General features: G+C 43.0%; 1 protein-coding gene across 1 annotated transcript; it reads right to left on the bottom strand.

Moving 5' to 3' along the window:
- Positions 1-35,374: 35,374 nt before the first annotated feature.
- On the bottom strand, positions 35,375-68,591 carry LOC148524218 (transmembrane 4 L6 family member 4-like). Its single transcript, XM_088472096.1, has 5 exons — positions 68,418-68,591; positions 47,059-47,148; positions 43,732-43,883; positions 41,542-41,752; positions 35,375-35,392 (listed from the first exon to the last, which is right to left on the bottom strand). The coding sequence occupies exons 1-5, from the start codon at positions 68,589-68,591 to the stop codon at positions 35,375-35,377; spliced, it is 645 nt and encodes a 214-aa protein (XP_088328222.1).
- Positions 68,592-72,089: the final 3,498 nt, after the last annotated feature.

The raw sequence follows: 72,089 nt of genomic DNA, 5'->3' as shown, positions 1-72,089 counted from the left end.
ATTGCAAGGATTTTTCAGAAGTACATACACATGCGCACATACAAAACTCCAGACAGAAAATTCTCATATGCAGCTTGTACAAACTTGTACATAGAGAACCTACATATTTGGGTTTGCTGTGATTAATTATGAATGCATAAATTTCACTGTTGATTGCCTAGACTTTCAAGGAGATCAAGGAAAAATTAACACATATAGTAGCTATTCTGGCCTCAGTTCTCAATCTCAATATTTACTGTAAACAAAGACACCTGATTTTTTTCCTAGAGGTGCAATGACTAAGGCTTGTTCACACTTAGAATTCCTAGAGGTGATTTAAAACACATTTTCTTTTTTTTTCAGTTAAATTTTTCTTTATAGCTACTTGTTATGATTTTATAATTTTTCTTACCATTGGCTGTACCATCGTCTGCAGCCGCATAAGGTGGTGGAGGCGATCATGCGCTAATAGCAATAACTTGGGCAATGCTACCTTGTGGTGCGTGCACGTTCCCTGGTTGCGCGCACCCGATGCTAACTGGCGTCGCAGGTGCTCTCCATGGTGGTGCCTGCACATCGTTGTTTTGCATTGCGTGGACACACTTTTGCGTCATGCTCGTGACGCCACTTAGCGGCACGAGCGCGCCACTCACCCACGTGTTCCCTGCATGCTGCCACAATTTTAAACAATCATTATACTTTACTCATTTCTTTAGAGATTTCACCATACAGACACCATCCTTAACATTATTCAATACCTCCACATCAAAACTCCCAATTTTAGGAATAGGTTTCACACATTCCTTGGTCATCTTAACCCATACATTACAGTACACAGTTGCACGCGCACCATTTTTTATATATATTATATGCCTTGCCGAACCTGTCGGCCCTTTTCGCTAGTATGTGGACCAGTGAACAATTCAATAGAGCTACGTTCACGCACTCCGACCCTGTTGTGCACAGCCGGCCCACTAACCGTTATGAACGGCTTTCACAATCAGGGTACAGAATAACATCTTATACAATTAGACTGTCTTTCCAGACACCTTTCAGCCCTTGTCCGGTAGCTTACCCTTTGTGAATACTCTCCCCTGTTAGAATTTAAGTGTTCCAATAACACTTGCCCTTTCCAGTGATTTCCTCCACTATCCCCCAAGCCACAATCATGGTCTGCCCAACCGTGTGGTCCAGTCACAGTGTCCAGAGAACCTAACTGATCAATGGGCTCTGTGACTACAGTTGGGGGCCGATTTTGAAAACCCCCTTGTTTTCTTCAAGGTACAAAGGCCCTCATTCAGAGGCAGTCGGAGGATGCAAGCGGTCGCTCAGAAACTGGGCGGCCGCTTGCATCCTGACCGGCCGCCTCTGTTTCGGTCGTTAGACTGTGGGTTTACACCCACAGCTCTAATGACTGCTAGGGTGATGGTCGCGATGGTCATAGACCATCGCGACCATCTGGGCTTACGACGAGACCCTAGGGTAGGGTCTCACTTGTCGTAAGCCCCGGAGAGCTTCTGGCTCTGTCAGTGGGACTTCCCCCAAACGGCAGGTGTTCCCATGGGAATGCCTCCATTTGGGCTGCCACCCCCCCGGCCCGCCTTCCAAACGGGGCGAGCTGTCAATCAACATCGACAGCTCGCCCTCTTTGGAAAGAGACCCGCTACGACCGGCGCTGTCGGTCGTAGCGGGTCTCATGCATGCGCACGAAGGAGCCGGCTCCCTCGTGCGCATGCACACTGGACAAACATCGAGGCGGCCGTGCGGTCGTAGACCGTACGGCTGCCTCTGAATGTAGCCCAAAATCCCTGTCCTTCCTGCAATACAACTGCTAGCTTTCTGTAGCTTTCAGAAAGCTGTAGCTTTCTGTAGCTTTCTGCCTCGTCAGACACCTACTGAGTCTTTTAGGCCCGACACATGGTATCTCATCTATAGGTTCCGACACACAGTCCCTATCTTTCACTTTACAAGCACACGTTTGCTCACACACACTTTTAGTTTTCTGCGCAGAAAATAAACTTTTCACTAGTATGGCAGTATGATACAGAGGTTTTAAACAATGTAATCACTATCAATATGACAATACTATCAGAATGATTGTTTGAAACTCGTGGAAGCAATACAGGAAACACGTATACGCTATTGTGCGACTCGCACTCTAGTGCCAAGACAGACAATGAAAGAAACAAACTTTTCTCTCCTGCCCCAGGTCCTAGTCAGCGGTCCTTGAAATCACATAACAACGGATATCGGTTTCACAAACCAGATGGTGCATGTTTTGAACACAGTGTGTTCTTTCCTGCATATGGCGCTTTCTTCCACCCTTTGTTGCAAAATCGAGATCCGTACGTTATTGTACAACCTCTTGGTAGCGTGTCCTCCAAAACTATGGGCCCCCATCTATGAATACCCCAATATCACTAAACAGAAATAATTGCTTTCCAGACTTTCATTGTGGTTCCAAAGCACAAAAAGTTCTTATTGCAACAAAATGTAAGTTACACGCTTTGATCTATGATGATTAGCACAAAGACAATTAAATACAAAAGGTACAGCTAATATATACGCAAGCGCTCTGAATCCAGATTCCCGGCATCAAACGTGAAGCCTCCATCATAAGAAAGAAAGAAGATGACTATAGGACTGAGAGCGCTTGAATATATAGTGGACAACACAATAGGAACGAGCTAGCATAATTCCATTGGTTCTTGTTCTTGTCATTCTGGTATGATGCAGGTCATAGGATAGTTCATATGGTGACAACAGGGATATGGTCCATCCCTCCAGTCGAGATAACACTACATACAAAGTACATATTCTAACCAATAATTCCCTATAATCCATAACCACTGAACGCAAGATGCGACTCCTTTGCTGATAGATTCAGATATCTGGAATTAAACAGGGTGTCAGTATGGTACCAAAAATGACATGTCTACTAAGTTCTATACCTTACATTTCATATATTTGTACATTTTACACCATAATGATTAGCTAACAAAATCTCTATTATTACACTCAATGGGCCTGATTCAGAGCCGGACGCAATTAGCGCTCGCTCGTCCTGAAAATAGGGGTGGCTATTCAAATCAAACGTTCACTCTTTGCGGTCTGTTCACGCCTCTAGGTCTGAACGAGCGAACAAAACTTGCGGTCGTTTTTTGGAAAATTACACCCCCTGGCCGCTCGCATCCTACGTCATGTCCGCTATTTATTAGATTAATCGAGTACATCGACCAGGGCATGAACTGCTCGCTATTCTTGTGGTTGGTGTTTGCTACCACAATTTTGCGAGCAGTTCTGGCTATAAAATAACCCAGTGACGTGGTCAATGACGCTGCTGTATTAATTATGCACACCCATAAAACGCCCGTTTTGACCTTTAAGCACGCCTGCGTTCTGATCTCCACTCCCCGTTTTCAAGCACCTTCCCCTGTTACCACCCACATACGCCTCTTTCTGTCACTCAAAATAGCAGGCATTCGCTATTTAGCGAACAAACGATTTTCGGCCGCACTGACTGGTTCGCACATGCGTATTATGATCCGTACGCATGCGCAGTTGGGCAAACATCGCTGGGAACGAACGAGAGGCCACTTACGAGCGGCTCTGAATCAGGCCCAATGCTAGGGAACCTTTTATATGTATGCTTGCATAAGTAATAGTGAGATATTTACATAAATACATAAGTGTGCGTTGTACATCTGAATGCAGTGCAAACGTGTGCTGCGTGTATGTGTCGTGTATCATGCAAATATGTGCCATATGTATTTTATTCGTTAATGTGTGTCTGAGTATGTGTCATGGATTAATATATATCTATATATATATATATATATATATATATGTATATATATTAATATATATTTGTATATATATATATATATATATAGCTTTATCCTGTAACTGGTATTTTTGATATTATATCCGTCTGAAACAAATTTCAAAAGGTCATGTAAAATTAAGTTTGTACTGCTCACAGGTGGGGCAAGCCTTGGCCATAGTCAGAAGTCTGATAACTCAACAAAGGCTTTCCTATGCTTATTTAGAATACAATTGTCAGTACTTCTTAACCACATCAGCATTGGACACAATGCATACAATTGCTAATGATAATCAAACTTCTGACAATTGTTTCTAACTCTACATTCAGAACACTTCGATCAGTGTCTGTGTTACACTTCAATTGCCACAGACATACTGTGTCTGTATGCAGAGCTTCTCAATATATATGCAAACACTCACAGTATCTTTGTGTATTTTTAATTACTTGTCACATACATACTCCTGCTTCTCACACACTTGGCTAAACCTTGAATCACATATATATATACGAATTTGTGCTCATCGGCTTGCTTCCGACGCAGAGTAGCGTCCGATTTACTCTTTATCAGCCCATAAACGACTAGATCGTCAGGTAATAATTATAAACGATTATAACCAATTATTTGACTTCGACAGTATCTTTGCACCACACAGAGTTTGGCAGGAACTGCAGGCAGATATAGACAGGCAAAGGGCTAATTACCTGTCAGCCCATAGTAGCTTCTTAAACAAGAAGTGTTAACAGAGCCTGATATAGCTAATTAACACCTCAGCAACATTTATAGCAGAGGGACAATCTCACCTCCCCCCCCTGCTTACTCAGCATGAATAGCCAGAGCCGTAACTAAATGTTTTGGTGCCCTGTGCCAGAGAAAGCAGTGGCGCCCACCCCCCATTTTTTCAGATAGGAACATAAGATAATGCACCTTAAAAAGGGCCATGGCTTCATGGGGAAGGGCCAGGGAAGAGATAGGGAGAGGCCAGGAGATGCTGGAGATAAAAGAAGAGGAAGCTACAAGTGAGAATGATAATAAACAGGAAAATTGACAGGTCCAAACAGCGCCCCTTGTCCTGCGGTCCCCTGTGCCATGGCACTGGTCACACTACCCTAGTTACGGCCCTGTGAATAGCAGTTACAAAAAACAGGTAAAACATTAAACTGCATTCTGAAGTAAAATTGCTTGCTCCAGGTACTAATGCATATTGGTTCTAAATAACAGCCTATGAGAGGTTGATAAAAACAGAGGCCCTGATTCAGACCCACTCGCGAGCGGCTGTCCGCTCGCAAGTGGGTCAATGTTCTGCACTGAGCATGCGCACGACGGAGGGAGCTCCGTCGTGCACATGCGCCAGACGCGACGAGCGAAGGACTTTCCTTCACTCATTGTGTCTGATCAAAGGGGGCGTGCTGTCGATGTTGATTGACAGCACGCCCCCTTTGGTGGGCGTGCCGGGGGCGTGCCTCCCTGACGGGGGCGCTCCCAGGGGAACGCCTCCCGTCAGAAGCCGGCCCACTGACATCACTAGTGATGTCAGTGGGAGTGATTTTGGCTCTGATAGAGCCAAAATCACTCCGGGCCTTGCGGTTGAAAACCTCAACCGCAGACTCCGGCTTGCAGTCTCGATGGTCGCAATGGTCAAGACCATCGCGGCCATCAAACTGCACGCTCGTATAGGCTGTGGGTGGTGACCCACAGCTATACGAGCGTCCAGGAGGACGCTCCATAGTTATGGAGGCCGGCCCTCATTCAGAGCGTGCGCTCTGCTCAGAGCGTACGGCTCTGAATGAGGGCCAGAATTCCATGTTCTAAATAACTTTTAATAAGGAACTCTATTACCTCAACCATATCAACTATATTTAAGCAATGCCATATGACACGGGGTTAAATTCCCACTACTAAGTCCCTGAATAAAACTACAGGAGTATATCCATTCTAAGAAAAGTCAGTCGTCTTCAGGGACAGCTACAGTCTATATAAAGGAATTCACAGGCCCGGACTTGCACCATCCAAGAGTCAGCATAAGGGACAGCACAAAGTGTCAGTGCAGCACTCACAACTTTCGGCGGGCATCAGGGAGATATAGGCCCGTATTCAATTTGAGGCGAAAAGTCCGGAACCGCAATACTTTTTCGCCGATGATGTAATTTTTGCCTGTTTTGCTTTTACCCCGTATTCAATTTTAAAGACTTTTCGCCTAGGCAGAAAGTCAATGCAATGTACTAGGTGAAAAAGTTTCACCTATGAATAGCAGGCGGAAAAAAGTGCATAATTGGGGCTTTGGGGTGCAACGTTGCGGGGACCCACCTGCAGCCTTCAGACAGTCCCCCAAAGGTAAACTGTGTAAAAAACTTAAAAAACCCCACTTAATTACACCCAAAAAAATGACTTTGAAAAAGGGGGCGAAAAAAAAAAGTTGGGGTACAAAGTTAAAAACTACTGAACCTGACTCTGGGGGGGGGTCCCCAAGTATGCCCCAAGTGTTTTTTGGATTGCAGGTGCTTGCGTAAGGTGTATTTTTCATGATTTTTTCAACTTCACTGTAGCAACTTTCAAATATGCTAACCCCCATTTTCAAGTACCCCAAATTTGATGGGATAATTTATTTTAAGGGAAAAAAATTCCTGAATACTATTCTGCACCACATATAGAAAAACGCTATTTAGCAGCTATTGAGCCCGTTTAAAACACCAAATACCTTCAGCAAGCCAAATTGGGGGGTACCATAGTGAACCCCCATGTCAGAGCATCTTTTGGGGGGTGTCCGGCTGATTTCCCCATTTCTGACAGTACTTTTCGCCTGTTCAAGTTTCGCCGAGACCCGTTTTCGCGTACTTTCAAATTGAATATGGGGTAAAGCGGGCATGCGCACGATACTTTTCCGCCTGCAAAACAGGTAAAGTAGGCGAAAAGTAAGGGCCGCGAAAAAGTATCGCGGGTCAGCTCAAATTGAATAGGGCTCTATGAATAGCAGGCGGAAAAATGTGCAGAATTGGGGTTTTGGGGTGCAACGTTGCGGGAACCCACCTGCAGCCTTCAGACAGTCCAGCAAAGGTAAAGTGTGTCAAATAAAAAAAAAAAACACTTAAGGACACCCCAAAAAATAACTTTGAAAAAGGGGGCGAAAAAAAAAAGTTGGGGTACAAAGTTAAAAACTAGTGAACTGGACTCTGGGGGGGGTCCCCAAGTATGCCCCAAGTGTTTTTTGGATTGCAGGTGCTTGCGGAAGGTGTATCTTTCACAATTTTTTCATCTTCACTGTAGCAATTTTTAAATATGCTGACCCCCATTTTCAAGTACCCCAAATTTGCTGGGATAAGTTATTTTCAGGAAAAAAAACTCTTGAATTCTATTCTGCACCACATATAGAAAAACACTATTTAGCAGCTGTTGAGCCCGTTTAAAAACACCAAATACCTTCAGCAAGCCAAATCGGGTGGTACCATAGTGAACCCCCATGTCAGAGCATCTTTTGGGGGGTGTCAGGCTGATTTTCCCATTTCTGACAGTACTTTTCACCTGTTCAAGTTTCGGCGGGACCCGTTTTCGCGTACTTTCAAATTGAATACGGGGTAAAGCGGGCACGCTTGCAATACTTTTCCGCCTGCAAAACAGGCGAAGTAGGCGAAAAGTCCGGGCCGCGAAAAGGTATCGCGGCTCGGCTCAAATTGAATACGCTCATAGTGTCAAGACAGCCATTCATTCAAACGTGCACCAACGCAAGATTTACTGGCCAGACTTTAAGGGAATTGATAGTTCCTAAGACAAATATTAACATGCAGTAGCCTTAGGTAATTGACTGGGTTCAAAACTAACATTGAGTTAGTGTGTTTCATGGGCAACTGATGCATTGGAAGAATGATTTGACGTGTTGCATATAAAAAAATAAGCGTTCCAGGTTAATAAAACTCCTTCAGGGAGAGAGGGTCTGATTCAGACCCGCTTGCAAGCGCACAGCGCTCGTAAGCAGATCGATGGTCCCCCACTGCACATGCACCGCCTCCAGCGTGCGCATGCCTGAGCCCCAGCAAGTGACTGAAGTTCAGTCGTTCCGGGGCTCGCTACAAGACGGGGCGGCTGTCGATGGTGAGTGACAGCTCGCCCCATTTTGTAGGCAGGGAGGGGGGTGGTTAGGCAAACACAGGTGTTCCCTTAGGAACGCCTGGCATTTGTGAGCGGCCTTACTGACATCACTAGTGATGTCAGCAGTGGACTTCCTGCTCTATTAGAGCAGGAAGTCCACTCGAACTTGCGGGAGCCGAGACTCTACCACAGGGTCTTATCGCAATCCCGATGGTCGCGATAATCGCGACCATCTCCAGGCCGCTCACACAAGCTGTTAGTGGTCACCCACAGCTTTGCGAGCGGGCTGGAGGAAGAAAAAAACAAACAAAAAACACGCCCCTACTCAGAGCGAGCGCTCGCTAGCAGCGAGCGGCTCTGAACCATGCCCAAGGTATTTACTGTAGTCTGATGTATGCCCCTTGCTGTATTTCAAATTGTTGATGTGTTCTCTTATTGTACCAGAGATTGTAAATTGTGAATAAATTCACACTGTTGTTCAACCGTGAGTCAGTAAACCTAAGTGTCCGAATCTTACTGCAATTGAACCGTATTGAAATGATTAGAAAGCAGGTTGACCGGGTAAGAACACATCACATTACATAATACTGGGACTAGAAATGAGTTGTGTATCACAAATACGCATGCGCAGAGAACAACAATTGGCCGATTGCGTGTGTAATCACAGTTGCGATCCGTAATGAATCCGGCCCATAGACCCTAAAGTGTTTTTTTGTATTGAAACCACTGCTATGAGACTTTTGCTGCATGCTTTGTATATTCTCACAAGTTATATGTCTATTGCAGACTAAACTGGGATTTCCAGCAAAATTTATCTATTTCATCCTAGTTTTAATGTATTTTGTCTTCTGTTCTGACAGGTTTTTCATTCACTACAGTAGCATACGCAGGGGGGTTTCTGACTACCCAGAACCCCCGTGAATATGAAAAAGCGGGCACCAAGTTTATTAAACCCCACCCCCTCGTGGCACAATACAGTGATTTACGGGTCAATCAGGAGGAGGCAGAGTCAATATGACACGATTCCATTTGATTTGTTTCATTTTGGCCCTGACCCCTCGCGATTGACCTGCGAGTCATGGCATTTTGCCGCTAGGGGGAGGGGCCCAATTACATGGTGCCTGGCCGACCCCATATGATACCTGCAGCTGCTCCAAGGTGAGAGAAAGGGAATGTACGTGTTTTTGTGTTATACTGTGTCACGTATAAATGTGTGTGTGTGTAATGTATGTGTAACATATATGTGTGTGTGTATATAATATGTATGTGTGTGTGTATATATATATATGTATATATATATATATATATACATATACATGTATATATATATATATATATATATATAACCCCCCATAAAAATGCTGCGTTTGCTCCCGCATTGAAGAATAAAAGCCATTACCAGCCAAATAATTTACACAGTATGGATAGTGTTCTTGGAATAAAGTGCAAAGATTGGCTTTTGCTGGTGCTGAGGTGAAAAAGTTAATTATTGGACTCATCAGACCATAGAATTTTCCTCCATTTTATACAAGGGTGTCCTGCATACTCTAGTCAATGTAATGACAGTTTTTTCCAGCGCTGTTTGGTTCTGGTCGTTACAGTGCTGTAAAGTACTGTTGGGTACTGATAAATAGTGACTGTCTTGTCTTTGGGAGATGGTGACCCCTAACTCTAATATAGAGAGAGACGCCCAATCAGGACAAGTACAAAGAATAATTACCACATTTAAAGGGAAGACTAATAATAGTGAGAATCAGGGGAAGAGTGGGGAAATTAATTAACATGATTTTTTTGTAAATTCAAATTTAATTAAATTTCCCCACTTATTCCCTGATTTTGACTTGATTTAGTTCAGCATATGAGTATACATTACCAATAAATTACCTAATAAATATTCATGAAATTGATCACATAGTCATACCGGTTTGTATGATTTGTCATGAGTCTGCATCCTCTCAACTAACTACATTTGATTTAAGTACTTAAGCCTTGCTCACTTCTACTTGTCCAAGAATCTGCTCTTTCCAATAGAGTCTATCCACTGAAGGAGTATGACAGGCTTTTACTCTTGTGTCAAACAAGCAAGGTGTATCACTTATCTTATTTCAGAAAGTTCATTATTGTTAAAACTCCCTGTAACTGTGGTGTTTGCGGTTGCCAACCCTGTAAGAATAGCCCTATAGTTGTGATCTCTGCAGTTGCCATCACTGTGTTTCCCCTGTAGCTGTAGTCTCTGCAGTTGCCATCTTTGTAAGTGTTGTCCCTGTCGCTGTGGTATTTGCATCTTACAGTTGCTGTCTCTCTAAGTATTGTCCATGTGGCATCTGCAGTTGCTGTGTCTGTAAGTTTTGTACTGTAGGTGTGATCTCAGCATTTATCCTGTAAGTGCTTAGGCATATATTACCTTTACCTGTATATTGCCTTGCTTATACTACTCCAGCTCAACATCCTGCGATTACAAGAGTATTGTATAAATTCCTACTGTCCTGAGTTTTAAGACCTGGCGGCATCCTAAGTACCTATGAGTGTACTCTACTCTATTCTAAGGAAACAATGGGTGCTATTATAGGCAGAATACCTCTTTATCTTGGCTTTAGGGGTTTCATACAAATACTCTGGTGTTTCATAACAACATGTGCAGGAGAAACAAAGCTATTAAATTATTATTATAATAACAGGACATGTTTTGTTGTAGCTTTGTAGGTCCCATATTATCCAACACTACTATGACTCACTTCCATTCTAGGGTCATAGTCTATCAACTCAAAAGAAGATATTGCAATGTTAACAAGTGAACTCACTAACTGTGGGTGCCTGGATGGATTGCAGAGCCAGAGTCCAGGGTCAGCAGTCAATCTCTCTGAGATATGTTGCTGCTCCTCAGCTGCATGACACAGCCTGGCCCTGCCTCCCTGCACAGGCCTGCCACATTTCCCTGCACAGCCCCGTATCTCTGCACAGCCCCATCTCCCCTCCCTGCTCAGCCCCAGCCTACCTCATTCTTGAATACTGTTGTGTGGAACCAGACACAGTCTTCGCTTATCCTAACAGCAGCAGCATTAATGATCTGAAGGGTGATTATTGATCACCACACTTCATTTGATCCCTCTTGTGCTGTCGGATCATGCTGTAGCTGCAACTACCCTGCTTGTGCTCCCCTCCTAGCTGCACCTTTGGTAATCAGACCCAGAGGTGTGTGCCCCCTACATACCATGTATATGCTCCCACACACCATAGCTGCCCTGCTTCAATCACTGTCAGTCTGCTGCCAAACTGCGACAACACAGTACAAGTACGTCGCATGTACATATTCCAGAACATTTGGAATCTGTGTCCAAAAACTAGCTGCGGAGGAGATACAAGGGGATGTGCTACAAATACATGCTGGGAAGGGTCTGAGAGATAATAGGGGATGTACTGTAGAGGCAGAGGGGGATGAGGCTGAGAGACATGGGGGGAGAATATGAGAGACATGGTGGAATGAGGCTTAGAGGCCCAGGGGAGAAGCAGGAAGACACAGGGTAGGGGGGGGGTGAAGGTGAGAACAAGGGGAATGAGGAATGAGACACAGGGTGGGCTTAGTGAAAAAGGTGGTATGGCAATGATGGAAATAACGGAGATGAGGTTGAGAGACACTGGATGAGCTGATGGCTGAAGATGGAGTTTTACAAGGGATGAGGCAGGAAAGACATAGGTTGAATGTTGCTGAAGGCAGAGAGATGGGGCAGGTGAGATACAAAGGGGATGGTGCTGGAGAAACACAGGCATTGATGATGGTGAAGAGACACAGGCCAAGATGAGGCTTGAGAGACAGAGGTGGGATTAAGAATGAGACACAGGCAGGGATGAGTAGGTTGCAGACCAGCCTGTATCTACCCCAAATCATGACTGTTCCGGACCCCAAGATCTCTGTTGCCAGCTGTGTGTCAATAGCACTCGTGGATAATTCAATTAGGCCCAATGGTTTTATTAATGGTTACTTATAAGTAACTCAGTTAGCTCTATAGAGCATGCGTGGAGGCCTGACAGTTGTTTGAAGCTGCAAATGACTTTCCAGTTCCAGACATGAAAGGACATAACATTGAGGACATAGCATATGGGATGTTTTCCCAATAGAGTTGATGATACATAAAAAATATCTGAGACGTGAGTTGTTTGGTTGGAAGGCAATGTATCCTCAATGACGCACAACAACTTCAAGAGGTTTAGCAATCGAATTGTACTTTTCTTGTCTGCCTATATTTTTGTGCAGGAAAAACATATTGTCTGAATTTCCTCCACAAGAACTCTATATACATAGTTATTCACAATGAAAACTGGGGTGTCCAGAAATATGGAATAGACTCAGTCATGACAAGGGGGGATCCTTTCACTAATTAAGGATTAAGGAGTTTATGCAGAATTAGACGCAAATAAAAACATCTGCAAAAAAGGAGCATGTTGCGCTGCTGGTGGGGCAGATTTAAAAGAGATTTACAGTTGGGAGGGGTGTGTCCTAACTTAATTCTTAATTTCAGTTTAAAAACAAAGCTGCCCAGTATTTGTGAGCTACTTGCAAAATAAGCCAGTATTTACCCTGCTTGTAAATTTTAATTTACTCCTAACTATGCATAATACACAAAATGTTTACTAAAGAGATTGAAACTATCCAAATATTTCTGGATAATTAGGTGAATAGTGAGACTTGCAAGCTGCAGAGGCAGAATATTACCAATGTGCACAACTTCATCACGCACACATGCAATATGGCAACAGCCCATTTTACATAAACTGTGCTTGTTCCAGATCAGTGTTTCACAGTGTTTGAGTAAATCACCCTGGACTAATTTCATTACTTTGTGTCTTAAATAAGATAAATAACTGAAAACAATCCTGCAATGAATAAAAGACCTGCGCTTAAGCTGGGTACACACGTCCAATTCTCATCCAATCTAATCTCCGACCTATCAGTTGCTCAAACTTTGGTAGAGTGTTTATCAGGGACGGACTGGGGCTGTAGATCAGCTCTGGCAGTATGCCCTGTGCGCTCGCGAAGGGGGGGTGGTTACATTTCAAGAGGGTGTGCCGTGAGTCACTGGGGCTGGCTCTGCTGCACACCCTGGTCTCTTCCCAGCCATCACTGTCGCCACCCCTTCCCTCCCCTGAGCACATATCATGTATCCGACGGCGTTGGGTGGAGGGCGGGGGCACTTCAGCCCTCCTCGAACTGGCCCTGAGGTCATCGGCCTTTGCCAGAAGAGCCCGATGGCCAGTTCGGCCCTGGTGTTTACGCTGACACAACCTCAGGTTTCATCCAGTCCTGGTCGTCTGGTCTTGTCAAAAGTTTTTTAAAGACCAATATTACAAAAGAAATATCGCTACCCAGAGAAATCTCCATATAGGAATCAAACACTAGTAATAATAATAATAGAGTCATATAGTTTAGTTTATTATCACTCACAAAGATTCTGAAATACACATATAGGAATATCTGCACTTAAAATCATGAGTATAAAATAATATAATAAAACAATATATATATATATATATATATATATATATATATATTAGGGATGTGCAGGCTCGGATAGGTTCGAGTTTGCACGTGGAGTTCGGATTTTTCCCTCCAAAAAAACGGAACTCAGAAAGAGGCAAAACGTCATCTTGCATGGACGAACATCATCATTCCTGGACAAAAGTCCAGGAATGATGATGTTCGTCCATGCAAGATGACGTTTTGCCTCTATCTGAGTTCTGTTTTTTTGGAGGGAAAAATCCGAACTCCACGTGCAAACTCGAACCTATCCGAGCCTGCACATCCCTAATATATATATATATATATATATATATATATATATATATATATATGTATACGTTTATGAAGCCGGCGGATGGAATGCTGCCCGCCGGTTCTAGACTACTTAATCCCGACGAGGGTTAAATGACAGGAGTCTAAATCTAGATGCCTGTCATTTTACTGATGCCAGGAGACCGTCGCCCGGCATCCTGATCGAAGGGATGCCGGGCGCGGACAGCCGCGGGGGGGATGGTTAGGTTTAGGGCTCCTGGGGGGGACTTAGGGTTAGGCCCGCCCCTGGGAGGTTAGGGTTAGGCTAGGGGGAGGGAGGGTTAGGGTTAGGCTAGGGGGAGAGAGGGTTAGGGTTAGGCACCCCCAGGGGGGACTTAGGGTTAGGCACCCCCCCAGGGGACTTAGGTTTAGGCAGCAGGTAAGGGGGGGTTAGGTTTAGGCACTTAGAGGAGGGATTAGGGTTAGGCACAGGGGGGGAGGTTAGGGTTAGGCACCCTAAAGGAGGGTTAGGGGGTAAAATTAGGTTAGTATATACTCACCTGGGGACGATCGGGATTTCCTCCTCTGTCAGGCTGCTGCTGCCGGGATTTGAACCACCGGCCATGCGGCCGGCGGTGAATCATACCAATTCCATATATATATATATATATATATATATATATACTAATAAAAAAAATAAAACATGGGGAGGCTGTTATGTTTCAGCAGATGCAGATTGGAGATCTGCAACAAGATTGGACAGGTGTATCTGCAACCTCGATCTCCAGTAGGATTTTGTCTGGAACAGTCTGGTTGGGAATTGGATCCCTGGAGGATTTGACAAGTGTGTATCCAGCTTAGCCCAAATAATGAATTTGCAAATGTAAATGTTTGTAGACTGAAGAAAAGTCGCTTCTAAACTAACTTTTAATCAGCACAGCTGTCAACATCACATAAGTAAGAATGCTGCAAAGAGTCTCCCAAGGTTAAAAGATAACTTTGGTAATACAGTCATCAGCAATACCATAGGGGCACTGTATGACGGACGGCATTCGGTCAAGCAATTTTTTCAAATTAATACTAGGATCCTTTAAGAATTACAGTTACTGTACATATGGATAGATAATAAGGTGAATTGGAAATGGATGTAGTTATTAGACCAGCGGACGCAATGCCGCCGTTCTAAATACCGACACTTCCTCGCTGACATGGGACTTAACATAGGAGGCAAAATTCCAATGTCTATGTTAATCCCGATACCAGAAGATCGACCCCTGCCATCATGATCGTCGTCTGACGGGTAAGTATAGCACTTAGCCCGGGGATGGGCGGGTTAGGTTTAGGGATCCCCGGGGGGACTTAGGGTTAAGCACCCCCCCCGGGAAAGGTTAGGGTTAGGCTAGTGGAAGGGGGGGTTAGGGTTAGGCGCTACTAGGGTGAGGTCAGGGTTAAGAACCCCCCAGGAGGGTTAGGTTTAGGGTGCAGGGAGGAGAGGTTGGGTTTAGTAACCCCTGTGGGGAGGTTAGGGTTAAGCACTAGTGGGGAGGTTTGGGTTAGGCACCTCTAAAGGAGGGTTAGGGGGGGGAGAGGAGAGAGTTAGGATATTTACCACCGCCCATCAGTATTTCAATCCCGTTCCAATTGGAAATATAAGGTACAGATCCCCACAAGCAATCTTAACTGTTTAATAGTTACTGTGCTCAGATGTGTGTTTGAGTGGGAGTATCTTCTTCATCAAGGTCAGAAGCATAGTTGTGTAAGGTCTGACAAAGCTTGGTATGAATAAAATAAAGTGAAATAGCAGGGATTGAAGGCTTTAATGAAAAGGTGTGCTTTGAGTGCATGTTCGAAGCTGGCGAGAATGGTAGGATGTATGATAGATATGAGATGATATGGTAGAATTTATGGCTTGTCAAGGCTGTACATTCCAGAGCCAGGTGATGGAGATGGAGAAATCTTGAAAGCAGGCATGAGATGAGGTAACCAGAGATGGAGGCAAGCTAGCAATTGGTGGAATATTGGAGGGAGTGGGTGGGAGCATTACCAGAAATGAGTTTGGGGACATAGGATTGTGAATAAAGGAAATATTTAATACCTTCTAAAAAGGGCAAGAGGAGGTGTTGCAACCAATAAGACTGTAGCTATAATTTATCTAGTACATTGTGAACAATGATAGCTAGAATCTGAAGTGATTTATATGTGACAATCAGAAGTTTGGATTCTGAGTGGGATGGGGAGCCAGTGAACAGGTAACAGCGAGGGATTGCCTAATCAATGCTTGGAGTTTGACAGAATTTGTGGGGGGGTTTTTGTCCACCTACCGCTTAAGGATTGAACAAAAGTTCCAAATGGGATCAAGGTCTGGGGAGTTTCCTGGCCACGGACCCAAAATGTAAATGTTTTGTTCCATGAGCCACTTAGTTATCACTTTTGCCTTATGGTGCTCCATCATGCAGGGGAAAGGCATTGTTCATCACCAAACTGTTCTGATGAACTGTTCTGATGTCTGATGGTAGCACTTACATTTCTTTCTCCAGACAAGCATTTTTCCAGATGGGGATTCATCAGAGAAAATAACTTTACCCCAGTCCTCAGCAGTCCAATCCCTGTGCCTTTTGAAGAAAATAAGTCTGTCCCTGATGTTTTTCCTGGAGAGAAGTGGCTTCTTTGTTGCCCTTCATGACACCAGGCCATCCTCCAAAAGTCTTTGTACTGTGTCATGCCAACAGTAAAGCATCCTGAGACCATTCATGTGTGGGGTTGCTTCTCAGCCAAGGGAGTGGGCTCACCCACAATTTTGCCTAAGAACACAGCCATGAATAAAGAATGAACCCCAAGAGCAACCTCTCCCAACCATCCAAGAACAGTTTGGTGATGAACAATGCCTTTTCCAGCATGATGGAGCACCTTTCCATAAGGCAAAAGTGATAACTAAGTGGTTCGGGGAACAAAACATCAAAATTTTGGGTCCATGGCCAGGAAACTCCCCAAACCTTAATCCCATTGAGGACTTGTGGTCAATCCTCAAGTTGCTGCTGGACAAACAAAAACCCACAAATTCTGACAAACTCCAAGCATTGATTAGGCAAGAATGGGCGGCCATCAGTCAGTATGTGGCCCAGAAGTTGATTGACAGCATGCCAGGGCGAATTGTAGAAGTCTTTAAAAAGAAGGGTCAACACTGCAAATATTGACTCTTTGCATAAACTTAATGTAATTGTCAATAAAAGCCTTTGACACTTATGAAATGCTTGAAATTTTACTTCAGTATACCATAGGAACATCTGATAAAAAGGTCTAAAAACACTGAAGCAGCAAACTTTGTGAAAACCAATACTTGTGTCATTCTCAAAACTTTTGGCCATGGCTGTACAGTGTGTTTAACACATTTTGTGGTGCTTGTAGTGTACAGTATACATTTTAATAACATCGCCAGCATATTTTATTGACAATATTACTGGTAGGTGCCCCCACAGTCAGTTAGTTACCCTGGGGACCCCACAAACCTTAATTTGGCGCTGGGAAGGTAGAGGCCAGAGAGGAGTAGGTTACAATAGTCAAGGTACGAGAAGAACTATGTTCAAGCATTTTTGACCATGTTCAAGCATGGGTTTCAACCACTTTGCATGCGATTGAATCAATTCACACGTGTGAACAGACTGGAATACATTCAAGGTTAAATTGATTGGGTTAACAATTTTTAATTGCAAACTGTGAACATTAGTCTTCAAAGTTCAAATTCAATGTTAAAATATTTTTTGTATTTAAATTCTACTTAAATAGTGTTTAAAAAATAATAATGACTAGTGAATCTGGATCAAAAATTCACTTTGCCTTTGATTTTCATATAGCAAATGTGATGCTTAATTTCAAATCACAAATTTAATTTGGAGTCAATAGATGATTATATTACATTTATGGCCATCGATCCTTCAATTTTGAATATATTTCGTACTGGTTCAAAATTTTTGAGCCTCTCACCCCATCTACACTTGGATTCATTTTAATATACGCTTTCCAAAGTCTATTTTAAAATAAAAAAACTGGATTGCTAGTGTGAAAATCAAAAATGTGTCTACAAAATTTGGTAGGTCTTTTTATTTTGGATTCCATTTGCCTTCACATACACATTGTTCAAATGTTCTTATGGTTCTGACTAAATTGTATGCCTCCGAGAGCACTATATAAAATGTAAGCCCTGGGTTGGAAGGTATAGTTAATGTAAACATTTTTGCATGAAATGAATAGTAATGCCACAAGTAGCGCTGAAACAGATAGACAGAAAAAAGTCCACTTAGTAGGTTAACCATACTGTACATATGAATCAGGAACCATAGAGTAAAACGTATACATTTAATAAAAAAACATAAAAACAGTCATATATCATAATATGGCTATAAACTTGAACAATGAGCCAAACAATAGACTGTTTACCAAAGCATCAGTTTCCACCATCAGTGATGCTCCAATTAAGAGGTTTTAGACCCTCCAAGGACCATGAGAATATTGCATGTTTCAGGGAAAGTCTTTTAGGTTGTGAATGTCCAGAGCTGTTGCAAATGCATTTCAAGGGGATGAATATCAGCTCATCTGTGGTGCTTAAATAGCATGTGTGCATGGTACTTATGGCTTTTGTCGACTTCTGGTTTCTGATGTCACTTCCGGTTTCGCTGGGACCTGGAGATAGATGTACTTTAAAATACATTTTGTGCAATATGATGTAATACAGTGATAAAGTAAGTTTTGATGGGATAAGTCAATACAAGTTATTGTAGTCCTACATTTGTGAATCCCCATCTTTACACGTTGGCGGAAGTGATGTCATCCTATAGTTCAAATGAAAGGAGATTAAATATACGTAATAGATTTCCAGATTTTTCCAAAAATTCATAAAAGCATCACAGCCCCACCAGGAAGGCCAATTATATCAGGAGTGGGAAGCATCACCACCAATGTTACCACACCATTCTTTCATTCTTTATTGATTCAAAATTACAACCCTTAGTCATCAATAACCCCTCTTATCTTAAAGACGCGACAAATATTTTACAAAAAATAGAAGAAATCCAGTAGGACAAAGAAATGTTTCTAGTAACGGCTGATGTCATAGCACTATACACAAATATACCTCATGATAAGGGTCTGACTGCTATCAAGTGGTTCCTGGACACAATAGATTACACAGATAATATGAAAATATGATGTTTACAATAACTTCACCTGGAATATTTTTTTATTGTGTGTGCTATATCGGTTCTTATAATTCAGTGCCAGTCGGTAATGTATAATAGAGATGTGCACAGACCCAGTGTTTTGGTTCTAAATAATCAAAATTGACAAAACAGCTATGTTTATGTAACTTGGACCTGTTTTTTCCTATAGTATTATTAACATCAATAACATTTATTTCCAGTTAATTTTGACCACCTTGCAGCACCTGAAATCACATGGGAGGGACTGAAATGCAATCCAAAATATGCAACATCTGTTTTTTTAGATCTGAGTTCTGACCTTGGGGCTTGATTTATTATGGATCGCAACTACGATTGAAATAGCGATTATGCAAGTAGTCTCACTGCGATAGTACGCTAATCCATTGCGATCGCTATGCCATTGCATCACAACATAAGGACGCCCACTTTACCTTACACACATCCGTAATTTTTAGCAAGACTGTGAAACCATTGATACTATTGAGTACCATCGTAGCCTCACAGACATTTGCACAAGCTCTGACCTTACTCAGGAATTGCTAACTTCATCGCACGCTCTGAGTGCTCATGCTGCGTATAGCATTGCAGTGAATAATTTATACATGCCACGGCGTTCAAATGCACTGGCTTGCCTGCGTTTCGCCGACCACCCCCGTCGCCTCCCACAAATGCCACTTCCTGTCAATCACTCTGCGATGGGTCTGCGTGGTCATTGCGATTGCAGTGGCTGGTTCGCGCACTGTGATGCATATGTGATACCCTATACTATGGGTTTATTCACAATGTAATCATACAATATAGTATAGCAGTAAAGATGGCAATAGTGAATCCTTTCTTATGTTTATTATACTTTGTAAGAACAAAGAAAACACTTGGCATATATCAACAATGCATTTCAGTAGACAGTAACACACACATTAACACTCTTGTTTATTTTATTTTTCAGGAACCTGTAGATCACTAGCGAACTCTGGACTTCGAACCTGCAACTATAAATGGGTAAGTATGCTCTAGTGGCAATTAACAAATGACTAATTTTGCAATTCCCTTAACATCTCTAAAATATATACAAAAAACCTCACACTACTGCACTTTGCATGTCTCATTCACTGCTAGTTCAGCGCTGAAAATAGTTAATAGGGTGCACCCTTCGTTGCCCAGGATATGAAGAATAGTTCTTAAACTGCTCCAGCTACAGTACTTGTCTGTATTTAATGCAACACTGTAATCCTCTGTAAATGATCCTGCTGCGATGGTGTTGGTATTACAGTCAGTTCCTTCTCTGCTTAGCAACCTTAGTTCATACTCATAGTATTACAGGTGCTGGCACTGAAGTGTCCCCCTAACACTGCTGGTAACTGTTGTACCTAACCTCCAATATGTGGTATCAGGGGGTTAATCTTACTATTATGATGCAGTCTATAAACCCCACGCTGATCACTGCAGGGACTGCTGTGCATATGTAACGGTGGACAACTGTAGGCCTCCAGTTAATAGGCGCTAATGTCACTGAGTGTCTATTTGGGAGGTTGCAGCAGCTTTCTTACCTCCGGCTCCTTTACAAGCTCAGTCTCTATATTTCTGCAGCTCCGCTTGAGGCACTCCCTTGGGGGTCGTCCGACACACCCCTCTTAGGCTGATTGTTCTCAGGAACCTCCCCGAATAACACAGCTTGGTCCCACTGGATATTTCCCACCTCAGAAACCTCCGCTGCTCGTCCCGGAGTACAGCTGCAGCCCTCAGTTAAGCATCAAGGCAGTGCAGCCCCTTCTCCTGTCCAGCTACCTCACCAACTGCACACACCAACTGCCATTTTTCTCTAGTTCAAATCCTTGAGCCTGCTACAGTACTCACTGGTCCCCTAACGTCCACCACCGCTGAGGGGGCAGTGCAAATAGTCCCTGAACCTTAATGAAACCAGTTAATCATGCCCTATATTAGACAATGGCAGGAGTCACATTAATATTTTACTTTTCATAGAGGCACATCAGTGTGGGTAGAACACAGGATGTTGGTGGGGTGCCACATGCTTCCCCACTAGAATGATGCATGTCCTCACGCATCTTAGACCTCTATATACTCCTGAAGACATCCACTTTATACATCAGTATCTTTTCGGAATTATTTAAATACATATTAGGTACATTCTTACATTGCATGACGTAGATCACAATTAGTTACAATTACCAGGTAAGTCTAGAAAACTTTAGCTCCTTGCTATAATGTAACAATAGCATAACAGATTACTACATTTTTTACATATTAACACAAAGTTTCTTCAAGTTATGTACTTTTGAACACTCTACCTCACAGGCTAGTGTCTACACTGAATACGCGGGGCATTCTTGTTTTCCTTTTTCGATTTTACCAGAACTCTTTGCATAATTAATGCTATTTCACTTGAACTTAGTTCAGAATACTTATGGACTGGGAATTTATACTCTGATGGCATAGACAGTAAGGGCTTTTTGGATACAAGATATGGCTCCTCCAGAACAACAGATTTCGATATCTCCATAATAGAATCCAGGCAATTCTGTTCAGGGGACCCCAACCTCTCTGCTAAAGGTGAGTCCGGAGCTTTCTTTGTGTCTTCTGTATGTACAGCTGTACTAAACTCTTGTTGATTGCAGAGGAGCATATAAGAAGCGCTGTCATACACTTTTGGTCGACTCTTTGCTTGTGGTTCTTGAGGAGATGTTGGCCGGACTATTTCTTGCCGGTACTGGCACACCTGTATATTTTGCATTCCTACATCTTTACCAAACACTCCATCCAGCCTTTCACCACGCTCTGGGAGATCAGGATATTGTTTGTGTCTGTATGGTCTCTTTAGCCAGTAGGATGGGTAGGAACTCCTCCAGTAAGGCCGCTGTTGATTAACCCTCTTTTCCTCTGCCACTCTTTCAACTTCTTCTGGACTCTTTTTACCTTCACTGTGTCGATAGTTATGTGGAGGACCTCTACGATGTGGATAATGCCAATAATGATTGTGGCTTGATGCATATTTGCTGCCTTGGACTGGAACTCCACCAGGACCAGTTACATTAGTGGCCTTTGCACCTTTCTCTCCTTCAACCACGTAAAACTCTAGCAACTCTCCATCTCCCAGACTTCGAAGACATTTTCTTGGGTTGTTCTTTAGGATGGCCGAGTAATGTACAAAAATATCGCTCTTGGTGTCATCTCATTTTATGAATCCATAGCCTCGTTGCATGTGGAACCATACAACCTTTCCTGAAATCCTTTTTGCGATAGCTGATGTAACATTCCCTGCAGTCGGCGTGCTCACCAATTTTATTTTGTTCTGTACTATTGGGCTCAAACTCGCATCTCTGGGTTGCCCTTCTTCCATTTTTGGACCTATTCTTTCTGTCTCTACTGAAGGCTGGTCCTCAGGCTCTCTCTGGATGCAATAGCGTTCAATGTGGCCACTTTGCCAGCATTTTCTGCAGATAGGCCTCCCTTGTGTATCAAATTGGCCTGTTAGACGTCGACCTGTCTCTCGAGGACTGTCCCAGTAAGACTGGTTCCTTCCCCCATGCTCTTGGTGCCAGTCTCTGCATTTTGCTCCAGCCTGCTCTTGCCGAATCACCTTTATCTCCTTCATGATTTCAGTGACAGCACTAGTAAAAATTCCGATCAGATCTTGACCAGACTGTACTTGTTGGGTGACTGTTTCCTTAGGCGACGTAGTGTCAGGTGTCATATATGGTTTGGCTTCTCTAGAATTTCCAACTTCCCACTGTTCTGTAGATGAGTCAAATTAAAGATCAGCTTTCTGATTGAGCCCAAGAATATCTAATACCGCTTCCTTGAACTTGGAGAATGGGCATACAGGATTCTGACGTCTCCACATCCTGAGCTGGGCCCGTATGGCTTCTCATCGCGCCCCTTCGATAAATAAATTAATTAGCATCTCGTCGACTCGTTCTACTTCCCTCGATTCTCGTGCTTGGATGTCCTTCATAGCTTCCTGTAGGCCCAGAGCAAATTCTCTTAGTGACTCTTGAGGTTGCTGTTTCCTAGCATACAAACGTCTTCTAAGTTCAGAGACTGTCCTTGAGTCAAATATACTTTCTAACTTTTTGAAAATATCCTCCGCTGTTTTTCTTTCATCATCCGCCCACGCTTTCACCTCTCGCAAAGCAGCTCCTTTCAACTGTCCAATGACTATTTCCACTCTTTGTTCATCATTCAGTGGATATAATTTGAACATTGATCTCATTTTGTCCTTAAATTCTTTAATAGTGCTTGCACCCTGTGTGCATATCTCCCCTGAATACATGGGTAACCATGGAGCCCCAAAATAGTATGGCATCATAATGGGTGATGTCTGTGTCATATGTACCATACCACTTCTGGGTGAGGCATTTGTTGTTGGTGAAGCTCTCCGTCCTGGAGAGGCAGGTAATTGTCTCTGGCCCGTGGTCGATGCAGGAGGCTGAGGTGCTGAAATTTTCTGGTCGTATCCTGTTCGCGGACGCCAATTTGTGATACCCTAAACTATGGGTTTATTCACAATGTAATCATACAATATAGTATAGCAGTAAAGATGGCAATAGTGAATCCTTTCTTATGTTTATTATACTTTGTAAGAACAAAGAAAACACTTGGCATATATCAACAATGCATTTCAGTAGACAGTAACACGCACATTAACACTCTTGTTTATTTTATTTTTCAGGAACCTGTAGATCACTAGCGAACTCTGGACTTCGAACCTGCAAACTATAAATGGGTAAGTATGCTCTAGTGGCAATTAACAAATGACTAATTTTGCAATTCCCTTAATATCTCTAAAATATATACAAAAAACCTCACACTACTGCACTTTACATGTCTCATTCACTGCTAGTTCAGCGCTGAAAATAGTTAATAGGGTGCACCCTTCGTTGCCCCGGGATATGAAGAATAGTTCTTAAACTGCTCCAGCTACAGTACTTGTCTGTATTTAATGCAACACGGTAATCCTCTGTAAATGATCCTGCTGCGATGGTGTTGGTATTACAGTCAGTTCCTTCTCTGCTTAGCAACCTTAGTTCATACTCATAGTATTACAGGTGCAGGCACTGAAGTGTCACCCTAACGCTGCTGGTAACTGCTGTACCTAACCTCCAATATGTGGTATCAGGGGGTTAATCTTACTATTATGATGCAGTCTATAAACCCCACGCTGATCACTGCAGGGACTGCTGTGCATATGTAACGGTGGACAACTGTAGGCCTCCAGTTAATAGGCGCTAATGTCACTGAGTGACTATTTGGGAGGTTGCAGCAGCTTTCTTACCTCCGGCTCCTTTACAAGCTCAGTCTCTATATTTCTGCCGCTCCGCTTGAGGCACTCCTTTGGGGGTCGTCCGACACACCCCTCTTAGGCTGATTGTTCTCAGGAACCTCCCCGAATAACACAGCTTGGTCCCACTGGATATTTCCCACCTCAGAGACCTCCGCTGCTCGTCCCGGAGTACAGCTGCAGCCCTCAGTTAAGCATCAAGGCAGCGCAGCCCCTTCTCCTGTCCAGCTACCTCACCAATTGCACACACCAACTGCCATTTTTCTCTAGTTCAAATCCTTGAGCCTGCTACAGTACTCACTGGTCCCCTAACGTCCACCACCGCTGAGGGGGCAGTGCAAATAGTCCCTGAACCTTAATGAAACCAGTTAAATCATGCCCTATATTAGACAATGGCAGGAGTCACATTAATATTTTACTTTTCATAGAGGCACATCAGTGTGGGTAGAACACAGGATGTTGGTGGGGTGCCACACATACGTATGCATAGAACGCAACAATGGGCCGATTGCGTGCGTAATCACAGTTGCGATCAGTAATAAATCAGGCCCTTGGTCAGAAGATCCAAGTCAGGGCTCGGTTCCGCTTGGAACCCAAAAGTGGTCGAGGCTTAGTTCAACTCAGAACCCCAAAGTTCGGGTGTGTTTGGTTTTCAACAAAACTGAACTGCTCATCTCTACTTTATAAAAGTTTTATTTTTTAATGGTAAATCTTCATGATTTTCTCAAACCTTCATTAATGTTATTAAAACCCTATGTAAATTACATTTGTTGTTACTATTATTCTCAAGCAGTGTATTATGTTTGTTAAAAACATGTTGGCGTTCTGCAAGCAGGGCTGTGGCGTTGAACTATGACTCCCCTATTTTACTATTTTGTCTATAAACTCTACTGATTGCGTCACAATATCTAGAGAATTGATATTCTAGTATTCCCACTAGGCCGTTTCAGAGGGGCGCCGTGCCCTGCCTGAATTGAAGTCGTTGAAATGCGCCCTGCTCTTATGTGTTACGATCCGCTGCCGGGATATCTGACTGTCTTGCAGCTTCCACTCCTGACTGTTGCTAGGCAGCACATGCTGTCAGTATGTGGAAGTTATCAGCTGCAGCCAGCCTGTAATCAAGCGCTCACTGTATGTGCAGCTCAGCTGCAAATTAATCTCTAATTAAGAAAGCTGATTTGCATTGGTTGTTCCTCCTGTTAAATTGCAGTCAGTCCCAGAATTTCCTGCCGGTTATGGTCTGTTCCTAGTGTTCAGTCTGTTTTGGTTCCATCCTGCTCCCGGTCTCCTTTCTCGTCAGAGCCATTTACCTGTGCTATTTCATCTGTGTTCCTGGTCGAGTATCTCCCAGCCTGCTGTGATCATGTTTCCAGCCTGCAGCCTAGCCATGTCAGGCTTGCCTACCCTCCCGATTTGGCCGGGAGCCTCACGATTTTCAGGTGTTGCTCCTGACCCCCCGGAAAGACAGGCAAGCCTCCTGGCAGCCAGCAACCCTCCCGACCTCCCCACATAATAAACTACAAACCCCTGCAGCGGGGGGGGGGGGGCGGTGACGCAATTTGCACTGAATCGCATCATCATGGCCCCGCCCTCTGCTTCACAATGCCGAAAATAACGGCATTGCGAAGAGGGGGCGGGGCCACGATGACGTGATCATGCAGCCACGCCCTGGCTCCACCCCCAATGTGCTGTGAATGACCAGGCACGCCCCCCGCTGTTAGCCGACAATCAGCTCCCTCCCGGAAGGAGGGAGCTTATTGTCGCCAAGTATGAGCCACGTTAGCAGCCTGCGGTTCAGCCGTGTTACCAGCCTGCGGCCTAGCCACTTTATCAGCCTGCGGTCCAGCCATGTTACCAGCCTGCAGCCTAGCCTTGTTATCTGTCATCCACATCAGTCTACAGTACAGCTGCACCATCTGTAGCCATCCGCTGTTCCTTCCTGTGGCCCAGTTGTGTACAAGTCAGCGGGTTCCATACATACCTGCGACTCTTACCATCAAGTGCAGCCCTACCACAGCATATCTCCATCACTACCTGCGGTTCACTCACATTCCGGTGTGCGATCATATCTGCAGAACTAACATCTCTGCTAGCAACAGGGAACTGCCTTACCTGTTGTCCACCTGCTGGCATATCAGTCCTTACCAAGTCCATCGCTGGGTATTAAGATTCAACCTCCAGCCAGATCGAGACTGCCAGCTCAGGTATGTCCCAACTGCATACCATCTTCGACCTTCAGGTGTCAGTAAGATAAGCCCACACTGAGCCGAGAGTAAGTCCTGGCACCAGCCTAAGTACCGGTGTGCGTATGCAGTCACTAAGGGAACAACAGGTTGGTGTTATAGGCAGAAGATCTCACTTAGTGACTCTGTGGGTTTATCTCGTATCACACCTTAGCGTCATAACATTATGGCAGCACCCTGCTGAAACAACCTACCCACCCACGGGCCACAGTGTCCCGCACATGGGGGGTGTTAGGGTGAACGTGCACGGCATCTATTCACACTGCGGGGGAGCTTGGGGCAGCCCAGCATCTCTGAAAGTGTTGAGCACGCCCCTACAGTGATAAAAGGGGGCATGTTGCAAGGACACGCCCCCTTTTCTAGTGAACATGGCCCTTTTTTGGGCATACGCATCTTTGCCAATGCACAGAGCAGTGCCCTTCACTGTGAGCCACCCTGCCCCCTGCCCACCCTAGAAGGAATACTATATTCTAACCCAGGGCTTAAAGTGGTCCTGGAGAGGTTGTCGAACTCATCTCTCACGCCGCCTACTCCCCACATCCCCCGCCACACTAGTCTGACAGGCCAAAACAAGTGTGAAAACTGTTCTTTCCATACACACACACACTGTTGTGTGTAGGAAATTGAATGGCTGGGGGCCGCCTAGGCCCCCAAAAGCTTTGGGGGCTATGACAGTGCGAAATAAATTTTAGATGCTTTTTTAGCACTCCTGCCATTAGCTGAGACTACAATGTTAGATCACTTAAAAAGAAAAAAAAAGTTCTATATCATCAGTGTTATTTTTCTGTCGGGCCTCTCAGTTTTTTAATAGGGTCCCCACAAACTAATCTATGTCACTTGGATGCCCAATGTTTTTTTGCAACCCCTATGTATTGCCTTCACTTGATTCTTTCCTTATCTATATGCTGGTTTCTCTGAAGAAATTGAGCCTCCCTAGGCAGACAGTGAGTGTCTCTCTGTCTGTGGGACTTCTGTGCAGGAACTTGGTGGAGGTGGAACTAGTTCCACCTACCATTAGAGGTGACGGAACTCATTTCCACCCCGTTCCTGCCCACTATAACCCCTGTTCTAACCCCTTCCTATGAAATACATATGGAAAAATTAGTTTCTGCTTGTTTTCTGCATTTTAGAGTGTTGAAATTATGTATTAAGCTATGAATGCAGGAAATACATTTTTATTGTGAGTGCCAGTAAGCAGGTGGCTCCTAGTAACATCAATCCTAATAGTCACGTTCAAGAAAATTATATGTTCCGAGTTCTGAACTGACACTGGACCCAAGCTGAGACTTGGTACCACTTGGAACCCCAAAGTAGTTCCAAACTGGGACTCGATTCGACTTGGAACCCCTAAGTTTGGGTGTGTTTGTTTTTCAGGAACATCGAACAGCACATCTCTAATATACTGTAAATGCATCATATTATCCATATAAAATAAATTCATATTAGTCTAAATTAATTCATTTTTCAAAAAAACCCTGAGTAGATTTGCAAGGCCCTATGGCAACACCAATATGCTGCCTGTAATATAGGCCCCATATAGGAAATAATTGCTGTTGAGGAGGAAGTTTAAGAAACAGCAATGCAAAGAAAGGTGTCCGTAAGCCATTTACCAGCAATTTCTGTACATCACAACTTACCAGTGATCTGGATGTAGAGTATGCCAGAAGTGCAAAGCTAACTTAGTGATCATCCCACATCCTTTCTAAGATTTCCTTTCATCCCATATAAAAAGTAGAGATCCTAACCCACCCGAATTCCGGGGATCCAGGGTGAACATAGCGCAGCTCGGATCTCCCTGCCTGCCTCGGATTCCTCACCCGAGGCAAAACCTCGCGACCCCGCTGTCGGGTTGCGAGGTTTTGTTTTGAGTGGGCTTAACGCTGATTGGCTGAGAGAGCCGTCTGTCATGGCTCTCAGCCAATCAGCGTTAAGCCCATTGAAAATGCACTAGGAGAGAGAAAAAGATGGTGCCCGCCATCCCCCGCCGCCTAACACCGCCAGCACCCCCCGCTGCCGACACTACTGGCACCCCCGCTGGCAACATCCCCCGCTGCTGACACCACAGCTGCTGACACTCCTGCACTGCTGCCCCATGTACTGAGGACACCATCAGCGAGCCCCACACTGCCGACACTGCCGACACTCCCACACTGAGGACACCACCAGCACCCCTGCACTACCGACACTATCAGCACACATGCACTGAGGACACCGCTGGCAACCCCGCTCTGCCGACACTGCCGGCACCCTGCATTGACAACACCCCTGCACTGCCGACACAGTCAGCAAACCTGCACTGAGGACACCGCTGGTACCCCCGCTCTGCCCACACAGCCAGTAAACCTGCACTAAAGACACCGCTGCCTCCCCGCACTGCCGACACAGCCAGCAAACCTGCACTAATGACACCGTTGGCACCCCCACACTGCCGACACAGCCAGCAAACCTGCACTAAAGACACTGCTGGCACCCCCGCACTGCCAACATCACTGGTACCCTTCACTGAGGACACTGCCAGCACCGCAGCACTGCCATTCCATGTACTGAGGACATCATCAGCAACCCCGCTCTGCTGACACTGCTGTCACAGTAAGTTCACTATTGGTGTATCCAACCCACAATGTATAACACACTGTTTCCATGTTGGATATAAGAAGCTGAACTGCCACATGTTAGTGCCGCCCACTGTGTCACTTAGCCAGCTAGCTGGATGCAACCTTTTGGCCTTAACTAGATGAAGCAAATAATATTGTGAGGTGGTCAAAATTGATTGGAAACTACTGGAAATAAATGTTATTGAGGTTAATTATACTGTAGGAACAAAAACAGGTCAATTTTATGTGATTTTAGCTGTTTTTATGGTTTTTTAAGAAAAAAATCCAGATCCAAAACCAAAACACAAAAACAAAACACCAAGCAAAAAATTCCAAAACCAGATTCAGATCCAAAACCAGGGGAAATCCATATCCAAAACCAAAACCAAAACACGAGGGTCGGCGCACATCTATAATAAAAATTGATTTGTTTTATTATACCAGAGTATTTTTTGACCACATTGTGTGGTTCTAATACTGTTTTTATAGTTTAGTGTTTTATTAAATGCACATGTGATTACTCTTATAGCGCTCCCTTGTGTGGTTTTATGAATTTTAGTGTTTTCAGGATACTGATTGGGAGCTGCAAATACGGATAACATCTGTCTTTAATTGTTGTTTATTATTGCGCCTGATTGAGATAGTATATATTTACGAGTTATATAGTGTTCCTTTCTAAAAGATTCAGGGGGATATATATATTAAATATTCTAAGGTATGGAGAAGTGGAGAAGTTGCACATAGAAACCAATCAGCTTATACACTACCTATCATTGTATTGAATGTACTAGATAAATGCTAGCTGCAAGCTGATTGGTTGCTGTGAGCAACTTCTCCACTTTCCCACTGTTTAGAAGGTTTGATACATTTCCCCCTTATTTTGTTAAAAGCATCAAATGGATTTTGTTAGAAATACACAATGAAGAGTCAAGTCTCATTATAGGGGAGATGTATCAAACCTTACAGAGAGATAAAGTAGAGAAGTTGCCCATAGCTACCAATCTACTTTTAAATGTCATTTTATAGACCATACTAGATAAATGATAGCTAGAATATGATTGGTTGCTATGGCAGCTTCTCCACTTTATTTCTCTCTGAAGTTTGATACATCATCTTTCCAGAGTCCATACAACACCATACTTCCTGCCATTGTATTTAAAGAGAAACAATTGCCATTAGCTGTGAATATTAAAACATTTTATTTCATCTTTTCTGTATGATACTCTTATGATACTCTTTTTTCCCTTGGCCTTTTTCTTGAATGAGGAACTGCCAAATGTAAAAACTAATCCCACACAAAAACAAACATTCAGATTTGTGTGAATTCCATATGATAAGTATTAATGCAGAACCTGGGGTTAATCCAGCCTTTCATTAGACACTTCTGGTCTCCCTAGATCTGCTACAGTAGATGTAGCTCTCCTATATCCTGCTGTCAGTGTATGGTCAATGGCCAACATACTGCCTATGTTATAATCCCACCCAGAGCTGTAACTAGACTTTTTGGTGCCCTGTGCCAGAAAGAGCATTGGCGTCCCCCTCATTTTTCAAAGGGACATACTGCACCCAAAATAGGGCCATGGCTTCATGGGGAAGGGCCAGGGAAGAGATAGGAGAGACCAGGAGATGCTGGGGATGAAATAAGAGGAAGCTACAAGCAAGAATGATAATATACAGAAATTTGACAGGCCCAAACAGCGCCGCCTGACCTGTGGTGCCCTGTGCGATGGTATCGGCCGCACTACCCTAGCTACGGCCCTGATCCCACCTCAACAGGAGTAAAAACAATATCCCTGGTCCTGAACTGCAACAGACAATGTGGGCAAGCAGGGGCGGCTGACCACTATGCTGGGTACGCGGCAGCGTAGAGCTCCACACTGAAGAGGGTGCTGCTATGCTGCATCAAGGAAGGGGCAAACAATGACAGGGCATATTCAAAGCAGCTCCTTCCTGCTGCTTCTCTATGGTGACACACCTGGGGTTTAGAGAAGTCTGTGCTGAGCTCTGATTGGATGAACCCAGCCGATATGCTCCTCTGACCCCAGCAGGGGGGCAGGGCTATATCTACTTGTTTAACTCTTCAGTTCAGGTAGCATGGAGGATGAAGTAACTGCTGGAAGCACCACATCAGGGTGAGAGGGGGTGAGACACATTGTTTGTGTGCCCCACTGTATCAGTCTGTGACCTTGTCTGTATGTGTGTGTATATATATATCCCTATATGTAACACTTCTGTGTGTCTCTATATGTAATCCTGTCTGTATATGTGTGTATGTCTCTATATGTAACCCTGTCTGTATATGTGTTTATGTCTCTATATGTAACCCTGCCTATATGTGTATATGTCTCTACATGTAACCCTTCTGTGTGTTTCTATATGTAATCCTGTCTGTATACTGTATGTGTGTATGTCTCTATATGTAACCCTGCCTATATGTGTGTATATGTCTCTACATGTAACCCTTCTGTGTGTTTCTATATGTAAGCCTGCCTGTATGTGTGTTTACATATCTCTATATGTACCCCTGTCTGTATGTCTGTGTATTTGTCTCTATATGTACCCCTGTCTGTATGTGTGTGTATGTGTCTATATGTAACACTGTCTGTAGGTGTGTGTATTTGTGTCTCTATGTAACCCTGTTTGTATGTATATGTATTTGTCTCTATATGTACCCCTGTCGGTATGTGTGTATGTCTCTATATGTAAAACTGTGTATGTATGTGTATGTCTCTATATCTAACACTGTCTGTATGTGTGTGTATTTGTCTCTATATGTAGCCATGTCTGTATGTTTGTGTATGTCAAACCTATCTGTATGTGTGTGTATTTGTCTCTATATGTAACCCTTCTCTGTGTCTCTCTATGAAGCCCTGTCTGTATGTATGTATATGTCTCTCTATGTAACTCTGCCTGTATGTGTGTTTTTTTTTTTTTCATGTGAAGTCTATGGGGCAGATTCAATTAGCCGCGGGGTTTCCCCCATGGCTAATTGCTGCACCGGACCAATTCAATTTCCGGGGATTCCTTGCGCGCGAGTCCCCTTAGTCGGACTTTACATCACAGCTCCCGGAGGTGTGAGGTAAAATCCACATTTAAACAACCAAATCGACCTCGCATGTGAGGAAAAAACACATTCATTCCGCAGTTTACGCAGAATCAATGTGTTTCCACGCACGAGTCCCGATTTTACAGCACGGGGAAAAGGCTATTTAATTGATAGCTTTCCCCGCGCAGCAGGCAGTGTGTTTTCCATCAACAACATACAGCCTTCAGGAGCATGTAGAGCAACACCAGACCACAGAAGACTTAAGAGGGTAATGTATCAAGCAGAGAAATGGATGGAGAAGTGAACCAATGGAGAAGATGCCCAGAGCAACCAATCAGCTTTGCAGTAGCATTTATCAAGTATAGTCTATAAAATAAAAGGTAGGAGCTGATTGGCTGCTATGGGCAATTCTCTACTGGTCCACTTCTCCACACTTTTCACTGCCTGATACATAAACCCCTTAGTAGGTCATGATGGAGTGGGTGGAACGCCAATGCTCTGTTAACCAATATTCTGCACTGTAGCTTAATTGATGGGACTCCATCTAAAATGGTTTTTAAACTTTCAGGTGGAGTTATCCTTTAAGTATTCAAATATGCACACATTTTTAAACAGTGAGCAGGAAATAAATGTAGTTGTTTCTACATGCCCACGTATTGCCAGTGCCATGGATATAAAATGAATCCTACAATCAGTACAAATGCAGAATTTTCAGCAGGCTAGTTATCAAGTATGTATGTTTCTTCTGATTCTGTTTCTGGACAAAAGATGTCAATCCTGTGTTTATATCTCAAACGTTATTTTTTTATTGATTCCCCATTTTTCAAATTCTGCATTAATGTAACACTCCAATTATTTATTATTTTTGTTAACAAAAAATCCCATATTAGTACATTCATGCATTTTCAGCAATATATTATGCAGTTAGCATAGCAAACAGACATTATTTAAACCTAAATGTTCTTCCACAAGAGGACAACAGTAGGAAGACAAGTTTTGAGAGGTCAAAGAGTCTAATTGAGGTAAATTAAACTTATTAGAAGGAAACAATTATTAATAATAATAATAATAGTAATAATAATAATAATAAATAAAATGATTTGTAGACCATTGTTATTATATTTTATGATGCCTTAAGATGGAACTAAAATATTTGCCAAAGCAGTTTAAAAAAGGGTACAGCCAACCTGTACAAAGTGACATTGATAATATATTGGTTAGGCTTTCCCTGTATTCTTTCATTGCAAGAGAGCAAGGCAGGCAAGAAATTACATTCTGGTGCACAGTTCACCACAGAAGCTAATGCATGTAAATACTGTAAATACTGTAAAAGGCAGCATGGGAATTTAGAACAATAATTTACCAATCATTTTATTTATTCCCAAATCACAATCAAATGCATGAATACATGCCACAGTGTTTTAATATGAAGTTTAATTTTGTGTGTCTAGTGCAACTTTCTTATGTTGCAATCTATAGCTGGTCTTTTTAAAGCTAGAGTATAAGCGATAGCATCTCATAGTCTAGTCCAGAGCCGGCCCTAGGCATAGGCATAATAAGCTTATGCCTAGGGGCGACTTGAATGCCTAGGGGCATTCAAGGCTCTGCCGCTGCCACGATCGGAGCTCCGCTCCGACCTGGCAGCGCACCTGTCAGCCGGTCAGGTGACTTTGACCGGTCAGAATGAGCTTCTGCACAGAAGCTCATTCCGACCCGGTCCCCATTATTTAAATGGTTGGAGTTGGAGCGGACCCGCTTTGGCCGCTCCGGCTCCACCAACATAACAGCCACCCCCTGCCGCTCCTTGTTATGACCCCCGGCTCCTTGTTATGACACGGCGCGCATGACGTCATGCGCGCTGTGTCATAACAAGGGGCCGGGCTGCTGGAAGGAGAGGATCGAGAGGAGCCGCGGAGAAGATGCAGCCAAGGTAAGTGGCGGCTCTGGGGCGGGGAGGCTGAGACATGCACTGGGGCTGGGGGGGGGAAGGTTGAGACCCACACTGGGGCTGGGGGGGGAGATTGAGACCTGCACTGGGGCTGGGGGGGGGAGGTTGAGACACGCACTGGGGATGCGAAGACTGAGACACACACTGGGGCTGGGGGGGGCTGAGATATGCACTGGGGCTGGGGGGGCTGAGACGCACTGGGGCTGGGGGGGAAGGCTGAGACATGCACTGGCGCTGGGGGGGGAGAGGCTGAGACACGCACTGGGGCTGCAGGGGGAGGCTGAGACATGAAATGGGGCTAGGGGGAAGGCTGAGACATGCACTGGGGCTGTGGGGGGAAGGCTGAGACACGCACTGGGGAAGGGGGAGGCTGAGACACACACTGGGGCTGGGGGGAGAAGGCTGAGACACACTGGGGCTGGAGGGGGAAGGCTGAGACATGCACTGGGGCTGGGGGGAGTAGGCTGAGACACACTGGGGCTGGGGGGGAAGGCTGAGACATGCACTGGGGCTGGGGGGAAGGCTGAGACATGCACTGGGGCTGGGGGGAGTAGGCTGAGACACACTGGGGCTGGAGGGGGAAGGCTGAGACACGCACTGGGGCTGGGGGGAGGCTGAGACATGCACTGGGGCTGGGGGGAGTAGGCTGAGACACACTGGGGTTGGAGGGGGAAGGCTGAGACATGCACTGGGGCTGGGGGGGAGGCTGAGACATGCACTGGGGCTGGGGGGAGAAGGTTGAGACACACTGGGGCTGGAGGGGGAAGGCAAAGCTGAGACACACTGGGGCTTGGGGGGAGAAAGGCTGACATGCTGGGGGTGGGGGGAAAGAGGCTGACATACTGGGGCTGGGGAACATACTTGAGGGGAGAATGATGCTGACACACCCTGGGGCTGGAGAATGTGGCTGACACAGTGGGGAAATGGTGCAGAGAGACACACTGGGTCTAAGGGAATGGGGCTGAGACACACACTAGGTCTGGGGGAATGGGGCTGAGACACTCACTAGGTCTATATATTAATATATATATATATATATTAATATATATTACTAGGTCTATATATATATACATGCTAGGGGGCATCAGCCAAAATGTTACCTAGGGCACCGAATTGGCTAGGGCCGGCTCTGGTCTAGTGTAGTGAGCTGTAGGGCTGGACCAGAGTGATAACCTCCTGCTATGTGGCACTCTGTTTGTTATAAGATATACAAATGATGATGAAACGTGTGAAAAGTGCTTTATTTGTTTAAATCTTCTTTTGTACAAAACTGTAAAACAATCAAAGTCATAGAGGCTGTTCATCTCTAATCTTCCTCCTAGTAGTTCACATTGCTAGTTGACCAATGGAAGTCATGGAATGTAGGAAATTTCATCCGAAGTTAAACAGGTCCATCATTCTGAGTATAAAAAACACAAGTATTAATAATTTAATTGTGTGGTATAATTATCAGCACTAGTGACTAAAATAAATATTATCATTCGGTTTTACCAATTGGATCTTTACATAAAGTATGACTGACCATAAACTATGACTGACCATAAAGTATGACTGACCATAAAGTATGACTAACAATAAAGTATGACTGTCAAAGCACATGCTGGGATTGATGTAACAAAGGTTGCAATTGTGAACATGCATATTCTTAAGGTGGGTACACACTGCAAAGATATATCTGCAGATCGAGTGATCTGCAGATATATCTATAGATGATGGTCATTCATATACACTGAACGACCATCATCTTTCAGGCAGCCGCGGGTCCCGCTGGCCGTGGGTCGAGTCCGCCCCCTCCCTCTACTGCCGCTGCATGTGTACGAGCGATCATCTAATCGCTTATACACACTTGCCGTTGGACAGATATATCTGCAGTCGGCTGTGCAGCGGAGCCGGCGAGATATGTCTGTGAACGACTCCGTTCACAGACATATCGCTGGTACACACTGGCCGACGGGCACCAGATATTTTGGCTGATCAATTGATCGGCCAATATATCTGTCAGTGTATAGCTTTACAGATGGGACCATGGGCCACCTGCCATATTATAAAAAGGATTATGTCCCCTTATGTACCATTGTTGTAAATTCTACTGAGTTGGCTGTCCTAGTCCCAGAAGGCCAACCAGGTAGAATTTACAGCAATGGCCTCTCTAACTTTTATCTGCTGGAGGATCTAATCGTGTAATGGTATTCCTCATTTTTTAATAGTGCTGGAGAAAATAGCCTTTTTAACTAAACAAATCTGACCAACAGCTTAGGTTGGTTATCGGGGAGATCTTCTGAACTATTGTGAACTGCTTTTGACCATTGGAGTACTCTAATCTTTTCTAGTGGTCTCTGGGAACCTTCTTGTCTGATGCCTACCCCTAAAGATAGGAAATGGAACTTCCATTATTTTGCCATCCCTACTGATTACCAGCAATAATGGGTTTGGGCGAAGGCCTGTGCATTTCCAGGTTTTCACCTCCAGCCTGAATCTCTACTTATTAGCTGGGATGACATCTGACATAACTAGGACTGCATTGGTGGTAACTGGATTTCCTAATACACCCTCACTAAGAGATGCATGTTCTGATGCAATACAACATCAGCGAAGTAGCAAAAATAACAGATCAGTGTATACTGTAGGACAAAATGCAATTTTAACCAACCCTAGGGCTTTTTGACCACAGATATACAGGTTTACAGGCCTAATCCAGTACATAACATGATCTTGAAATACAGCTGGATAACAGATCTGCAACCTTCCGACAGTGGTTTTAAATAAATAATCCCAATGCTGTGTTATGCATGATATCATCATGAACTTGTGTGAGGGGGAAGACGGCAACCGCAGCACAAAATATAAAGTGAAACCTGATCCTATGGGCAATTTGCTTGCTACAATTTGTATGGAATTTGAATGTTACACAATTGTTCTTTGTCAGAAAATTGATTTCAAATTTGTATATTTTTATTTTTCATTCATATTCATTTAAAGTATGTAATGTTTTAGTTAATTTTTTCTTATTTACATCTCCATTTAGCCTTACATGTTTTTTCTTTTGAATATTACTCCAAGTGGTATATGTTTATACTGTTTATGTATTGTTAATAGCAATTTTAATAATACTTGGTCAGGGCCATACAGAGGCCAATGTCCCCACCAAGGGCATACAGCTGAGGAGACAACATGGTAACTGCTCGGGTAACACCTGTGCCCAGCTTGTGGGATGCATGGAGAGGCACCATGCTGCCTGTAGAGGTGTCTGGCATGTCACTAGGTTACTTCTGGTTGGTATATGGGAAAGATTTCTGGACTGCACAACCTGACTATATATATGATGGGAGGTGCTACCTGATGAGACTAATTGCAGGCACAGAAACAGACAAATTTCAGGTGCACAACTCCAAATTATTAATAATATATATAAATGCAATAACATTTTGCAATCAATAGAGGTTTTTAGCATAATCATGGCCAAGGTTATGGGCCTACCCACCATATCCAGGTAACCTCTTTCGGGTAGGTCCCTAACATACTAGGGTTCGAATCCAGAGAGCAGGACCCCCCAAAACTGGCCCAGCCAAGCTGCCCCAGGGCACCACCATAGTAAGAAAAGTGCAGTGTAAAGAGATAGTTAGGAGCAGCTGCAGCTGCATATAAAGAATGAAAATAAAAAAGTGAAGTACATATATATTAAACACACAGTGAAGGGTTAAAATGTGTTATAAAGAAAAATGTGTTATAATGCGGTACCCTGAGACAGATCAACCAATGCAATCCAGGGGGACCCACGCCCCAAAAATGAACCAAACTTGCACTACAGTATATAACTTGTAGGACTTATCTAGAATTGTGCCTAATACAGTGTGCATATACATTACCATACTCCATGCTTTTAAACCAATAAGGAAGGGTGCTAATCCAGAATGCGGGTGTCTCCTTTCCCTCAGAAGTGCAATAAAGCACATTAAATGGAGTATATGTGAAAGATTTCTGGACTGCACAACCTGACTATATATATGATGGGAGGTGCTACCTGATGAGACTAATTGCAGGCACAGAAACAGACAAATCTCAGGGGCACAACTCCAAATTATTAATAATATATATAAATGCAATAACATTTTGCAATCAATATAGGTTTTTAGCATAATCATGGCCAAGGTTATGGGCCTACCCACCATATCCAGGTAACCTCTTTCGGGTAGGTCCCTAACATACTAGGGTTCGAATCCAGAGCGCAGGACCCCCCAAAACTGGCCCAGCCAAGCTGCCCCAGGGCACCACCATAGTAAGAAAAGTGCAGTGTAAAGAGATAGTTAGGAGCAGCTGCATATAAAGAATGAAAATAAAAAAGTGAAGTACATATATATTAAACACACAGTGAAGGGTTAAAATGTGTTGTAAAGGAAAATGTGTTATAATGCGGTGCCCTGAGACAGATCAACCAATGCAATCCAGGGGGACCCACGCCCCAAAAATGAACCAAAGTTGCACTACAGTATATAACTTGTAGGACTTATCTAGACTTGTGCCTAATATAGTGTGCATATACATTACCATACTCCATGCTTTTAAACCAATAAGGAAGGGTGTTAATCCAGAACGGGGGCGTCTCCTTTCCCTCAGAAGTGCAATAAAGCACATTAAATGGAGTAAATGGGAAAAATTTCTGGACTGCACAACCTGACTATATATATGATGGGAGGTGCAACCTGATGAGACTAATTGCAGGCACAGAAACAGACAAATCTCAGGTGCACAACTCCAAATTATTAATAATATATATAAATGCAATAACATTTTGCAATCAATAGAGGTTTTTAGCATAATCATGGCCAAGGTTATGGGCCTACCCACCATATCCAGGTGGGTAGGAGGTTACCTGGATATGGTGGGTAGGCCCATAACCTTGGCAATGATTATGCTAAAAACCTATATTGATTGCAAAATTTTATTGCATTTATATATATTATTAATAATTTGGAGTTGTGCACCTGAGATTTATCAGTTTCTGTGCCTGCAATTAGTCTCATCAGGTAACACCTCCCATCATATATACAGTCAGGTCCATAAATATTGGGACATTGACAGAATTTTCAGATTTTGGTCTCTATTCACCACCACAATGGTTTTGAAATGAAACAAACAAGATGTGCTTTAAGTGCAGACTTTCAGATTTAATTTGAGGGTAATTACATCCAAATCGGGTGAACGGTGTAGGAATTACAACAGTTTCAATATGTGCCTCCCACTTTTTAAGGGGCCAAAAGTAAGGGGACTATCAACTCAAAAGCTATTTCGTGGACAGGTGTGGGCTATTCCCTTGTTATTTCATTATCAATTATGCAGGTAAAAGGTCTGAAGTTGATTCTAGTTGTGACATTTGCATTTGGAATCAGTTGCTGTCGACTCTCAATATGAGATCCAAAGAGCTGTCACTGTCAGTGAAGCAAGCCATCATTAGGCTGAAAAATCAAAACAAACCCATCAGAGAGACGGCAAAAACATTAGGTGTGGCCAAATCAACTGTTTGGAACATTCTTAAAAAGAAAGAATGCACTGGAGAGCTCAGCAACACCAATAGACCCGGAAGACCATGGAAAACAACTGTGGTGGATGACAAAATAATTATTTCCCTGGTGAAGAAAAACCCCTTCACAACAGTTGTCCAAACCAAGAACACTCTCCAGGAGGTAGATGTATATGTGTCAAAGTCAACAATGAAGAGAAGAGTTCACAAGAGTGAATATAGAGGGTTCACCACAAGATGCAAACCATTGGTGAGCCACAAAAACAGGAAGACCAGATTAGAGTTTGCCAAACAACATCTAAAAAAGCCATTACAGTTCTGGAACAACATCCTATGGACAGATGAGACAAATATCAACTTGTACCAGAGTGATGGGAAGAGAAGAGAAGGAAAGGAACTGCTCATGATCCAAAACATACCACCTCATCAGTGAAGCATGGTGGTGGTAGTGTCATGGCGTGGGCATGTATGGCTGCCAATGGAACTGGTTCCCTTGTATTTATTGATGATGTGACTGCTGACAAAAGCAGCAGAATGAATTCTGAAGTGTTTCGGGCAATATTATATGCTCAAATGCTTCAGAACTCATTGGACGGCGCTTCACAGTGCAGATGGAAATGACCCGAAGCATACTGCAAAAGCAACCAAAGAGTTTTTTAAGGCTAAAAAGTGGAATGTCATGCAATGGCCAAGTCAATCCCCTGACCTGAATCCGATAGAGCATGCATTTCACTTGATGAAGAAAAACTGAAGGGAAAATGCCCCAAGAACAAGCAGGAACTGAAGACATTTGCAGTAGAGGCCTGGCAGAGCTTCACCAGGGATGAAACCCAGCGTCTGGTGATGTCTATGCGTTCCAGACTTCAGGCTGTAATTGCCTGCAAAGGATTTGCAACAAAGTATTAAAAAGTGAATGTTAGATTTAGGATTGTTTAGTTTGTCCCATTACTTTTGGCCCCTTAAAAAGTGGGAGGCACATATAGAAACCGTTGTAATTCCTACACCATTCACCTGATTTGGATGCAATTACACTCAAATTAAATCTGAAAGTCTGCAGTTAAATCACATCTTGTTTGTTTCATTTCAAAGCCATTGTGGTGGTGAATAGAGGCCAAAATCTGAAAATTCTTTCAATGTCCCAATATTTATGGACCTGACTGTATAGTCAGGTTGTGCAGGCCAGAAATCTTTCCCATATACTCCATTTAATGTGCTTTATTGCACTTCTGAGGGAAAGGAGACGCCCACATTCTGGATTAGCATCCTTCCTTATTGGTTTAAAAGCATGGAGTATGGTAATGTATATGCACACTGTATTAGGCACAAATCTAGATAAGACCTACAAGTTATATACTGTAGTGCAAGTTTGGTTCATTTTTGGGGCGTGGGTCCCCCTGGATTGCATTGGTTGATCTGTCTCAGGGCACCGCATTATAACACATTTTCCTTTATAACACATTTTAACCCTTCACTGTGTGTTTAATATATATGTACTTCACTTTTTATTTTTATTCTTTATATGCAGCTGCAGCTGCTCCTAACTATCTCTTTACACTGCACTTTTCTTACTATGGTGGTGCCCTGGGGCAGCTTGGCTGGGCCAGTTTTGGGGGGTCCTGCGCTCTGGATTTGAACCCTAGTATGTTAGGGACCTACCCGAAAGAGGTTACCTGGATATGGTGGGTAGGCCCATAACCTTGGCCATGATTATGCTAAAAATCTCTATTGATTGCAAAATTTTATTGCATTTATATATATTATTAATAATTTGGAGTTGTGCACCTGAGATTTGTCTGTTTCTGTACTTCTGGTTGGTACCCAGCTTACTGCCCCAGGGTCTACTTATTTCAGGTGCCATCACATGAACTGGAGGAGGCCAGGACTGCACAGGGAGCTGGAATGGTACTGGACTTGTTAGCGCTTTTCTATGCTCCTTACTTGTACATTATGTAGATACCACATAAATAGATAAAACAAAACAGAAACAATGGCCAATAGTAATAGTAAATTAGTAATGTTGGTCAACATACCCCACCACAGCATCCACAGCACTTGCAGTCCCCACAGATTGTCCCAATAAGACCATTGATAACTTGTATAGCACAGAGTACACCTTGTACTGCAGCCATTATCAGGAGCATGGAGAAGAGGGTCAAATTCCAAGTGATAATAATTTCAGTTTTAAAAGAGTTTATTGGTTTACAAAATAAGCCCCATATTTCACTGTTTCCTAGGTAATTCCTTTAAAGAAAAAGAAAAACTTAAAAACATGTTGCATATGGATGCATTAAAATTGCAATAGCATATTAAAATACACTTTTGAATGGGCACAAACTGCATTTCACTTGAGTCTTCATTAATATAAACTTGATTCAAATGTCTTGTGCATCAAAAAAGCTCATGTTTTTAAAATGTGGGGAAGGTACACCATAATATATAGCAGTAAAAAAACAGTCCAGTATGAAATAAATAGACTTGATAATGTTTGCAGTATTGTTCCCAGCAAGCCTTAGTAACCAGAAACCGCTTGGGTATGCTGGCACTTGTAGAACTACATGTGCCAGCACACCCAGGATACATGTAGTTCTACATTTCTAAAACTGCAAGCATAAGTAGCCCTATCATCCTTGGCTAACTGGAACATGTGCAGTTGTGTCATATGGAAAAAGACAAAAAATGGCACCAATGTAATTTTTTTTTTATTATTGTCTGTTAACGTTTCTTTATTATTCACCTAAATCCATGGTGGTGGTTCTCCTGTCTAGTCAAATTTTTAATCTATAAGCAAAAACAAACACATAGACCAGTGGTTATCAAACCCGGGTCACCCACACAGTTTACATTTTCCAGGTCACCTAGCAGGTGCACAGGTGTAGTCATTACTCACTGACACATTTTAAAAGATCCACAAGTGGAGCTAATTATTCACTCTCGATTCTGTGAGGAGACCTGGAATACACGTACTGTTTGGGGTCCTGAGGACCGAGTTTGAAAACCTATGATATTGATGATAGATACATTCTGCTCCTTGTGGAACCTCATCATGACTGAAAAACCAGAAAGTTTGTCAAGAATTGCAGAAATGGAGAGTGGTATATGAGAAGTGTATCAATATACTATATTACACCAATGTAGTTTTCAATGCAGTTAGACCCCAGCTAGGTGTAACCGGTGCTAACCAATCAGAGCAACTTTCCTGCACTTTGACCAATCAAAGAGAAGAACCTCTGTATTAGTTCATGATATATCTCTATATGTTTTTTTTCTTTCATTGCTTGAAAGCAGATAGAAATGAGAAGCTTTCCACCATAGATTTCGGTGAATACAAAATATTGTTAGCAGATGTATTGGGTGGTGTCTTTATATAAGTATTAAGAAAAAGTATTGGTTTTAATTATCAGCCTCTTTCTATGTGACACTAAAACAGCAGGAACCGGATGTAAGGGAAAAGCTATCTAGAAAAATTATCTGGCCAAGGGGTCACAATACACTAATAATCTTATTGAGGCAAAATTATTTTATGAATATATTAGAGGATCAAATTAATGCATAATTATGTTATGAGGTAAAATGACTGTAGGGACCATATTGTTTAATTTATAATGGGGCAATAATAATAATTTATGATGTGTAAAACAGCGTATTATTTTCTGGCATTGTAAATGCCCCTGCCATAAATAAATTATTATTGCTCCCATAAGATCAAATAGTTTTCCCCCCCTTAAAATAAAGATGACCCTCATAATTAGTCATTTGTGTTGTGCCTCCTCTTATGTTAGGAACTAACAGATAGCTCAAACAGCAAGCTCACCTTTCACAACCACCTTTTTTGTCTGGTGGTTTGTCAAACAGTAGCTTGACAAATTTCACAGTTTGTAGTCTCACCTTGCAACAAATTGGGAATATGGTGCTTTATAAAATGGTGATTTCTGAAAAGACTGTATTTTAATAAATTTGATGGTTGCAGAAGCGCCTCAAAACTCAGCAGTTTGACAAAATTGCCCTTTAGTAAATCTAACCTTTGGAGTAGAGTTGGTTCTGTATTGCCATGAAATAAAATAAAATTAAACTGAACATAATGCAAAATTCTTTTGCTAAAATGTCTATTAAGAAAACACTTTATGATTTTTTGTTGGATTTTAGTTAAACAAGTTTATTACACATTTATTAAGTACCAAAAAATCTGAATGAAAATATTAGGTTAAATATAAAATACGTACACATTTTCAAAAGGATATGCCCAGATTTCTTTACCATCAAGTGTCATGTCTATTAAACATTTTGGCCCTTTGTCTATAGCAACTGCAGCAATAATGAAATTATAGGCAGCTCCAGCAAGACCAATGGCAGCAAAGATGACGGAAGAAAACATCTACAACAAAATAACCAAAACAGAAACACCATTAAATGACAACATTTCACAAGAGTGTTTTTTCAACTGGCTATCTCTTTTAATAGAAAACTTTTTTTTATATTAACTTATACCTACCTCCATACAAATGAGATCTGCTCTCCTACAATGTACTGTTACTTTATCATGTAGAAATCAGTGATGTTTAACGTATATCATTAGCACACAAATAAAATATCATGTAATAAGATATCATCTTATCTAGTGTTTCCCAAGTGGAAAATCAAAGTTTTCTTCCAGAATTTTTTTTTCTACACATTGATGTAAATAGTTGACTTACCCTAGCCTAGCTAAGAGGCCATTACACCAACAGTATAACATTTTCCCTGGAGAACCTCGCACTTTTCTAATACTCCCACATGGTTATATTCTTTACTCTTTCTAATTGCTTATTTGGCCTGGTCAAGAGACATAGGGCTTGATGAGGTGTTGAGTAGTGCAAGTCGTCCCCATACACTTTGATTAATAGTTGTCATCATTATCAGTGCACACTTCCACCACCCTTATCCCTACTACAAAAGATACATCTCATTCTTAACTTTATCATCAACTAAAATGAACACTAGAATTTTAACTCTAGACTCTCACAAGTGTGGTGCATGTATTGGAAGATGATCAATTAAAAGTGATTACAAGAAAAACACAGAGGTTACTATAAATGGCCTAGCATATGTGATTAGAGAGTTCACAATATGTCGTTTCAAATGTTGTATACTTTGTGGAGTGTACATGATGTAACAAGGTCTATAACGGCAGAACCTCACAAACCTTTAAAATTTAGACTTTCTGACCATTTAAGGAATATACTGTAGGGAAGGGTTTAGAGCAGGAATGGGCAATATTAACCCCCCAGCTACTGTTGAGCTACACATCTAAGCATGCCCTGCCTTACTTTTACAGTAGCATATCCTGATAGCAAAACTGTGGGAGAGCATGCAGGGATGTGCAGTCCCACAGCAGATGGAGAACTGCTTTCTGCCCACCACTGGTTTAGAGACTCAGGGCCTGATTCAGACTTGGGAATAGAAAGAGATATCTCTCTCTCAAATGATCATCTTGGTGAAACCATGCTGCACTGCAGGGGGGGGGGGGGGGGCAGATTTAAAATGTGCAGAGAGCTTTAGATTTGGGAGCAATGTTTCCAAACTGACATATAAATTGTAGAGTAATAATAAAGCTGTGCAGTATTTGTGGGCTACATGCAAAAGCAGCAAGTGTTTACCCCACATGTAAAAAAATGTATGTATTTACACCCCTTGCATTGCAATATGGTTTGTTCAGGTTCACAGTTGAGTGAGTCTGAATCAAGCCCTCATTCCGCTCTCCCATCATTTTAAGTGCATCATATATGTTCCACTAAGATAATTAAAAGATTCAGAATTTTAAAACAGGGGGAAGGGAATTGGGGAACTAAGAATCTTGCAGATATTTTAGCTAAAACTGAAATTAAACTGATTCATAAATTTAAGACCTTAAAACCAACAGGCGTAAACAGGGGGTAAAATTATGGCCCTCATTCAGAGCCGCTCGCTATTTGCGGTCGTTCGTTCTAAAACAAGGGGTGGCTATTCAAATGAACCGTTCGCTAATTGCGGTCTGTTCATGCCTCTAAGTCTGAACGAGCAAGCAAAACTTGCGGTTGTAATTTTGAAAAATACGCCCCCTTGCCGCTCGCACCATACGTCATGTCCGCTATTTATTAGATTAATCGAGTACATCGAACAGCGTATGAACTGCTCGCTATTCTTGTGGCTGGTTTTTTCAACCGCTATTTTGCGAGCAGTTCTGAGTAAAAAAAAAACAAGTGACGTGGTCAATGACGCTGCTGTATTAATTATGCACACCCATAAAATGCCCGTTTTGACCTTTTAGCACGCCTGCGTTCGAATTCCACACGACCGTTTTCAAGCACCTTCCCCTGTTACCACCCACATATGCCTCCTTCTGTCACTCAAAATAGCAGGTATTCGCTATATGGCGAACGAACGATTTTCGGCCGCACTGACTGGTTCGCGCATGTGTATTAAAATCCGTACGCATGCGCAGATGTGCGAACATCGGTCAGAACGAACGAGCGACCGCTTACGAGCGGCTCTGAATCAGGGCCTATATTTGTAATGAGTTTTTTTTTACTATCCATATATAGTTTTATATAGATAGTTTTTTCGGGTTTTTTGGAATCAATTTCTTTCTTTATTTTTTAAGATGTTATTATGCTAGTATATTTGGGATTTATAATGTTTGAGTTAAATTTTATTGTAAGGTACTTTGTCAGAATCCAATAGGGCGCTTCTGTTTTCATATATAATGAGAGATATCTATGTTTTGCCAGTATAATTCCGCATATATAAAGGGGATCACTCAATACTCCGTCTAACTGCATACAAATTATCACAGAAACACCTTAAGATAAGGAAACTTGGGTCCTCATTCAGAGCCGTACGCTCTGAGCAGAGCGCACGCTCTGAATGAGGGCCGGGCTCCATTTTCATGGAGCGTCCTCCTGGACGCTCGTATAGCTGTGGGTCACCACCCACAGGCTATACGAGCGTGCTTTTTGATGGCCGCGATGGTCGAGACCATCACGACCATCGAAATTGCGAGCAGGAGCCTGCGGTTGAGGTTTTCAACCGCAAGCTCCGGAGTGATTTTGGCTCTATCAGAGCCAAAATCACTCCCACTGACATCACTAGTGATGTCAGTGGGCCGGCTTCTGACGGGAGGCGTTCCCGTGGGAACGCCCCCGTCAGGGAGGCACGCCCCCGGCACGCCCACCAAAGGGGGCGTGCTGTCAATCAACATTGACAGCACGCCCCCTTTGATCGGACACAACGAGCGAAGGACTTTCCTTCGCTCGTCGCGTCTGGCGCATGCGCACGACGGAGCTCCCTCCGTCGTGCGCATGCTCAGTGCATAACATCGACCCACTTGCGAGCGGACAGCCGCTCGCGAGTGGGTCTGAATCAGGCCCTTGATCTCTTTACTATATACATGGGGGTTTCATTAGAGGTATTTTGGTACCTAGATAAATGAAAGAAATATCAAAACACATTATTTGGGTTTGTCTCAGAGAGTGTAATAACAGTGTGAAACAAACCCAGCTTATCCCACGTGAAATAAATGCATTTATACTTGCCGCAAATCTCTTCCCACAGCTTTCATTACCACAGCATCCACAGCAGTCATTTTTCTTCATACCCAGAAATACCAGAGCTGGAAAAATCATCTACAAAAAACAGAACCAAACTAAGTAATTATTTTTAAAAAATAATTATTTACTCACACTTGCCGGGACGCAAGTGTGCGCACGCATGCACTCGGCCTCTGCGAATATATGCTAATCAATGCATACGCACAGCAACCACAGCATAAGCGGTAGACGCCCAGCACTACACAATACAGCCCACTTACCTTTACTCAAAGCCCGAGTAGTCCGCAAGACAGCGTAAACATCGGTAACATCGAGAACCATCGGAACTATACACACAATAGAGGTTGACCTGAACTTGTGCAGGATTTTGCCCACTTCCTGTGTGCATCGAGTCATCTGGCTTCGTATGCCGCCACACTGCTTTAATTATGCACCCACCTATAACGGCGTCCCAACGCACAGGCACGCCTGCATTTTCCTGACCACCCCCCGTCACCACCCAAAAATGGCACTTCCTGTCAATCAATATCGGAAGGGTCTGTGTACACAACGCATGTAGCCTGCGTACCCTTACCCGCTCGCACTGGCTGGTTCGCACAAGAAGTATGCGCATACGCAGTGCCAAAAAATCGTCCGGGTGCGTAAGTGTGAAAATCCAGATCGTCCTAAGGTAAGTATCGCTAACCTAATTCTACCCCCTAACCCTAACCCTCTCTTATGGGTGCCTAACCCTAACCTCCCCCCCCAAGTGCCTAACCCTAAACCCCCCTAAGTGCCTAAACCTAACCCCCCCCCTTCCCTGCAGCCTAAACCTAAGTCTCCCAGGGGGGTGCCTAACCCTAACCTCCTCCCGGGGGTGCCTAACCCTAACCTTCCCTTCCACTAGCCTAAACCTAACCCTCCTGGAGGGGTGCCTAACCCTAATTCCCCCCTGGAGCCCTAAAACCCTCCCCCCCACATGGCTGTCCGCACCCGGCACCCGGCTTACCTTCGTTCGGTATGCCGGGCGTCGGTCTTCCGACGAATGGGTTTCGACGCCTGTCATTAGTACCACGCTGGGATTAGAGAGTCGGGAAGCCGGAGGTTGTTATTTAGACCTTTGGCTTGCTGACTACATCCCCTCTGTCCCATTTCCCTCTGCTCTCAAACTTTCCACATTCCTGGCGGCCCAGCTGGTCGTCCTCTCTGGCTAGGTCTGTCCCATCTACCTAGCAGTGGGAGCCATTAGAGGGACAGTGCTAGCCCAAGCTCCCACTGCACATGCATTCAGGAGACGGGACAGACCTTAGGCAATTATTATATAGATCTACTCTTGATCACAGGAATTGGGGCATTGTGGATGTGACTTTCTCTGGTCTGCTTATGTGTGTAGCTGTAAATGATTACAATTATAGCTTGTAGCTTTGTATAGCTTTTACTATACAAACTTAATGGACCAATTTACTAAATGGAGAAAAGTCCCATCCATCAGGTGACTTTAATTCAGTGGTCTGTTTATGCGTCATGATGACAGACAACAAAACAGTTTGTGGCAAACTAATAAGCTAAAGCTGGGTACACATTAGATGATGTGAAAATTATGCACTATCGTCAATGATTTCCCTTGAACTCCCGGACAAACGATATACTGCATACACACTGTGCAATCTCACAAACTACGGTACGATATATCGTGCATCGTTTGGTGGTTATATCGTTAATTATATAATGTTGAAATATTACCTGGTCATTTGGTAGAGTGTACACACTGCACGATGTGGTAAAAATCGTTAACGACATCCTCAGATTGAGCAGCGTGTAGGGCCGACCAAAAGACGTGACGGACGATTGACGGGAGCGTGCGATAGTGCGTACACATTGGATGAGTTGAACGATTTGTTGGTCCGATCCATCGGAAATCGTAACATCGTCCAAAATATCATCTAGTGTTTACCCAGCTTAACACAGTCCAACTGACTATCAGATCGGCCAGCTGGCCTAACATCATTCATCATTAAAATCTGAACACTCCGTATATGTGAAAGTTTCATTCAGAGTTTTATTACGATAGAGTTAACATTATGTTCTGTATGTCTGGCTGCCATCTTGTATTATAGGCAGCCATCAGTTTGTGCTAAATGTTATTCATAAACCTATTTCATTGTCAGCTACATGACTTTCAAGAGACAAGAACTGTTTAGAAATGTTTAGAAACTCTCATTTACTTGCTAGCTATTTCTGAGAAGCTATCTCAAGGATAGAACTGCGTGCACATTCCAGTGCCAGGCACATCCAAGAACAATACTGAATGTACGGTAGCTTTCTGTAACTTTCTGCATCCTGCTTATCTTATTGCTAGGCAGAATATCTAGTAGGTTGGGGTTAATAGACATTTTTCAACTGTTACCAGAGTGCTATAAAATTGTAACTGAAATTAATACACATCAGAGAATATCATAACCACCCTTTGCTGTGTGTTGATCATTCTTTCCGAGCCGGCCGTAAACAGCTGGATTCCTGACACATATACAGAACTCTCTTTGGGCCCGGTGAAGCCCAGAGAACCAGATTCATCAGTTGGAGGTTCCCACCAAGATACCCTACACTGGAGCAAGGATAGACACCCTTGTACTGACCCAGATGACTAGACATCTTCCATATCCCCGGGTGAGTAATTTTTCTACTTGGATAGATCTCCTGTGATTTGGTTCAGTAAACTGTCTGTCCAAGGTGTCAGGTACGGGTATCTATATGTCTCAGGTTTACAGTTAAAATTATTGTTCTATGTTGTCTTATACTGTATGGATCCACCTTGCAGAATTTGTATTTTCCTAAATGTACATGTGTTATTGTATTGCAACATAGTGGCCAGGAATTAGTGTGTAGTCCCACCTTACATGGCATAATTGCAGATAAAACTGAATGCTGGGTATATCAGAGACAAGATCTAAATTGGATAAAGAAAGGCAGGAATGATTATATACTCACAGTAGGGTGTCACATTAAGAAAGACTAGCTACAGAGCCAATTGGGGACACTTGGTCTCATATAACAGAGACATTGCCCAAAAATATACATAACAAACATTCTCCGCATGTTTGCCCAAACTTTAGAAGGGCTCATCACTCCTTAGTCCCAGATATTGTCAAGAGAGACGTATTAAAGGGCACTGAATTTGCTATTGATTAAGTGAATACAGACACCTGATACCCTTTTTAATACAAAGAAGGACCTCAGGTCCAAAGAAGTGTCAGTATGGGAAATTCTGACAGTAAACAAAACCTTGACAACAATTCCCCCATGGAGATAATGTACATGATTTTAGGAACAGGGGGAATAGAGAGAATGGAGGGTCTGTTTAAAACAGCCAGATTGAGCAAGGATGAAATGTTAGATCCCTTAAAATTGCAGCAAATGCATAAGGGATACCAAGATTATATTAAAAGACTCAATCTAGAAGGTAAACTGTTAAATTGGATAAGGGTGACAGAATCTATACTCTGTGAGAAAGAAGAGGCAGAAATAGAAGAAGCATTTAGAGGGATATCTTTACTCGATTACCCCAGTTTTCAGTCCACACGCCTGGTAAATTCTAAAGACCTTAGATGGAAATGTCCCAAGCGTGAGTGTGGTTTTTGTAATCCAGTAGAAGACCACATGTGCATAAAATATGGCACACACTAAAATGAAACCTGCCGTGCTAGTCCCTAGCCTACCACTCACCTCGGTGACAACCAGACGTAAAGCCTCAGGCCTTGCTAATACATTTGTAAGTCACAAAAAGCATACTTGGCGCTGTGACTGTCCCAAGATACAGTATTGGAGTACAGAAATTTGTGAGAAGTGTAACACTTCAAAGTCTACAAGGATAACACCAACCCCAGCAGTTCCAGTGCCACCTTCATATGAAGGAACATCCTGAGAGACGTCAGTCCCAGTCCCCAACACAGGATTATATCCCGTGTTTACCCAGACAACTGCTGCAGTAGAAGCAGTCGGAGATCACAAAATATATATAGAATTCGCATATATAATTCAGGCGCACATATGAATAATAATGATATATAAATATAATGAAGCTGTTCCTAACCGTGATAATCTGCAATAAACACTAGTGTATCAAAGTACAGAAAAGCCTGGATATAGAATATTCAATTTATATGCCTTAGTAGGCCAGTAAGATTATTAGATTCAACCAGACAAAAGAGTGCTTGACATAAAATTAACAATTTATTGTAAGACAAAATAATTATCAGCAATAAAATGAACTATAAAAATCAAGACACACATACATACAGTTATACATAAAATACAAGCTGGTGTTGTATATCGATAATGGCTCATACCTATTTAAAGGAGAATAACCTCTGCAGAAGGTATCTCCTATATTAGTATGCAATAAGTAACCATCAGTACTGTGGTTCCAAGTGATAGTCTCTGTCCTCAGGATAAAAAAATGATGGTATCGCCGTTTTTTAAACGGATTATAATATATACACCTCAGATGTTTCTTGTATGGTGTTTATAATTAAATAGCCACACATCAGGTTCTCCTCAGATAGACAACAATCGGTTATTGGTAGCCTGTTGTAAATGTTCCATAACACTGAATCAGTGATGATCGCTTTCACCGTGATGTTTAATGATGCCGTTCAGGCAGGGAAATTGGAACTGACTTTCATGAAAATAGTCAATAGTGTGACTGCTTACCACCGACCGGCTTTAAAAGGATGTCACTGCCCGTCAGTGGAAATCGGACAGAGGTCAACGTGTAGTGCTCACGGAGCTTACTTTCTCCTTGCAGTTACACTACCATGTGTGGCTCTCCGGTGTCAGACAGGAATCTATTTAGAGGTGAAGACCAGCTTGTAGCATGTAAAGGAGACCCTTATGCATTTCTCCGCTACAGGTGATGGTGGTTTCATCTGACGAAAGGATCCCTTACATGCTACAAGCTGGTCTTCACCTCAAAATACGTTCCTGTCTGACACTGGAGAGTTTGAGAACTTCTTCAGGTCCACAATGCACAGTTCCTCTCTCTCTATAGAAGGGTCAACCCCAATAAAAGCCTTAATAGATTCTGGGGCCGCCAACTTCGGTTATTCAATCTAAATATGTCCCACTGCATTTAATTTCTGATCAAACCAGTGTCGCTTCTAGATTAGACAGTGCTAAACGACTGCTTAAAAAGACAAAGTCAGTGACAGTGCAGATTGACACAATTTTTAGTGTCAGGTTAATGTCCTATAAATTTGCTCGGTGCTGATTTACTGTCCACACTTAATGCTACCCTACAGTATAAAAATGGGGAGGTGACACTAGCTGCCAGACCAGGAACTACAAGCCTAGTTGCTTTTGACACATGCCAATTGATGTTAACCCTTACAGAAGGCACACCACTGCTAGACAGTGAATTGGAGCACATAGAGGACCTGATTCAGACCCGCTCGCTAAGGCGCGATCGCTTGCTCTGAGCGATTTTCGCCCCTCTGCGCATGCATATAATTCGCAGTGCATGTGCAAAAGCCATTCTTTGCAATCTGATTTTGGTAGCTCCTAAGCCACTATCAGGTTGCTGCTTTGAGTGCCGTTTGTGGGTGGTAACAGGGGAAAGTGCTTGTGAACGGGGGAGTGGATGTGTGAACACAGGCGTGTCTGGCCACCAAAACGCCATTTAAAGGGTGTGCATAATTAGCAAAGTAGCGTCATTGTACACGTCACCTGCATGTATCTCAGCCAGCGCTGATCGCTGTGCTTGCGGCAGGCTAAGGCAACCCCAAGTGCTGCAAGCAGCTCCGATGGCTCACGATGGTCCCGATTAATCCTTCATTACAAATCCTTCAAATGGGTTCTCAAGACCGACTTCTTCATCAAAGCCTTCCAGCTCCCATCCTAACTTGCTGCAACATGCTCCTTCCTCCGTTTACCCCATCTGTGTCACACCTGTTTGTCTGCCCCTCCCCTTTAGAATGTAAGCTCTTACAAGCAGGGCCTCTACCCTCTTGTGCTTCTCCTTACTTTACTTTCACCTACTTCTTACCCCCCACCAGGGCACCTAACACTTGGTTGCTTACTCTCTGTTGTTATGGTCACTTATGTATCATTGTATATTATCCATGTCCTTGTCCTATTTTGTACTGTAAGTCAGTTGTCAAATTATTTGTTTATGTACTTTGTAATGCGCTGAGTAGCACTTGTGGCACCATATAAATAAAGCATAATAATAATAATAATTTCCCAAAGGTGGCAAGGGGGTGTTTTTAGACATTTGCAAGCGCACTTTGCAGTAGCTTGCTAAAACATAGTGGGTGTCCTTACGCGATGCAGTGCGAACGCTTAATGTAAATATCCAGCCTCTTTTTGCCAACGAGCGATTGCATCTTGCGAGTGGGTCTGAATGAGCTCCAGTGGAAAATGGATGTTGGTCTTATGCCTGTAGAACTTTTCCTGTGAAAAAACGTTCCCCAAATACTGACGGGTCACCTTCATTCCATATGATACATGATTTGCAGGAAGTTAACAAACACATGGCTGTGGATGCCCCCAAAGTGCCAAATCCACACACCTTACTGAATCAAATACCTCCCAGCTCCAGCTGGTTCACTGTCATTGACTTGGCAAACATATTTTTTTCCGTGCCCATAACAAAAGAAAGACAGCTATTATTAGCATTCATGCACCAGGGCACACAGGGCCTGATTCATACCTGGTCGCAAGCGCTGAGCACTCGCAACCGGGTCGATGGTGGCCCACAGCGCATGCGCACGACAGAGCAGGCTCCGTCGTGCGCATTCGCTAGACCCGGCTTGTGACTGGCAATCCGTCGTTCTGGGTCTCACACCAAAGGGGGCGAGCTGTCGATGTTGAGTGACAGCTCGCCCCCTTTGGTGGGAGGGCCGGGGGGGTGGCTGCCCAAACTGAGGCATTCCCATGAGAACTCCTTCCATTTGGGGGCGGCCCCACTGACATCACAAGTAATGTCAGTGGAGAGCTTCTGGCTCTGTTAGAGCCGAAAGCTCTCTAGGGCTTGCAGCCATGAGACCCTACCACAAGGGTCTCATCACAAGCCCGATGGTTGTGATGGTCTTGACCATCGTGACCATCATCCTGGCCGCTCACAATAGCTGTGGGTGGTCACCCACAGCTATGCGAGCGGCAAAGAGGCCGCACCAAAAAAAAAAGCCCGGCCCTTATTCAGAGCGAGTGCTCTGTCAGAGCAAGTGACTCTGAATCAGGCCCGCAGTACACATGGATGCGTCTGCCCCAAGGGGGGCTACTAGTAACAGTGCTTACTCAGAAGCAATGGCATTAGTTATAAAGGGATGGGCACCCATTCATGAAAATACAGCTCTCATTCAGTATGTAGATGATCTTTTTCTGTGCACAGAGGAGCACACATATTGTATTGAAGAAACTGTATCACTGCTGATATTTTTGCATACCATGAACTGTAAAGTGTCCAAGGAAAAGATACAAATTGCTAAAAAGAAGGTACATTCTCCGGGTCAATGCCTCAGTCATCAAGCAAAACATTTGCCTGAAGAAAGAAAACATGCGATCCTAGAAGTTAAACCCAAGCCCCCCCCCCCCCCGCACATACAAAGAACTCAGGGCATTCCTAGGATTGATGACTTATTGCAGAAAGTGGATTCCTTGTGTCTCAAACAAGCTACAAATCTTGTATGACACTCTTAAAGGGACAGTGCAGAAAGGACCTCTCTGCCTGGCTACAGAACAGGAAGAAACATTCTATGTTTTAAAACAAGACATACTTAATGCTCCAGCATTAGCCCTCCCAAATTACCAAAAACCTTTCATGCTGTTTTGTCATGAATCTTCCTCGCACGCACAAGGCGTCTTAACCCACCTGCATGGAGGAAAACAAAAGCCACTAGCTTACTATTCACTGCAACTTGATCCTGTAATACGGGCAGCCCCCAGCTGTGTGCGATCAGTCACTGCAGCGGCTGATACTTAAGAAAAGTACTGATATTGTTCTGGGACATCAATTAATACTCATGGTCCCACACACAGTCACTGAGATACTTAATCAAGCACAAACTAAACATCTCTCAGTGGCTAGATTAACTAAATATGAAGTTGCACTGCTGGCACCAATAAACGTGATACTTAAAAAGTGCAAAATATTGAATCTTGCTACATTACTTCCACAACAGTCAAAAGAAGGTAGGATAAATGGACATCACTATTACAGAAATACTGAGGGTGATAGTGAGGAAGCAGCAGATACTGAAAATACACAAACTTCTTTTGATTTTGAGCATGATTGCATTGAACTTATGAGGCAGGATGCACCTCTCTCACACATCACTGACATTCCATTGCCTGATGCTGATTTAAATCTTTATGTTGATGGTTCTAGGTATTATGTGGATGGCATCCCATACACAGGATGTAGCCACTGACACTGCGGTATTAATTAAGCAACCATTACCTAGTCACATGTCCGCACAAGAAGCTGAGATGAAAGCTCTCACACTGACCTGCATACATGCTGAAGGTCAGAAAGTAAATATTTACACAGATTCCAGATATGCCTATGGTATTGCTAATCTGCAAGAGCAGAGATTTTCCGGGTTCATCATGTAAACCAGTTAAGCATGCAGATCACATCAGGGCTTTGTTCACAGCCTTTCAGCTACCCTCCAGGCTTGCAGTGATTAAAATTAAGGCTCATACTCGAGACACTACCCGTGAAGCAGAGGGCAATAGACTGGTAGAACAGGCCACCAAGCAGGCCACCCTAATCCAACTGCCCCAGGGTGAGCCCACTTATGTGGTAACCCAATCCCCCAAGTTTGACAAAGCCACACTCCACCAGCTCCAGAAGCAGGCCTCAGATAAGGAAAAAAGGGCCTGGCTGATACAGTGAGCACAGGAAATACAGGGAGAGTGGTGCAGGGAGCACAGGAAATACAGGGAGAGTGGTACAATGGTCTGCCAAAAGCACTTTACCCTATTATGGCCCAAATTCAACATAGGAAAGTGCACATATCAAAGGATGCCATAGTAATGGAAACAGATAAGCATTGGATAGCACCAGGGTTTGCACAAGCAGGCTGCATAATCTGTGCCTTGAATAACCTGGGTAAGACTGTCCTAACTCCTCAGAGAAGTACACCCCAGACCCAATTTCCCATTCAGAGGATTCAAATAGACTTTATACAACTGCCCAAATGCTCCGGAACGGGCCACGTGCTTGTTTGTACCGATATATATAGTCACTGAACGGAGGCTTGGCCTTGTAGGTTTGCAAACGCCAAAAAATAATGTCAAATTTGATCTGCAGGTATGGTGTACCAGAAGCAATAGAAAGTGACAGAGGCACACACTTTACAGGGGAAATATTCCAGGCTTTGTTACAAGACCTACGTAAACATAGTTTCTGCTCTTCACACCCCCCACAGGTCACAGAGTTCCGGGTGTGTGGAACGTCTGAACTACACTTTAAAGTTAAAAATACAAAATATAATGGCAGAGACTAATTTGCTGTGGGTTTCATGTCTGCCAATAGCTCTGCATTCAGTCAGAAACACACCCAGGAAGGATACAGGGTTACCCCCTATGAAATACTGTCTGGATCTGCACACAGGCTAGGATGTTATTTTCCCCAGCAGTTGCAGCATTTGCATGGTGATTTATTAGGATATGTAAAACAGTTACATTGACAACTAACTGAAATACATGGTCAGGTGTTCTCTTCTATTGCAGACCCTAATTTCGATACAGGTACTCACAAATTTCCAACCAGGTGACTGGGTGGTCGTCAGAAAGCATGTCAGGAAATTTCCAGAACCACGCTTTGAGGGTCCATATCATGTCCTGCTGACAACAACCACCTCAAACTACAAGGAAAAAACACCTGGATTCATGCTTACCACTGCAAGATCTTCACCCAAGGGGAGTTGGAGTAATTTTAGATAATGAATAGATATATGTTGCTAGGCCCCAAGCCAGACAAAAGGGGATGCATACTTAGCTTTGCTTTTGTTATAATTTTTATTATAGCTTTCAGCTTTGAGGCTTTTATCACAAGCACTGACCAGGTCATAGTACAAAGAGTAGTACATCCAGAGAGAAGAGGGAACTCCACCATCAGCTGAATGAGGCATGGGATAACAAATTCATTTACATGCATCACATTGTGCCACAATTTGCCAATTCCACTAACTGTTGGGTGTGTACCCACTCTCCCATATCCTCAAAGACTATATCCTATGTAGCAGTCCCTGACTCCTGGGAGGAAAATAAACAGCTCTCCCAGAAGTATTTGGTAAAACAATCCAAGGTTGTATTGTTACCCAGAACCAAGGATGTCTATAACCGAAGTGCCCTGAATCTTGTTATAGTTGGATGGCTAAAGCCACCCTGGTGGAAGGCTGTCAGGGAAGCACCTCGTTACAAAGAGACTACACGGTTAGTTTGGGTAAATAACACACAAATATATGCCCAGGTATACAAGGGACCATTAGGCCAGATTATAGAAGGAACAAACCTTACCTTTATTGCTACACTTCAACGTCGTAACAGTACTGGCAACACATATCCCTCATTGACATTGGAAGGATCACCCTAGTGGGTGACTTAACTTAACAATCGTGTCAATATTACAGACTGTGATAATGCACAGAATTGTAACTGTACAAGCCCAGAGGAGGTATATGTACATTTATATGCCAAGAGAAGCACAGTTACTTCTGTATCTGACAGCAGAGGTCATTTGGTTGGGGCAGTTGACACTTCCTCCCTCTCTCTATTTTGTGTGTGGTTATAAAGCATATAAATTTCTACCTTTAGGAGGATAAGCCAGTTGCACCTTAGCAAGACTAAGTCCAGCTTCATGGATAATGAACACCATTGACATAACGAATAGCCCAGCTAATCATCGAGTAAGGAAAGATCTTGTAGTAAATAAAGCTCATGCCCATGATTTAGTATATGTACCATGGTATAAAAAGATGGGTTTAGCTTTGACAATAACTGGACTGAGTATAAAGAACGCTCACAATATAGAAGCTTTAGCTAAATTGTTTGATAATGTTACCGATAAATATTTGATGTGCTTGATATAATCACTAATGAACTACAATTCAAAGTAAAGATCATGGGACAGTTTAGTCTGGTCCTAGACTGTCTCACTGCTGCTCAGGGTGGCATGTGTCAAATAGTGGGATCGGCCTTTTGTAACTATATAGCTGACAACTTTTCTGACCCTATACATGAACATATGAAGAAAATCAAGGAACTGAAAGATCAGTTTAGAAAAGCACATAATGACCGAGAATATGATCTTGATGGTAACGGATGGTTCTCCTGGTTAAATCCAGCCAATTGGTTCAAAGGATTTGGTGGCTGGATATCAGGAATTCTTTCACTTATTGTTAGAGGCTTAGCTTTGCTTGTAATCATTTATATTGTTAGAAAGATTGTCATTTTGCTGATTAAGAAATTACTCACACTTAATTGTTGCTCTCCTAGGAAATCTGGACCTAACAACCTCATGTTCGCTGGCATACATGGTGATTTGGGTGAACAACACATCTACTTCCATACAGTAGACGATCTACGGGACACATGTAGCATTTGCGGAAGGAACATTGCACAAGAAAATGGAAGGACATGCGGACAATGCAGAACAATTGTTGACTCTCTGAGTGATGAAACATCATCTGGACATTAGACTAACTAGTTTTAGGGACGAAACTTGCATGTACGGAGGATAGGTCACACCTCCTTCAATGGGGGGGATCTTACATATGGGATCTGCAGCAGGGGTCTCATGTACGTATCTGTTCTTAGGATAGCTTAAGGACTTGACCCTAGTTAGGCAGTTGAGGGAAAGGTTAGGTTAATGAATAAAAGAAGGGATTGATAGAGTTAACATTATGGGGTCTATTTACTAAGCAGTGTTAGAAGAAGTGAAAAGTGAAGAGTGAAAAGTGATAAGGTACCAGCCAATCAGCTCCCAACTGTCCTTTTCCAAACACAGCCTGTGAGATGGCAGTTAGGAGCTGATTGGCTGGCACCTTATCACTTTTCACTCTTCACTTTTCACTTCTCCTAACACTGCTTAGTAAATAGACCCCTAAGTTCTGTATGTTTGGCTGCCATCTTGTATTATCAGCAGCCATCTTGTACCAGTTTGTGCTAAATGTTATTCATAAACCTATATCTTTGTCAGCTACATGACGTGCAAGAGACAATAACTGTTTAGAAATGTTGACAGACTCACTTACTTGCTAGCTATTTCTGAGAAACTATCTCAAGGATAGAACTGCGTGCACATTCCAATGCCAGGCACATCCAAGAACAATACTGAATGTACTGTAGCTTTCTGTAACTTTCTGCATCCTGCTTATCTTATTGGTAGGCAGAAAATCTAGTAGGTGGGTGTTAATAGACTTTTTTCAACTGTTACCAGAGTGCTATAAAATTGTAACTGAAATGAATACACATCAGAGAATATAACAACCACCCTTTGCTGTGTGTTGATTATTCTTTCCGAGCCGGCAGAAAACAACTGGTGAAGCCCAGAGAACCAGATTCATCAATTACTATAAGCCACAACTTGATTTTATAGACACTATTTATGGTTGTATACTAATATATGTTTAAGAGTATGGCAGCTCCATTTACAAGAAGTTTCAATAATCATTGAGCTTAAGTGAGAAAACACAAAGCTCAAATGAAAGTGCTCAGTATCCCAGATATCATTAATCAGGGTTATCCATCATATACCATACAGTTAGAGTCCCTATATGTGTTTCGCTGCGGCACACTTGAAAAATGACTGACCGCTTATTGTGTTAACAGAATGATGGTCTCACTCAGAATTTTCCTTAACACTGACATGTGAACACCTTTGTTATGCACACAAATGACTCCTATAGATTTAAGTATGTGTCTAGTTAGATTGTACAGGTTGAGTCTCCAATATCCAAAATGCTTGGGACCAGGGGTATTTTGAATATCGGAATATTCCGTATTTTGGAATATTTGCATAAAATAATGAAATATCTTGGGAATGGGACCCAAATTTAAACACTGAATGCATTTATGTTTTATATACACCTTATACACACAGCCTGAAGGTCATTTTATACTATATTTTTAATAATTTTGTGCATCAAACAAAGTTTGTGTACATTGAACCATAAGAAAGCAAAGGTTTCACTTTCTCAGTCATGCTAAAAATATTCTGTATTTCGGAATATTCCGTATTTCGGAATATTTGGATATGGGAGACTCAACCTGTACTGTATAAGCTAGAGATGTGCGCTGACTCCCGTGTTTTAGTTTTGGATCTGGATTTATCTTTGTGTTTCGCTTTTGGTTTTGCAAAACTACCCTCGAGTGTTTTGGTTTTGGATATGGATAAAAATCTAATAAAAAATTGATAGAAATCAATAAAAACAGGGAAAATATCCAAATCCAAAACCCAAGTTCGTTTTTTAAATCTGAGTTCCGAACCAGCAACAGATCTGAACCAGGACTCGGTTTGAACCGGGTCACAAAAGTGAATCCGAACCATGACCCAGTTCTACTCTGAACCCCTAAATTCAGGTGTGTTCTGATTTCAGAAATTCAGACACGCACATCTCTGTTTACTTATCATTGAAAATATAATTAAGGGATGCAGTTAAAATACAGACGGCCAGGATGCCATCTGTTGAAATCCCAGCGTCGGAATCCCAACTCGGGATTTAACATAGACGGCTAAATCCTGACGCCAGCCCACAGACTGACACCAGAAAACCGACAGACGGCATCCCGATCGAAGGTAGCTCGATCGGGATGCCTTCTGTCGAGAACTTAGCTGTTAGCCATGGGGGGTGGGGGGGAGGGTTAGCTTTAGGCACCATGGGGGGGGTTAAAGTTAGGCTTTGGTCTTCGGGGGAAGGTTAGGGTTAGGCTCCTCTGTGGGGGTTAGGGTTAGACATCACTGGTGGGGGTTAGGGTTAGGCGCCACTGGGGGGGTTAGGCACTAAGGGAGAGAGTTAGGTTTAGGCACCAAGGGGGGGTTTGGTTTAGGCACTAACGGGGAGGGTTAGGGTGCGGGGTGGGGAGGGTTAGGATTAGAGTACAAGAAGAGAAGTTTAGGGTTAGGGGCAGAAGAAGTGAGGATTAACATACTTACCCGACCCCTGTCAGGATTCCCAGTATCGGGATGCCGCTGTTGGCATTTTGACAGCAGGCATCCTGACTGCTGGGATTTCATACCCAATCCATAATTAAAATGTGCACTTTAATGTAGTAATTTTCAGAGCTTGAATACCCGCAAACAGGGGGAGAGCATACATACTACACACAGGACCCTGGTTGGCATTGAACCTATGACTTAATGCTGGGAAGCAGAAAAGCTGTCCACTGCATTATTTGCCCACTTTGCTATGGATCCTCCTCTTGATGATCCAGGAAATTGTTTTAAACCTATGCTCTTGTACACATGGGCAAGTCGGAACAGGAAAGTAGGATTGGAACTCAAATGCTGTGCATACACTATATAATTACCAGACATCTGTCCAATCTGACTGGCTGGAATGTAAACCTGATAATGTATGGAAGCAAAAGAAATTCTACCATAGGGTCCTAAATACTGGAAAATTGGCAAAAATTATTATTCAAATTGAATAAATTTGTTTGTTTTAACTAGAGATGAGCGGGTTCGGATCTCAGAGATCCGAACCCACCCGAATTTTGAGATCTGGGGTGAGAATCAAACGTGTGCTCGGTTCCTCCGCCGGCCCCAGATCTCAAGCCGAAGCAAAACAATAGAGACGAAATCTCGTGGCTCGCTAGCTTTCGTCTCTATGATCTATGTAGTATAAAGGGACCATGCGGCGGATGCCATTTCACTCCATCTGTGTAGACTGAACAGGTAGGGTGGGTAGTGTAGGGGTGGGAGAGGTGCTGGTGCTGTGCTGTCTGCTGTGTCCTGGGCTGGTGCTGATCCATTCTGGGTTGGTGCTGTGCTGTCTGCTGTGTTCATCTGGGCTGTTGCTGATCCATCTGGGCTGGTGCTGTGCTATCTGCTGCATCCATTTGGGCTGGTGCTGATCCATTTGGGCTGGTGCTGTTCTGTCTGGTGCTGTACTGTCTGCTGTATCCTGGGCTTGTGCTGATCCATTCTGGGCAGGTGCTGTGCTCTCTGCTGTATCCATCTGCGCTGGTGCTGATCCATCTGGGCCGGTGCTGTGCTGTCTGCTGCGTCCATCTGGGCCTAAGTTCTGGACCGTCAAAAAAAAATAGAAATATATATTGTCAATTTATCTTCTGTGTAAGTGTGTGCGTGTTAGGCTTAGCCATACAAGATACAGCAACGCTATCTAGTGCTGCCAAACTCCAGTCAACATCAATCTGTGCTCTGGGCCCAAGTTCTGGACCGTCCCAAAAAAATAAAAATATATATTGTCAATTTATCTTATGTGTGTGTGTGCGTGTTAGGCTTAGCCACACAAGATACAGCAATGCAACCTAGTGCTGCCCAGCTCCAGTCGTCATCAATCGGTGCTCTGTGCCCAAATTCTGGACCTGCAAAAAAATAAAAATAAATTGTCTTTTTTTGTGTAATATTTGTCTGTGTGTGTGTGTGTGCGTAATAGGCTTAGCCGCACAAGATACAGCAAGCAATGCAAATTGCAACCTAGTACAGCCCAACTCCAGTCGTCATCAATCTGTGCTCTGGGCCCAAGTTCTGGACCTGAAAAAAAATAAAAATAAATTGTCTTTTTTTGTCTAAAATTTGTCTGTGTGTGTGTGTGCGTGTTAGGCTTAGCCGCACAAGATACAGCCAGCAATGCAAGTTGCCACCTAGTGCTGACTGACTCCAGTCGTCATCAATCTGTGCTCTGGGCCCAAGTTCTGGACCTGAAAAAAATCAAAATAAATTGTCTTTTTTGTCTAATATTTGTGTGCGTGTTAGGCTTAACCGCACAAGTTACAGCAAGTCAGCAACGCAACCTAGTGCTGCCTGACTCCAGTCATCATCAATCTGTGCTCTGGGCCCAAGCTCTGGACCTGAAAAAAAATATATATATATTGTCAATTTATTTAATTTCATTTATTTTATTTTATTTATTTACGTGTGTGAATTTTGTAACCGCACCTTGGCTACACTATTGGTGCTTGTGACACTGCTTCAACACCGCAGAAAATATGGAGGGCTGTCACATGACAGCAGAGCAAGGCCAAGAACCACATGTTGTAGCTGCCGCCAGCAGTGCAAGGCCATCAACTTCCTCGTCCTCTATGAAGGCCCATGCCCCAGGGCTTAAGTCATGCCATCTATATGGTAAAGCTAATTATACTGAAGTTAAGAAAAAAATATTGAAAGGGAAATTGCCTTTAGATTAAAAAAAAAGGAAAGGATAAGGCCTTGGCCTTTATTTATGATGACTGCTGGTTCTGATTCTGATAGCCCTTCTGCTTGTAGTAGTAGTGGTGGTGGTACCATTAAAAGGATGTCCTTTGTGTAAGTAAGGCAACAGCTGTTGCCCATGGATTGAAAAAGCCAAAGCCCATTGTTGTCATGCCGGGGCAAAAAACAAAAAAATCCACTTCTCACGTGTAGAATTATTTCAGACCCAATCCGGACAACAGTTGTCAAGCCATATGTAACCGTTGCCAAGCAAGAGTGAGTAGAGGGAGCGACCTACACCACCTAGGAACCTCCTCCTTGTTACATAACTTAGAACGCATTCATCAAATATCAAAGTGTAGGTCGTCATCGGGAGTAGTCCTGCTGCATCCAATGTTGTTATTCAAAGCATGATTGATTCCTTTCCTATCTGTGATTCCTCAGAAGGATATTCGATGACTATGCCTGGTGCTGCTGCTATTGCTGTGAGTGGATCTTCATCCCAGAAGGGGACCAGGAGAAAGACAACTTGTAGTGTATCCTCCAAAAAACAATTAACTGTAAAACAATCGTTTGCAAGGGCAAACAAGTATGACAGCAATCACAAATTTGCACAGCGGATTACTGATGCCATAACAGCTATTCTGGTATTAGATGTGCATCCACTATCCGCCATTACTGCAGTGGGTTTTCAACAGTTAATTGATGTTCTGTGTCCTCGCTACCAAATCCCTTCTAGATTCCACTTTGCTAGAACAGCAATTCCAAGTCTGTACAAGGACATTAAAAAAAACCCTTATTAATGTCCTCAGAAATGCTGTTGTACCCACTATCCACTTGACCACTGATATGTGGACAAGTGGGACAAGGCAAACTAAGGATTACATGACTGTGACAGCCCACTGGGTAGGTGTATTGCCTACAACAGCAACAGCAGCAGAAACATCTACCAAAAGACAGCTGATACAGAGGCAGGCTACTCTTTGTATAACTGGTTTCACTAAGAGGCATACCGCTGAGAACCTTAGAAAAACTCAGGGAAATCATTGCTAAATGGTTTACCCCACTTGGACTCTCCTCGGATTTGTGATTTCGGACAATGCCACCAATATTGTGAGAGCATTACATGTGGGCAAATTCAAACACGTCCCAAGTTTTGCTCACACAATTAATTTGGTGGTGCAACATTTTTTTAAAAATGACAGGGGCGTGTAGGAGATGCTCTTGGTGGCCTGCAAAATATCCAGACATTTTAGACATTCGGCGACCGCTTGTCGAAGATTGAATGACTAGCAGGTACAGTTAAATTTGTCCTTCCATCATCTGAAGCAAGAGGTAGTAACTCAGTGGAATTCTACCCTCTATATGCTTCAGCGGATGGAGGAACAGCAAAAGGCCATCCAGGGCTATACAACGGCCTATGACATAGGCCGTGGACGGGGAATGCACCTTACTCAAGTGCAGTGGAAAATAATTTCCATGTTGTGCAAGGTTCTCAAACCCTTTGAACTTGCCACACGTGAAGTTCAGACACTGCCAGCTTGAGTCAGGTCATTCCCCTCATCATACTTTTGCAAAAACAACTGGAGAAACTAAAGGAGGAAATGAAATGGAGTGATTGCGCAAGGTATGTTGGATCAAGCCCTTGATTCACTTTACCAGGATCCAAGAGTCGTCAATCTATTGAAATCTGAAAAATATATTTTAGCGACCATTCTGGATCCTAGGTTTAAGTCCTACCTTGTGAGTTTTTTTTCCAACAGACCGAAATCTAAAACTATGCAAAGAGCTGTTAGTAAAAAAATTGTCAGCTGCAGCTGCATGTGAAATGCCATCATCTCCTTCAGTTTCTGCAGCTGCCAGGAAAAAACAAAATGTTCCTTACAGAATGCCTGCTGGTCATGCAGATCATTCACCAAAAAATAACATCTGGTCGGGCCTGAGAGAATTGCCTACAGTGACATGTCTTCTACCGTGACTATGTGTGATATGGTCTCCATTCACAGAATGGTGGATGACTATTTCAGAGATAACATCCTAATAGGCATGTCAGACAGTCCCTTTCAGTACTAGCAGGAAAAAGAGGCAATTTGGAGGCCCATACACAAACTAGCTTTGCATTATTTAAATTGCCCACCCTCCAGTGTGTACTCCGAAAGAGTTTTCAGTGCAGCTGGCGACCTTGTCAGTGATCGGTGTAGGAGGTTACTTCCTCAAAATGTGGAAAAGATGATGTTCATTAAAATGAATTACAAATTCCATGAGGAAGACCTCTACCAACAATTACATAAAAAAATTACCGAGGCGCCTATGGTGGATTCCAGTGGGGATGAATTAATATTGTGTGTAGAAGAGGATGTACACACTGATGGGGTTGACGAGGACGAGGACGAGGACAACTTGTAATGTAAGGTCAGTTTGTGTATGGGATAATTTTCATTTCCATGTCCAATGCACATTGCAGCTTGTTTTATGCGGGTCCAAGCAAACCAATCATTTCAGCCACAATTGGCAGTCCATGTCGCTGAAATGATTGGTTTGTTAAATTGTGAATGTCCTGTTTCGTATACAACATAAGGGTGGGTGGGAGGGCCAAAGGACTATTCCATCTTGCACCTTTTTCCATTCCATTATGTGCTGGTTGGGGCATTGCTGCCTGACATTTTAAATTAATGTTATGGTTGGTTTAGGAACCAATGATTTATTTTTTAATTAATTTATTATCAAGTTTACAGCAAGGAGCTGCACCAATTAATTTATTTTTATTATTGATTATTCAGCCCGAGGCTGCACCAATGAATTGTTTTTAAATGTATTTATTATCAATTTTACAGCCAGGGGCTGCACCAACTAGTATCAACTATCAATTCTTCAATCATCAAGGTTATCCCAACCATCATCTTTGCACAGTCCTCAACTCTATTAATAATTATATCAATCAGTTTTGAGCCAGCAAGCTGGATGCAACCTTTTGGCCCTTTAACTAGATAATAAAATCAATATTGTGAGCTGTGAGGTGGTCAAAATTGACTGGAAACGAGTGGAAATTAATGTTATTGAGGTTATTAATACTGTAGGACCAAAAAAGGCCCATTTTATGTGATTTTAGCTGTTTTTTTTTTATTTTTTTTAAGAAAAAATCCAGATCCAAAACCAAAACACGAAAACAAAACACAGAGGTGAGGTTTTGGTAAAACCAATCCAGATCCAAAATCAGGGGAGTTCCAGATCCAAAACCAAAACCAAAAACACGGTGGTCAGCGCACATCTCTAGTTTAAACCAATTTTTCTGAATGACCAGTTTTCCAGTGTTTGTGCTAAATTGTCAATTGTCATTTGCTCCCATGCACTACCAGATTTTCATTCCAACCAGCCGGATTGGACAGATAATTGTATAGTGTATGCCCAGCAAAGAAAGACTTTAATAATAATAATAATAATAATAATAATAATAATAATAATAATAGTCTTACCTCCACTCCCTGACTAAAAAGATAAATTGGACCTGTCTACCTGTCATCTATGATATTCTTTAGGTTATTTCTATAGCCCAAACTGAAAAATGATCTGACCATAATGAAACTGTGCACAGTGACAAAAGAAGCTAGACCCCTTGCATTGTGACATGGTTTATCCAGGTGCAAATTTGAACTGTTTGGATGGATTTGCGCCTCACTTTAATGAGGCCTTTGTTGCCACTCCTTAGTAAATGGAAGGGCAAAAATAGGACACAAGGAACTTGAATAACAAAATATGCCTATTTTATTTACCCATATAGCACATACATGAATGCGCACATTTCACTTCTGGGAACTGTCATAGTAAAACCAATCTTGGACTACTTATGAGGGATTACAAGCCCAACTTAACATGCACATGGTAGAAAGAGTAAAAACTTCAGCTGCCTAATATAATTTTAGGGACATTCAATTATTAAATTACAGTAGGTTGAACTTTTTGCTTTTTCAAATAGGACTAAATAACAATAACATGAGATAAAGACTCGGGACTGTGAATTTTGTGTGTGCACATTACAAGAATAATGTGTGCACAGAGCTCCACCTATGACATGAAACAGCTTTTTGCAACGCTGCAAACATCGAAATCTCAATAAGTAGATCCCTGCTGTTTCAATAAGATCAAGAACATTTGCAGCAAAAATCAGTTAAAAACATTTCCAGCAAGACCAATACACCATCTAACCTTATAGTTATATCAATTTGAGGCTTATTGGTATTTTTTACTATCTGTAACTGAATAATTGCTCTTTTAATTGAAGGCTAATTTTAAATCTGGAACATTGGTCCAAGCTGATAAATCTTCCGAATCTTCAACATGTTCCGTTTGTTGCATTTGGCACGCGTGCCGGGTATTGCTGACACATGGACAAGACAGGCTATAATCGAAGCCCGTATCCGGGCAAGGGAATGTTGATAAATGATACACTAAAATTGTTTCTTATTGCAGCAATATGTGGCGATAAGAAATGATAATTAATGGGGGAAATTTCATAATATTACTAAATCATTCCCTTTATGATAGATACCGCATTGCCTTGTTAAAAAAATGTTTTCTAGTGGTGCCAACTACTAGTTATAGTGTACAGTATATACAACCTAAGTTGGCTATAGCTTAATATTTAGCAATAGCAAAGTGATCTATAGATATTAATTACTATTCACTGAGTGTTTGAGGACAGACAGCAGGTCAGACAAAGCCTTACACATGACCCTTGGACCAGAGACTGCACTGGTCCCAATAACCATTTAGATTTATCCCCATAGCACATAGTTTTATTTTGGTATGGCATCTCATACATGCTCAGTGAATTTGGCCTTAGATAGTTTACGGTAAACTGTTTACCCGATTTACCGGAGCGCTCCCCCCATCAGTTATGTTAGCCCTTATTGGAGACTCCACTTTGGAACCTTAAGCCACCCGAAAACTACATTTTTAATTCAAACACACAAGTAAATGATGCACTCACCAGAACTCCAGACCCTGCGAGTCCCCCAAGGTAAAAGACTTCATCCGAAATGTGACCAGTGCTGCTTGCTACCTTTCCACCTGGGAAAAACAGTAAGATATTTGCCAGAACACACAGTATAGCTAAGGGGATCAAGGTGATGCCCAAGCACTTCGCACAGCCCCCGGAACACATGACTGAAGACAGTAAAAGAACTTTTCCAAATGAAAGATTTTGAACCCTCAGCAACTAGGTCAGTGCTGGGCGAGTTGGTCCAATGTAATGTAATCCTTTAGCGGTAGAGCTCACTGTGGTCTCTGGTTTTATGGTGATGTGGTCATTAAAGTCACACAGCTAGATGATCAAAATCTATGAGATAATGTAAAGTGCAATAATTTGTCATGACAACTAATAACCCTGTTAATATTCTACTGAAGCCTTAAGGACACTCCCAAAATGTTTCCTTTGTCAGAGAACAGAATATTGCAATATCTCATCAAAACCTGAAAGACATTAGTATTGCTTTCCACAAGCTCATCGCTTTTGTACTGTGTTATGGAACAGGGAGGAAGGTTCTTTGCCTGTTTTTTTTGTTGTCATAGCTAGGTAATTACAATTTTGGATGCAATGGAATGGATATTAGTATAAATTATTATTATTATTATTATTATTATTAATAACAGTTTCTTATATAGTGCAGCATATTCCGTTGCGCTTTACAAATGGAAATAACATTAATAGAACCACACTTAATAGTAACAGACAGACATAAAGGTAAGAGGGCCCTGCTCGCAAGCTTACAATCTATAGGATAAATGAGGTGTTATTAGATTTCTTTAATATGCTCTTTGATCTTTATTATTACAATTCCATACATTATACTTTAGTTTTAAAGATACTGAACTGGGTACAGTGGAATGCTCCATCACGCATTGCTAATCATATAGACCAGTTTGAAACAGTTGATGGGATTATTATAATATTTATTTTACTTGCAAGCACAAAAGCTGGGTACACACTAGATTACGTGTATACCCACCTTCCAGCAGATGCGATGGAACAACATATCGTGCAGTCCGTACGCACCACACGATCTGGTGAACGGCCGCACGATATGTAATTACACCACAGCATCCAAATGCATGGGGTAGTCAGTCAGATCCTCAGATTGAGCAGCATGTACGGCAGATCTGAGGATGTGACAGACAACCCCTTGGGAGTGCACTTCTAGTGTACACACTGGTTTAATTGGAATGATTTGTCGTTCCAATCTGTCGGAAATTGACAAATAATTTAAAAAATCGTCTAGTGTGTATCCAGCTTTACTTATCTGAGTTCTGACTCAATATATTACTGTGCAGACCAGCTATTCTGTCAGGTTCCATAGTAATTGTAAAAATGAGGAAAGGGAAAAATGGGGAAGGATTGTCGCACAGGCGTGTATCAGTATGACATGAACTAATTAGTAAATGAAAACCACTATTCCTGGTATGTTATGTTGAATTTAAATACTATTTGGTAGTGGTGGTGCTCTCTAGAGTTGAAAGCTACTGAGAATGCAAATAAAGAGGAAAATAAACTCTGTTATGTGAGCACTCTTGATACTGAATAATTATATATCTAAAACATAACTTTTAATTAGAGATGTGCGCCGACCCCCGTGTTTTGGTTTTGGATCTGGATCTCCCCTGGTTTTGGATCTGGATTGGTTTTGCCAAAACCTCACCTCCGTGTTTTGTTTTCGTGTTTTTTTTGTTTTTGTTTTGGATCTGGATTTTTTCTTAAAAAATAAAAAGTACCAGCTAAAATCACATAAAATGGGCCTTTTTTTGTTCCTACAGTATTAATAACCTCAATAACATTTATTTCCACTCGTTTCCAGTAGAGATGAGCGGTTCGGATTCTGCGGAATCCGAACCACTCCGAACATAGGGGATCCGAGTCAACCCGAACCCTGTACGGGTGTTCACCGCCTGACTCGGATCCCCGTTCGGGGCCGAACGGCGGCCGCCTGATGTCGGATTCTCACTAGAGAATCCGACATCAGGGATCCTATTGTGTAGGGCAGACCGCTGTGATAGCGGTCAGCCCTACACAGACACAAACACACAGCCGCCAGCGGCAGCTGTGTGTTTGGTACAGCAGCCAATGAGAGTCACACAGACTCTCATTGGCTGCTGCATGGAGGGAGCCAGCTGGAGCTCACTCAGGAGCTCTGTCTTCTGGCTCCCTCCTCAGCGCGTGGCAGCAGAGCGGACGGCGCGGGAGCGTAGATTCAGGTAAGGTTTTTTTTTTTTTACGTGTGTAAGGGCCGGGGGCGCTACTGAGGTGGTCTGCTACTGGGGGGTCTGCTACTGGGGGTGCGGGGGGGCCATACTACTGGGGGTGCCTGCTACTGGGGGCGCCATACTACTGGGGGGCCTGCTACTGGGGGGTCTGCTACTGGGGGGGCCATGCTACTGGGGGGCCATACTACTGGGGGGCCATACTACTGGGGGGGCCTACTACTGAGGGGGCCTGCTACTGGGGCAGCCTACTACTGGGGGGCCTGCTACTGGGGGGGGCCTGCTATTGGGGCAGCCTACTACTGGGGGGCCTGCTACTGGGGCAGCCTACTACTGGGGGGACCTGCTACTGGGGGGCCATACTACTGGGGGGGGCCTGCTACTGGGGGCCATACTACTGGGGGGGCCTACTACTGGGGGGGCTGCTAATTGGGGGCATACTACTGGGGGCCTGCTTATGGGGGCATACTACTGGGGGGGCATACTACTGGGGGCCTGCTAATGGGTAACATACTACTGTGGGGGCATACTACTGGGAGGGCATACTACTGGGGGGCCTGCTAATGGGGGGCATACTACTGGGGGGGGCTGCTAATGGGGGGCATACTACTGGGGGGGCATACTACTGGGGGGCATTCTACTGGGGGGCATACTACTACTGGGGGCACTGCATAGGGGACCATACTACTAAGGGGACTGCTGGGGGCATTGTGTAAAAGGGGCACTACTGTGGGCATTGTGTAAAAGGGGCACTACTGTGTGTCGTAACATAAATAAGAGACACTACTTTATGGTGTAATGTGAATCAGGCCCTATGTGCGGTGTAATGTGAATAAGATTGTGCACTGTGACTCCTTGGGCTGTAGCCCACTATGTAAACAAGTACTGTGACTCTGCTGGCCGTACCCCGCTGGGTGGGTGCACTACTTTTCATTTCTGCCACTGCTGTGTGGCAATGTGTCATAGATGTGCTTTATACTGTAGTGTCTGTGTTGTTGTGCCGCTGGTTTGTCACTTAGTAACCAGTCAGCTCACTGCAACCTTTGGCCAATAATGTTGAAAACAATATTATAAGCTGTGAGGTGGTATAAATTGACTGGAAATTAATGTTATTGAGGTTAATAATACTCTAGGAAGAAAAAAAAGACCAATTTATGTGATTTTAGCTTTTTCTGTAAATTTTTGTAAAAAAATCCAAATCCAAATCCAAATCCAAAGTTACCACAGTTTGGCAAATCCAAATCCAAATCCAAAGTCGGACGACGAATTAGAACCAAATCCAAATCCGGCAAAAATGGTCGGGCGCACATCCCTAGTTTCCAGTCAATTTTGACCACCTCGCAGCTCAGAAGGGGACCAGGAAGCATGCTTTCCAAAAATAAATAAACAATTGACTTAAATAATGCTT

This window comes from Taudactylus pleione, unplaced genomic scaffold, assembly GCF_031769625.1.
Source record: "Taudactylus pleione unplaced genomic scaffold, aTauple2 ptg000120l, whole genome shotgun sequence".
NCBI lineage: Eukaryota > Metazoa > Chordata > Amphibia > Anura > Myobatrachidae > Taudactylus > Taudactylus pleione.
Note: the sequence above shows the minus strand (reverse complement) of the source record. Positions and strands in the feature narration are given on the sequence as shown.

Coding starts and splice junctions, on each gene's coding strand:
- LOC148524218 (XM_088472096.1), bottom strand. CDS start 68,591: ATGTGTTCCGGGGGCTGTGCGAAGTGCTTGGGCATCACCTTGATCCCC. Junction 47,149..68,417: donor TCGCAGGGTCTGGAGTTCTG/GTGAGTGCATCA, acceptor TGTTTTTTGTAG/ATGATTTTTCCAGCTCTGGT. Junction 41,753..43,731: donor GCATATCCTTTTGAAAATGT/GTACGTATTTTA, acceptor TTTTCTTTAAAG/GAATTACCTAGGAAACAGTG.